Below are 72,089 nucleotides of genomic sequence, written 5' to 3'. Positions count from 1 at the left end.
GGAGGGATGCCTTTCGTGAAGGACTTTCTAAGGGAAACTGGCTCGTATACACGTTACACATGGAGAAAACCACGAAAACGCCCATGCAGCCAGCCCGTTCGCGGCATTCGAACCTCGGACCGAACTACCAGTGTTCAGCGACTTTACCGCTCGGCCGCTGGTGGGTGCCTTAAATTAATAATGAAAAAGAAAAGCTTAGAAAATAGTAGATTAAGTGCAATCCGACGAAAATTATGCCCCATTAACTTTTATTTTGAAATTACGTTATTGAAAAATCTGTGGCTTCTTTACACCGTTTTAAAAATGTTTAAGATATTCCAGGATGTTTGAGGATTCTTTATCTGAACCTTCCTAAATTTCTAAATGGTTAAGTTATTAAAATTTTGGCAAAGAGAAAATTCAGAGAAATAAACTTAAAATGATGCCAAATGAAAGAGTAAAAAAGCTATCTTTTGCTGACTAAAATTTGGCATGTTAGTAAAGGCTTCTGCTATACCGTAGTACTAAAATAGCATTCGTTTATAAATGAGATAAAAAAAATAGTTGAATTTCTTTTTCCTTCCCTGAACGAATTAAATAACAGGGTTAAATTAATTTGATAACAGACAGATTTTCATTTAAAGCCTGTTTATTTCCGATAAAGAGAGCAAAAGAATTATCAGCTTAGCGAATCCAGAATGAAAAAGGCAATTTTTATACAATTTACATTCGAAACAGTGTGAAAATGGCAGTGAAAATGTCAATGAAAATAAATGGCTTAAATGGTAAATTCAAGTGGGATTTAAATGTTTTTCTAAGAAGCATCAAAATTGTATTGGGAGAAAAGAAAAGAATTCTTAAATAACTGACTTATTTAGCATTCTGAAGCCTTTTATGTGTATTCTAATTTTCATCAAAATTATTAAATATCTCTTTCCGGTTCTTATAATTTTTTGTTTGTAAGGCAAAACTTGTTTTTCTTATAGCAGTAGTTGGATTTTATTTCAGCGCTTCACCGCGCAAACTAATTACTGTTTACTAATTACTAAACTAATTACTGAGGTACTCTACACACTAATTTAGTAATTAGTGTGTTGAGTACCTCACTTTGGAATTCTAAGTTAATGTTGGAAGTGAAGAATCTAAGAACTGATAAGCGAATAATCGCTAGAGTTCGAAGACAGGAAACAACAAGAGAGAAGGGTAAATAACCCTTTATTATTTCTATAAGATTTAACAAAACTCCGCCTGGGAGTGAACAAATAAAGTCCGCACTTTGGACTTGAACTTAAAAGACTAAGAATTAAACTAAAACTAAGATTAACCAACTAAGTATAGCCAAAGCTATCAAGGTACAATGAGAGTTGGCCCCTTAACCTATTTTACTACGAAGCTTAGCAAGGGCCTGAGTACGGCCGAGCGTAATAACAGCTTTGAGAGAGAGAGCGGCCGAAAAGGCAGACGCGCGTAGTTCAGAAACTCTGTTTCTCTCTCTGTCTCGGTAAGTAACTTCGTGGTTTAAATACCGTTCCTTCTCATTAAATATTCAGCAAATTCCAAAACTACGTTCTGGCCGGAAGTAGTAAGTTGAAGTTAAGAATTTGACAGGAAAGGAACTTTAACTTGAAATTTAACTGTTCATAAAATTAACATAAACCTTACACAGTCACCAAATACTAAAATTCATGTTTGGGATAGGATTTTTTGAAGATCAAACTGAATATTTCTTCAATATTCAGTGAAAAACATGACTTTAAATTTAAATTTATTAATTGAATGAAAAAGAGATAGCAATCAAATTATTACATAATAACTTGGAATGAAAATATGAAATTTCGTATCGAGCAATGATAACGTTGAGCTACTCGTACAACGATATGAAATGAAAAATATCTGCTAATAAAAACAGCTCTGCTAAGTAATTAAACTATTGATAGAAAGAAAATACCAAAACACTTAAGATGAGAGTGTAAAACAGACATAATTATTTAGAAGAATGACAGGATTTGACCTGAGAAGAAGCGAACTGAGAAGACTGCAAACTGAGAAGAAGCAAACTGAGACTCATACACTTTTAAAATTAGATTTAATAGAAACAACTCAAATGTCGTGAAAATAAAAGAAACCATATCATTCAGGTTGAGAAATGAATTAAACAAATAGGATAGATTAAATTCATGACGGATGGAAATTTAGTTAAATCCTTTTCTTCAAAGACAGCAAAAGAATCATCAAAGCAGCTACCCCAAATGGAAAAGTTACGCTTTTGAAAAGTTTTGATTCAATCAAGTAAATATCAAAGCATAACTGTTAGTTATAAATATAAAGTATTAACTGTAAAATCAGGCAACGTTTTAGTTTTCTTATTGTGAAATACAAAATTTGTGTTTAGAGCGGATGTATTCGCAAATCATCCATTATTGAGCATTGCTGGGATCTTGACTCTCCATTCAAATTTTCTTTTAACAAAACTGTTTAAAGGATTTTGTCCGTTGGCAAATAGCTTTCCTTGAAATTTCTTCTGAAGATCCACTGATTTTTGTTAATGATTTTAATTCTAGCGCTTTTATCTCTTCGGTCTTCATTTAAGTTTGTAAGGCTTGCCTCTATTCCTTAACTTTTCCATCATCCTTTCGCTCCACTTTTTAAACATACTTCGGTGGACACAAAAAGAATGATACAAAATAACTTAATTTATTAATAGATCTATTTGAATTACGAATTAAAACAAACAGAAATGTTTGCATTTTATTTAACGCCTCATTTGACTTAATTATAATAACAAATTAACAAACAGTAAAATCTATCCTCCGTTTCAGGAACATTATCTAGAGAGACAGGAGCTAAACAGCTTATTTCTTAAATTCTTCATTTCAAATATATCTCGTAGAAGTTGCCTTATTTTGTGATGACCGCTATCTTCTGAATAATTTAAGTAGCTTGTAACGTTGCGCGCCTCCAACTTGCACGCAACCAAGATGTGACTGTGAAAACTGGATAAAACACAGAGTCTTGTGAAGGGTTTAAGTCCCTTTTTATTCAACGTAATAAATTACAATTGCGTGCTCTTGACGCTCACAGACTGCGCCAACTCGGCGGTCAAATAAAAATAATAACCTGAAAAGAAACTAAAGACAAGACTCTAACTACGGGGCTCTCTAAAATAACTAACTCACCGCGTTCCACAATACCGCTGCTAATTCAGCAGACTTGAAGCTCACTTGAACGATTAACACTACTTCCCGCCAAGCACATAGGCCGAAACGCGGGGTTCTTCAATTTCTCGCTAACTACCTCCGCGCTCGTGAAGTAAGAATATCACACACCGAACTTGTTTCCTTTCTATTTAAATCATAATACTTCCGCTGATAATTTGAATCCTTGCGCGTTCTACTAAAATTTACATATTCTGGCATTGGCAGTTCCAGGGGAAAGTAAGGCTTGACAGGAAAGGTAGTTTAAACTTAAAATAAATGTTAGTTAAAATAAATATAAACCCTACATTTGCCGCTGCCAGAATTTGGAAAACTTGGAAGCAGGTCCTACAAACGACCTGTTGTAAGTTTCTCTAATTCTGAACTAACTGGCGAGAACCTCGTTTACACAAAAAAATCTTATGTAACAATTTGTATACTAAAATTCTGTTGATCGTTATAAAGCTCTCTTCTTACAGCAACTTTTCCTGGACTTCATCAATCAATCTTGGTCTTTCCTTCCAGCATCTGGAAGGAATAAGTATCAGTATCTTTCTACATACATTATAATTTACACTTTCTTGACACAATAAATTTTTGTTTTTAAACGATTCGTTTTTCTTAGTTATTGCTTACTTCACATTCATTCAATTTTTCAAGCATTAATTTAACTTTACCCTGGCTCTCCACCGTGTGTGGTGTCAAACGGGAATATTCGTGTTTTAGTCTTACAACACTTCCCCTAACCACCATGATTTGTTAGAATTCAACGACCAAATAGACACACCTTACTCGACATTCTACAACTCAATGAGCTACTTTAATATTCTTAAAAATTCAAATGTAGGTGGAGAACCCTACAAAACACATTCATTCTAACTTCCCCCTCATTCATCTTTAAACATGCAGGCTTTCGCTCTATAGCATGACTTTACAGTTTAATACTTAAATTTTGACTTCATTGCTTTTAAGCATTCACTTTTAGCATCTACAATTTTATGCTTCTAGACTAAATTCTACTTTTACATAACATTCAAGTATTTACGTACATTTACAAAATTTTAATACGTATGATTTTTACAATTTACCATAAAATGAATAAGAGAAAATAAATTTTTACTTTACTCAATCTTCGCCAAGCTGGCGGCACTGAAACTAAAATTCTTATTAATACAAGAATACGAAGTTATTTTTATCTTCGGCCAAATTTTGGCTTTAACATAACAGAATTAGTCTTTCGACCAACAGAAAATGCTTGTTTTTAGCTTTTACACTTAAAGAAAATAATACTTTTGCCTTAGCTAAATAAAGTAAAACAAAACTAAGTCTCAACCGAGACATATTGACTTTCGTCAAAACATAGAACTTCGTACTTATGCATAACATTTCGGAACAAAAGAGAAAAAAAAAATATAGAAGGTTTTAACTTATCTTTGAGTTTTCGATGCTTGAAACTCCATCATTCGTTTTTGGCAAAAGTGGTCCCAAGTTAGAGGTTTCATGGATGTTAATCTTCTCCTTACTGCCCTCCGAGTGTCGTCCATATTACTTTTTCTTTTGCGTCCTCTACATGCTGGCCTCTTGGCGGAGTAATCGTCTGGTGGTTGGCATTTCCGTTTTTCCCTGGGACGGCTGGTCTTGACGTCCTCCGGTCTGGAGTCCTTCTTGAATTTCTTCTGTTCGTCGTATTTTTGTGCCTCCTGTTGCCGTTTCAGTTTCCGGAACGGCGGCCTTGCTGGCACCTGACTCTGTGGCCGTGTGCGCGTTACCCTTGATGTATAATTTCTCCTGCAATCCTTTGTAGGTGGTGTTTTTCCCTTTACGACGGTTTCTTTACTCGGTGCATCTGTATTTTTGTTTTTCTTAAACGCTGGAGTCTGAAAGTTATTTTTTCTTTTTGATACCGACGTCCGGGTTTTAGAAGGGCTAGGTCTCTCTTCAGTTCTCTGTTTCTTGGGTGGTGGAATAGTTGTTATCTCTGGACCTTCTATTTCGTTTAGACTTGAGTCCTTGCAAGAAACTTTCAAGGATTTCAAAATCATTTGGATTATAGTATTTTTTCACCTGGTCGGGACTTGCTTTACAGATTTCCCCTCTCTCGTTCTTAAGATATAATACTACTCCTTTGATTTCCTGAATTACATAGGGGCCTTCAAACTTTGGAGCTAGCTTTGCCGTAAAATTGTCTGGGGCACTTGATAAAGAAAATTTCCGCTTCAATACTTTATCCCCAACTTTAAAATCTACTTCACGGCGTTTTCTATCATAATATATTTTCTGCCTATTTCTTGCCGCATCCGAGGTTTTAAGCGCCTGATCAATCAGCTTTTGCACATCTTTTTGTTTAAACTCCTGCTCTCTTTGTTGCACAAAGAATAATTTATCTAAAGGCGTAATTAATTTTCGGCCTGAGAATAATTCTGCTGGAGTTTTTCCCGTAGTATCATGATTTGCCGTTCTTAAAGCATAAGCTAATTCATTTATGTAGCCATCCCAGCGCTTGTGATGTATGCTCACGTAACTGCGAATTATTTTTACTATGTTTTTATTAACTCTTTCTGCTATGTTAGCCTGTGGTCTATACGGAACCATTTTGATATGGCGTATGCCAAGTCCATTGCATATGTTTTCAAATATTTGACTAATGAATTGTTTTCCGTTATCGCTAATGACTTTTATCGGTGCACCGTATTTTAAAATGTATCTGTGTAAGAATGCATCTGCGACTGTTTTGGCTGACGCGCGTTTAAGTGGAACAATTTCTATCCATTTTAAAAAATGATCTACTATTACTAAAAGAAAACGATTTTTATTTAACTCGCTCTGGGGGAAGGGACCAAGAAGATCTATGCCTAAAATTTCATTCGGAAATGTAGCGCGAATGCTATTTAAGTACCCGGCCAGGCTGTAATTAATATCATTTATTAACTGACATTGATTGCAGGACCTGACATACGCCGTTACTATTTTGTATAATTGCGGGAAATATACCGCCTCGCGTACCCTTTTTAAAGTCTTTCTGACCCCTAAATGGCCCGCTGTTTTTGCTTCGTGTAATTCCTTCAAAATGCTTAATCGAAGCGAGGCTGGGATGACTGGTTTATACTCAAGATTTTCGTTTGTTGTTTTCGTATAGAATAATAAATTATCTATTATTTCATAGTTTTTTGCTCTATTTCTTATCGCATCGATATCTGCGTGCTCGAAGCTTTCGGGGTCTTTCAAATAAGCATAGATATTTCCAAATTCAGGATCAGCTTTCAATTCAGTAATAACCGTATCTCTAGAATCTAAAATTTTTGAAGTCAACATAGCGCATTTAAGTTCATTGCCTTCATCGTCCAGTTTTATACGAGAAAGTGCGTCAGCTACATTGTTTTCCTTACCCGGTTTATATTTTATTGTGATATTATATTCTTGGAGTTTTAAAGCCCATCTTATTAACCTGGGCGTTAGGTTTTTCCCCGAGTAAAGTCTCCCAACAGCCGCATGATCCGAAAAGACTGATACTGGCGATTTGCCGAAATAAACTCGAAATTTGTGTACAGCCATTAATACGGCTAATGTTTCTCTTTCTGTAGCTGTATAATTCCTTTGTGTCTGATTCAATGTTTTACTAAAAAATGCCAGAGGATGGTTATTTTGCATAAGAACCGCACCCACCGCATAGTCTGACGCATCTGCTGCAATTTCCAGGTTTTCGTCCCCCTCCGGGAATTTTAAAACAGGGGCATTAATTAGCGCTTCTTTTAATCTTTCAAATGCTGTGTTAGCTTCCGCTGTCCACGTAAATTTACCCCTTTTTCTTTTGATTACTAAGAGTGGTTCAACAATATTAGCGAAATCTTTTATGAAAGATCGATAGTAAGAACATAACCCAAGGAAAGAAGAAAGTTTCTTGGCGGTGTTGGGCGGTGGGAAATTCTTAATAGCTTTTATTTTTGAATCTTGCGTTTCTACACCCTTTTGCTAAATTTTATAACTGAGATATTTAAGTTCTTTAGTTGCGAACTTGCATTTTGAGGCGTTAATTGTAAGACCGGCCTCTTTTAATAATTTAAAAACTTGTTCTAGATCATTAATGTGTTGTTCCAACGTACTACTCGTTATAATTATATCATCTAGATAAATTAAAGTTGATTTTCCTAGGACAGGCTTTAGAACAATGTCCATAGCTCTCTGGAATGTTGATGGGGCCCCACACAACCCAAAAGGCATGCGTAAAAATGCATAAGTGCCCGATTTTGTTATAAACGCGGTTTTATGTATATCTTCGGGTCTCATAGCTATTTGATAGTAGCCAGACGTTAAGTCCAAAGTAGACATATATCTTGTCGATTTGATCTATCTAATGATCTCGTCTATAAACGGCAAAGGGTAAACTGGAAATTTGGTAATACTATTTAGTTTTCTGTAATCAATAGCAAACCTCCAAGCCCTTTTATCCGAAGGAGGAAACTCGTTCTTTTTCCTACATAGTACGACTGGACTCGCGTACTCACTATTTATGGGCGTTATTATTTTATTCTTTAACATCTCCTGAATATGTTCTTCGATGATTACGTCTTTTTGTTTGTCATACCGATAAGGTTTAGTCCTACAAGGTTTTTTGGCATTTAATTGAATCTTGTGCGTGACTATTTGGCAGTTTCCTGGTTTTTCTGAAAACAAATGAGAAAAATTACTCACCACTTGCTGTATTGCTTTCCTTTCATGGTCATTCAGATGGCTAAGGTCCACTTGAGGTGTCTCCACAGGTTCCACCACCCTCTGGTCCATCTCCAACACCACGGAACTATCTTGAAAATTTAATTTGGCCCTCGCGGCCCTTAAAAACTCCATACCTAAAATAAGAGAGTTTTGCAGATCTTTCACTACAAAAATTAATACTTTGAGACTTTCCTCTTTTACCTGTAAGTTTAATGATAATTTCCCGATGCAGTGACATGTTTTTCCTTGCGCCGCTATAATTTCCGTATTTTTGGTTTTAAATAATCGTACCCTATAAAAATTCTTTTTGAAGAAATTTTCACTCATAAAATTTCCTTCTGCTCCTGTATCGATGAGGGCTTCTACTGGTACATCGCCAACCAGGACTTGTATAATTGGTAGCTGTGAGTTTTTTACGATGACCGTATTTAAATGTCTATTTGAGGGTTTTTTTAAAACTTCCGGGGTCTGGACCCTCCCTTTCACAGGCCCCTCTACTCGTTTAAAGCTTTCCTTTCAATCTGTGTCTTCTGGGTACGCGGATGTTTATTTTCAAATTTTCTTTTTGGGCCTTGACCTTCGAGTTTCGATGCGTTAGCTTGATAGCTCTTTCCCCCATAAGAGCGATTTCCATTTCTGGTTTCCTCATTTGAAGATTTCCTTCGGGTACTTTGAGAATATGTTTCCCCTCTCGCTTTTCCCGCTATTCTGCGATTTTGAAACTTCACCGCCAATTCGAAGAGTTCCTGCAATGTGCTTGGGTTTCTAATTTCAAAGTAGTCTTGAACAGCGGGTAACAATCTTGGTAATATTATTTCAATATTCTCCGCATCGGGTTTCTTCCCATACAGCATATCCGTTAGCTTAATTTTTCGTAGAATAAAGTCCGTCAATTCTGCTATATCCCGTTGATAGAAACTATATAGTTCGGTTTCCAGCCGTGCGCGATCTTTCACTATGGGGAAGGCCTTTACTAACGATTTTTTGAAATTTTCAAATGTATATGTCTGGCTTCCAAATTCCCCTAATAAAAATTTGCCTATATTTTTCCACCATAGCGCGGCCTGTCCTCTTAGTGCTGATGTGACGATGGCAACTTTTTGTCTTTCAGGAACAGGGTAGAGCTGAAAGTGGTTTTCTAGACCTTCTAGAAATACCGCCACCGAATTTTTTCCGTTGAAATGGACGTTTGGCTTGATTGACGCTCTCAAAGTCTGGACCAGGTATCCAAATCCTTCCAGTTGGCTTGTCATTTCTTGAAGTTGTCCAGCGGTTTTCATCCAATTTTCGGCCATTTCAGTTCGATAAGTGTTCGGGCGCCAATGTAACGTTGCGCGCCTCCAACTTGCACGCAACCAAGAGGTGACTGTGAAAACTGGATAAAACACAGAGTCTTGTGAAGGGTTTAAGTCCCTTTTTATTCAACGTAATAAATTACAATTGCGTGCTCTTGACGCTCACAGACTGCGCCAACTCGGCGGTCAAATAAAAATAATAACCTGAAAAGAAACTAAAGACAAGACTCTAACTATGGGGCTCTCTAAAATAACTAACTCACCGCGTTCCACAATACCGCTGCTAATTCAGCAGACTTGAAGCTCACTTGAACGATTAACACTACTTCCCGCCAAGCACATAGGCCGAAACGCGGGGTTCTTCAATTTCTCGCTAACTACCTCCGCGCTCGTGAAGTAAGAATATCACACACCGAACTTGTTTCCTTTCTATTTAAATCATAATACTTCCGCTGATAATTTGAATCCTTGCGCGTTCTACTAAAATTTACATATTCTGGCATTGGCAGTTCCAGGGGAAAGTAAGGCTTGACAGGAAAGATAGTTTAAACTTAAAATAAATGTTAGTTAAAATAAATATAAACCCTACAAGCTATTGGCAACAGCTGAGCTTTCACTTAAAGTCAGCAGTTCACGGTCAGCAGACAGAAAAAGAGAGAGAGAGAGAGAAGGAAGGCGATCGGTAAGCACTAAGCTTTTGTTGATCAATCAGTTAATACTCTAACTTCTCTAGCTGCTTTTATTTGAGCTCTAATTCATATGCATTTGCAGTTCCTCTAGAGAAGGGGAATGAAGAATAGAAGGCTTATTCTTTTAAGCTCTCTATTCCTCATTTCCATTCTCTACAGAATCCTTTCCAACAAGCAAGTGGTTGTAAAGGATATTTTAGTGGTAAAAAAAACTAAGAATAAACTTCATAAACATTTCATTTACGTAAGAGGAACTATGAGCGTTTTAGCAAAGGTTCAACTGGTTTAAAAAACTTATTATGACGAGTTTTGTGCATAGATAGGTAATTTTACTAGGTAATTTTAGTGCAATTATATATGAAGTTGTTGTATCTTTCTGTGTAATGTATCATGAAAAATCAAGAGAGAGAAGCTATACTGGAAAAGTAAGAATACAGGGTAAAGTCTGCTTAACATTGAGTAAATGGGTATCTCCGTAATTTGGCGATTAATTTTCGTCGCCAAATTTGGTGATCATTTGGCCACATTTTGGTCCGATCCCTGGATCACCGTAATAGGCATTGTAATTGAATAAATGTAATTGATATCTAGTAAAATGGCTGAACTCCAGACAACTGATTAATACGATAGACAAAACGTTTATACACTGACTACCAATAAGTATTTGGACACCTGTGGTAGAAAAGAAAAACTAAATTCAAAATCAATAGTTGGTGGAGCATCCACGAGAGGTAATTACAGCGTGGACCTTCCGAGGCATACTTTCTACAAGTCTTTGTATGACAGCTAGTGGTATTTTCTTCCACTCGGCTTGGAGAAGACATAGAAGTTCCTTCACCGATTTTGCACGGTAGTGCACCCCTGAATTCGGCAATGCAACTCGTCCCAGAGGTTCTCGATAGGGTTCAGGTCTGGACTCTGGGGAGGCCAGTCCATTCGATGAACTCTATTGGCACCATACCAAGCCTTGGTTAACGTCGAAACATGACAACTGGCATTGTCGTCCTGAAAGTAACAGGGGTCCAACCCGTAAAACTGCCACAACGTAGGAAGCACATTGTCATCCAAAATAGTGCAGTAGGCATCGGAGTTGAGCTTACCATGAATGGGGACCCAGGGTCCCAGCCCATACCAGGATAAACACCCCCAGACCATAATTCCACCTCCGCCGAACTTGACTGTTAGCACAATGCATTCTGGCAGGAGACGTTCTCCAGGTAGACACCAGACCCAGACCCTGCCATCCGAACGGTAAAGGGTGAACCTTGATTCGTCACTCCAAAGAATCCGTTTCCACTGATCTACGGTCCAATTTCGATGTGCTTTGCACCACATTAACCGAGCATCGCGGTTGGATTTTGTGATCAAAGGCTTATGGGCAGCAGCACGACCATGAAAACCAAGCAGATGTGCTTCCTTACGGATGGTATTCATTGAAACAATACTCCCGGATGCCTGTTGAAACTCCTCGAGGATGAGGGCCATCGACTGGGTGCGGTTCTTCCGAATTTCTCTGGACAGCACTCGTCGGTCTCTATCTCCCAGTTTCGTTGGTCTGCCGACTCGGGGTACATTCCGACAATATGTCCCTTAAGGAAAGGCCACATTTGTGATACCCGATAATTATACCTTTCTCGAAATCAGAGAGCTCCGAACTGCGAGGCATCTTGCATGCGACTAAAGCCGATGCTGTTTCCTACATGATATATACCAGCGGAGTCCGTGACGTACCTTAGGACCGCAGATATCGTCATTTGCATAGGTGTCCAACTACTTATTGGTAGTCAGTGTACTATTTACTAAGTTTGAAGAAATTTTCAGTTCCAATAATGATGTGACTATAGAAGTTATTTCTCCCGCTTTCTTAGCGTGCCTTCGTGGTGTTGTGGTCTGCACGCTGGGCGCGTATTCGAGAGGTCCGCGGTTCGATTCCCGACGAAGGCGTTGCTCATTTTTTATCTTTCCCGCTTCGAAAAAATCCTAATATCTCTACAACTATTGTGTAGTAATATGTAAGATTATATTGATGTAATAATTTCATGTAACGCAAATGGGTTATCCCATAAGATACATAATCTTCGGGGTTTTACAAAGAAGTACGCCCCCTGATCTTTTGTTCCTACAAGAACTCAGACTTGGCCCTATACTTCTATTTATGTGTCTACTAGTTGTATACTTGAATACTTGATTGCAATAAAAACACTTGATTACATTAGCTGTAACAGTAATCCGACCCTCATATTGCCTTCCAGTAATTTCAAGAAACAGAAAGTACTAGAAATATCTCGGCAGCCGGGTGAAAACTATATAAGGCCGGAGAGAGCATCTGCTCTTAATAGCTGTTGTTAGCTGTTAGCTCAGCGTGAGTTCAGAGTACTGAGATCTCGGGTAGCGTAATGGCAAACCGCACATTGAGCTGATTAATGTTAATTTCGCTTACTACGCAGCGCAGAATAGAATTTGGCTCAATTTTAAAAGAAGATAAATGCGGTATACGGTTGATATTGTATTATCTAGGCGTAAACGGTTCGGGGTTTTAAAACTTGTTAGGTTGTAAGTTGCTTCATTACTTAAAGCGTAAATATCGATTGCAAACTACGCAACATTTCGTTTAAAAAGGATTACAAAACAGGAAATGTTACAAGATATGTTAGATGAATGCTTATTGATTATACTTCTGAGGAATGAAAGCAATTAAGTATTTACCATACATTCCGTTCGTATATACTTTCACAAATTAAGGAATAAATCCAATTTAAATTACTCAATTAAAGGCAAATAACTGATATTAAATGTAATGTTTATGAACAAAATAACCCGAAATTAAATGAAACTCAAACACATGCAATAAGCCCACAACAAAAGTCTAAAAAGTTAAAGTCTGCGATCTTAGAACTGGGACCCCCGGGATGGTAGCAGGACTGGCACACTTATGGGGACTTCTCAGCTGGGCTCATTCCGTGTAGTGCTTGAAAACAGGATAGCGGAACACTACAGTACTTACTTACTAACTACATTCTACGCACCGCCCCCCCCACAAAAAAAAAGAGATGTCAGATCTTTACCAGTAAATAATAAATAAAGAACGCCCCTGTTTACATGGAAGGGCAAATCTTAGAAATATTCCTTTTTTTTTTTTTTTTTACTTCCTTGTACGAAGTAAAAAGGAAGTATTGTAATCGCGAAAATTTTCAGTCAGCATATTTCAACGAAAATATCCATTTTGACCGCTATCGAATGCAATTTAACGATGTTTTTGCGTGGTATCTGTACGTAAGAACAGAATAAAAGATACTTTTCCTCCAAAAAAATTATAAAACTGCTTTCAAATGAATTCTGAAGAGAATTTTTCGTGGCGTCTGTACGAACGTATGTACATATCTCGCATAGCTCAAAAACGAGTAGCCTCAGAGCGTTGAAATTTTGTATATAAGACTGCTATAACATATAGATGTGCACCTCGTATTTTGGTTGCAATCGACCGCACCAAACGTATATAAATATATTTATATATATATCCACTCTGTTACCCGGCTCAGTGATCTCAGTTTCTTTACTCTTATATGTTTGTAAATTGTTCATTTTTTGCTTTAAAAATGATTGAATTATGTTGTTCTTATCTTCCGGTTAAGGTTTTTTTGCCTTTAGTAAATCTGTATGCAATATTTTTAGAATTATCAACAATTTTAAAGTTGTTTAAGTGCCGCTAAGCCTAATACTTTTTTTGATGGCGGACATTGCTTGTTTACATTTGGAAGAGCAGAATAGTGGATTTGTTGCCAATCTAGAGAAACTTAGCTTCGCAACAACAAAGATAAACGCCTTCATTTATTATTGCGAATTAAATCACGCTTATTCCTTCCTGGCATTTTTTCGAGGAAATAAGTGTTTAAGATTTACTTCGTAATTTTTAATACAGATATTTTGAGTTTTTATGTATTTTTGCCTTGTCGCGAAGTGAGAACTGAATTAATTGAATGAGAAATACTCAATCGTCTGTGAAAAACTGTGTCTTTTTTGTTTTGTTTGCTTAATTTTTTTTATACATCGTTCTAGCTTTATTATATTATTTGAATAGAACATAGGGGAACGATTAGATAATTCTTTAAATGATATACATTTTGTGCATTCCGAGTTATAATATAAACGAAATATAATACTGTTAAGTGAACCTAGCGCCAGAGTGTCGCTATGGTAAACAAATAGAGTGAATTTTAAAGAATGCATTTAATCTTTTGTGGTTTATGCGCTGTCGGCGAAGTAGATTTAATTCAATCCAATAAGTTTAAATGAAATGCAAGAAAAAAGTGCGTATAATTTGACAAGAGCTCTACTGTTTGTGGGTGGACTATGTAACTTTAAGATATGCGAGACTAAAAAATGTAACACTTGTTGTTATTAACATTCGATTTTTGAAATTAACATTAAAAGAGTGTAAACACTATTTTGTAGTGCCGTGTTCAATACAGATATAATAATCAAATAAAAAGAGTTAACTTTTCATCTTGCAAAAATGCTCCTTCAGTGCTTTTTATATTAAAAATTTCCTCTGCAGAGAAGTCATAAGTTAAAAGTAGCTTCCCCTTTGCTGACAATCTTATTCCATGCTATTTAAAAACTGAGGCATAAATAATGTTTTTATTTCAGGCAAGCTCATCCAGACTTCTGAAACGACCGATGTAAATTCCATTGTTTTAAGCTGATTATAGCTCGGCTCTTGATAGAGTTGAAAACCAGTGACGTGCGTCATTCTTTTGAGTTTTTGGCTATCCTAATAAATTATATTTGATTGTCTTTCTAAGAAAAACTTGATGAACATAATAAATAAATGAGTTACTTTCTCGAAAGATCTGCACCACTTTTTTAGATGAAAAGAAGAAATATTGCCCGGTTAAGAATGAAAAGAAAAGGCAAAAAAAGTTTAAAAAGCTAAAATCTGCTTTTTCGACTTGAAATGGCTAAAAAAAAAAGAATATGAAAACAGCTTGCAAGGGAATCTAATAGTTAGCTGAAGTGGCAAAGACAAAGTGTCAGCAAAGAAAAGATCAATATAAGTTTTTTAAATTTTTATTTTTAGAGGAAGTTTGTAATTTTCGCTTATCTTTTTATGATACACCAAGATGAGGGGGAAAAATATGAAAGCAAAACTGGTCGAACTATTTTCGAACCATCAATAAATGGCAATTTCGTTACGGGAAAGAAACTAAGGTTTGCTTTTTTCGTTTAAAGAGAATGAAAAAGTCTACTTTGCTTCCCCCCCCCCGGTTAGCATATTTCACAAGTGCACATCAGCGTAGCCACTGAGGGAGGAGTTTCGAAATTGGACCAATGAGCTTATCGAGAAAATGACTCAAGCTATAATTAGCCTCGAATATTATGCATTTACTTAACACCCGTGGATTAAGAAAATTCAAGTGTATAGTTTTTTTTTTTTTTTTTTTTTTAAATATTTTTTCATATAGACTGAAATAAAAAGTGCTGATTTCTATATACATATATAATTGGTGTAAATATTTTTCTCATATGCATAGTTTTATGTAAAGATAGCATTTGGGCTCAAATGTTGTCACATATTTCTTTCTTCATCTTATTTACCACTTATTAAGTAATATTTCACATGGATATTTTTTGCGGAGTATCCGAATTGTGTTTGTATTCATTTAAATTCTTTCAATCAGGTAGTGAGATCTTCACATTTGCAAACTTTCAGAAGAAATCGACAATGCTTTAATTATTTTCTACAGAAAATTGCGTGGCAAAATATTTTCAACCATTTTGCTTAAATCTTAAAGCACGCGACGAAAGTTCATGTGACATGACAGAAATATTGTTGGATTGGTCCATCCTAGAAGCCACACCCTCGGTGGCTACACAGATGTGCACTTGTGAAATATGCCCACGGTTACGCAGTTTTTTTTTATTATTATTTTAATCATTTGTTTATTTTACAAAGAGTTTGGCATGTTCTTTCCAATGAAAATTTCCTGCAAAAAGACTTTTCTGGAAAACGTGTGGGTAGATAAAGCTAAACAAGCTTAGGTTCGCAAATTTCATGAGATGACAAGAATATTTTGTACTTCAAATTACTATCCAGTTGACAGTTTCCATACAACGTTTTCTATATTTACGTGAACAATCTTGTTTTTTCTTTGCTATACATCAATGTCTAACAAAGAGTAAAGAAATAAATGATTTTTTGTATTCTTTTACTAATATATCGCAGGTATTTTTAATAATATTGCGAATTTTTTTAAACTCAAGCAGATGTTTAGACTAATTTTTAAGGTACTTCTGAAGAGCTTGTGTAAATATTTGTTTCTGATTTACTGATTATTTCCTAGGGGTTATTCCTTTTTTTTTTGTGGGGGGGGGCGGTGCGTGGAATGTAGTTAGTAAGTAAGTACTGCAGTGTTTATATAGAATATAGAAAGTTTCTAACAGTTATTTTAATTTTAAAATATATTTTACTGTTTATTTTCGTTTCTCACGCATTATTCCCTATTAGAATAAGTTTTTAATATTACGTTACATGTAAATGAGGTATTTAATGGAAAGTTTCGCTTACTTCAGCAGAAAAGGCTTAGGAAGCCTTATTGGCGCATGTTTCCAGTCAGGCTACTTCGTTGCTTAAAGCTAACTACGCTCCGTCGTATTGTACGTGTCTATTGATATTCGCCAGTTAATTTAATTAAGGGCCAACTGCATTAGATAACTGTGCATAGCTTCGGCTGAGTTCAGTTTAGTTTAGCATTAGATTAGTTTCTTATTTTCTTATATTCAGTTCAAGCCCAAGTGGAGGCTTTTCTGTAAGCCCGAGACAGGGGCCATCTGTGATTTTAGTTTAAGATAATAAGGGGTGAGTCTGGATTTTTTACACACTTGGACTCAGCGAGAAGTTGCTACATAGTTCAGCAAGGTTTCTATTAATCTTAGAAAAAGTAATTTGAAACATTACAAACTCTTTCATGCGAGAATCACACTGAAATTTTTGAGATATATCTAAATAGTACAAGTTAAACTTACCAAATTTTAGAAGTGTTCAAAGTACTACCTTCCATAATCAATGTACTTTTGCAGGCGCATTTTGCAAAGATTAAATGCTTCAAGTCATTCATTTCTTCGTCGATGAAAATTATGTTTTTATAGCCATCTCATCCAATTTCGTCTTCCGAAATAAAACGACAGCCCGATCAACTGTGTTTTAGATTAAAAAATAGCTAAAAGTCATACATAGCAAGATCAGGAGAATAGGTTGGATGTTCTGTCACTTAGTTGTGTTTTCGATCAAGAAATTTGTCTGTCAAACTTGCTGAATGACGATGTATTATGATGATGAAATGTGAGTCACTCTTTGAAGAATTTCTGGAAGACCATTGCGGTGCACAAGTTAGTTTCAAAAGCCTTCTTTAACTTAGATCACATTTCCGCGTTCTGTATTCCTGAAAAAACGAGATTCATTTCTTCTTTTACTGCTCATTGTCTTTTTATCATTGTTGAGCTGAGGTAATCTTCAAAGACATAGTTTTCGTTGTTAATGTGCCATAAAACGGTATATACTTTTCATTATTAATTATGATTTTAGAAATAATGCGGTATTTACCACCATTAAGTAAGCTTGTTGTTTCTTCATTGATTCTGACACGTTCCGCTTATTGGCGTTTTGTTAAAATTTTGGGCATGCAACGACGAACTAATTCTTTGTATGCAGTTCTTTTTGACGCTGCGGATTCAGTGTTAAGTTCCTTCTGTATCATTTGGTAGATATAGCAATTATCTCTGAAAATTTTCGTATGGCCGACAAATTTTCGGGGATTGCAGCTGAAAAAGTTTTCCCATGTCAGGAATAAAAATTTTAGATGATCCAGGAGAGAATTTAGCTCTCTACGAAACTCTGTAAATTATCTGAATGCAGTTGCGTGAGTTGAACATTCATTTCTAAATATTAACCGTACATACGTTGAAGACATTCCTCTTGATTTAGCCTCACTTTAAAATCATAGAAAATCAAAGCTCGATAATGCTCTTGCGTCAGCTTCATTTTCCTTTTTTTACGGATTTATTCTACGAATCGCTAAATTGCAGTTGTTGCCACAAATTGTTGTCCGTGGTCATAAAAGAATTCAAGCATAATTCTTTTATCGTAAATCGTCTGCTCATGTGTCAAAAATTTTAGAATTATCTACGTATTGTTCTGCATTTTATTTACCTATTAAGTTATTATTATTATTGTTTATTTTATATTTTGTGTTAATCAGAATTTTGAATTTACTTTCCTTGTGTGTATTTTTAATTTGTTAGTAATAACTTAACACTTAAATTATGAATGAGATTATTTCATTGTCTTTGTTGTAGAATGCTACATTCTATGAAACTAACTGTTGGAAATTCATAAACGGCACAAGCATAATCAGCGTTGTTGCTTGTTAAACTCTACATCATATTAATGACAACATTTCATCGCCAAGTTCAAATTTCTTTTTTAAAATTAGCGGCATCTTGAAAAGATTCAGAACCTTGTTTTCAAGAACTTAGAAGCATTTTGAAGAATTTTCTCAAAAAATTTAATTTATGCTATTGGTTTTCGCGAAACCCTACTATCAAAGTAATGTGTAAATAAAAATCTTATCTTACGTTTTATTATTACTCTTATACGTAAGTGCCATTAGAAGCGAGGAATACACTTCAGCTCCGAAAATCAATAGGTTTTGTAAGGTCTCATTAAGCAATTAATTCCTTTGTTTTATTTGCAATTTGCTTTGCGCACTTTGAACATCAAACTAAAGGATTTTCAACAGGTGATCTATCTCCTGGACTAATATTTTGCTCTTTTCTTCAATTCTAATTATAATTATTGCTTGAAGCTGCAATAAAGAGTTAAGTTTTTTTTTTGTTTTGTTTAACCTGCCTGCTAATTGGGGAAGCTATCAAATATACAGCAATATGACTGGCCAGTCAAAAGAACAATTATTTCATTTTTGAAGTTATTTTTATTATTTTTGAATTATTATTATTACTGAACAATTTTTTCATAGCTTTGGTAGTTATGGAAATGAGAGCTGTTAGCTGCTTTTGACGCCAAAGTCTTAAATTTGACTTTGTTGAGTTAGTTCGCTTGTTATAGTAAAGGATTGAGCTACTCGATAACTAACTGTAATGTACTATGTTTATGGATTATGCTTGTTACATGTTAATGTATGTACTATGTTTGTTCACGTGTTACAGTAAAGAACTAAGCTACTCTGCAAGTAATTCATGCTGCAAGTATTTCAATAATTAAAAATTATTGAAAAATGCACCAAAATGCAGAAATTTATAATTCAAGTTATTAACATAGTAAAAGAGTAAATTTATTTTCACGAAAAAGGTATTTTCTTCCTACTTTCTGCATGCCATCATGGTGTAAACGATAGCACACTCGGCGTGTATTCGAGAGGTCCAGGTTCGAGTTCAGGCGAGGGCACTGCTTATTTTTCATGTTTCCTGCTTTAAAAATAATCTAATGTCTCCACACCTTTAAGATCGCATTGACAAAATTTTAAAAATAACAAAATTTAAGACAATCAAAGCAAACTGAGGATTTTCAGTTCAAGTTAAGTTATTAGATTCTGACAACAAAAAAGCCTTTACTCATAATTTTTACAACGGATATACATTGGATCACAGACTTTGACCAATGGATACACAGAGTCCCTACAAGAGTGTATCATCTGTCAAAATGCATACTAGGATTCCTTACCTGGGATACTTCCACTTCTACATTATATAAACGTGAGACTACTTGTTTCTGAGTGATGAAGTTTGCTGACTAGTAGTTCGATTCGGTTTCGAATCCAGTCGAACAGGTTTGTTAGTTTTCGTATTTGGGTAACTTAAATACGAATTAATTTAAATCACTAAAATATTTCGAAGAACAAAGGTATTTCTCCCCATAGACAGATAGCTATACATGCGCTTTGCCATACTAAACTAATCTTCATAATCGCTATTACCAGAAACAACTTAATTTCAACATCAGCCTCAAATATTTCGAAAAACTAACATATTAAGAAATATATTTCCAGCAGAAACAAATACATTTGTTTATAGAAAACGGTTTTTTTATCCATTTTTGAGACATAAATTTTATCCTTATTTCAGCACAAGTAATTTATCTTAAAAAAGTAACGTTAGCCCAAATGCTCTTTATAACTTGTCTGTAAATAAATTAAAAAAAAAAAAATCTGATGTGTACGTGACACGACTGCCTTGTATGGAATATTAAATTATACGCACTTTATTTCTGCATTTCATTTAAACTTATTTCCTCGAATTTGAAATTTGAAAGATATGCTCTTTTAAAATATTTTGTAATATTGCTGTTGAATTGAATTTTATGGCTGAAGTGCGAAGAACATGACACTTTATAAATAAAGGTAACACACAAAACGGTAAAAAAAAAACACGCCTCTTTGGGCGTAATATAAAATCTGAGAGCTTTCAGACTTTTTTTCTTATTTTGAAATATTCATGCATATGTTTTTGAAAGCAAGCGGTAATTATGAAGAAAATGAGCTAAATATCCTGGCACCTTCCTCTCACTCGAAAAGAATTCTACTTGAAAACTGCAGTATAGCAATGGTTAATGGAGAGGAATCTAGGAGAAACAAGAAGACGGACATTTACTTTCATGCCTAAAGTCAGCACAAAGAGACATAACTGTCTCACATTTAACTAATTTTATTACGGGGCATGGTCTTTTCCAACCTGTTTCTATCGTTTTTCCATCTAAAATACATGTATCTGCGAACCTGACTCTTTCATTGTGCGCTTACAGCTGCAGCTCATTTACCTCAACTGATCTGCAGTATGAATTTCTTTAAGAAATTTATTATCGAAAACCGCGCATCAATTAAGAACGTCTGCAATACAATTGACAATATTTCAGCTATGGGCAAAGTATTTGTCAAACAGAATGAAGAGGCTAATAAAGTTCAGAAGTGATGATTACGATAGAACAAGTACTATGGGCAAAGTATTTGTCAAACAGAATGAAGAGGCAATAAAGTTCAGAAGTGATGATTACAATAGAACAACTACTAAAGAACTATCGAAAAAACTTGTAGAGTTTTTTTCGAAGCAAGAGAGATTGAAAAATTAGCAAAACCTTCGCCGAAAATCGAAAAACGCACCTCTGGAATACGCGCCTAGTATGCAGACCACCACACTACGAAGGCACGCCAAGAATGCGAGAGAAATACCTTATATACTCCCCATTTTAAAGGGCGACTGAGGTTTTTTAGGGGACCCAGTCACCAAATCCCGGGGGTGGAGAATCATCATTTACCACCTTTTTTTTAGTTCGGGCGCCACGGTAGAGACATTAGGATTTTTTTTTTTGAAACCTGGAAAGATGAAAAATATGCAACGCCTTCGCCGGGAACCGAACTACGGACTTCTGGAATACGGGCCTAGCATGCAGACCACCACACCACGAAAGCAATGGAGGCGAAAGAAATATTGTTACGAAATGTACTGGCGCGGTAAGATGGCTTCCTCGCAAAGCAGTTTTAGGGTTGCCACATTTGGGCGAGAAATCGTCCATTTGGAGCCATTTGGCGGCGAAATAGGCGATATGCCATGGACGGTTGGAGAACCTTCTGGAACGAATTCTTACCAGTTTAGCACAGAATGTTCTCGAACACAAGCCGAAAGCTATATAAACCCTGCTGGCCCGCAGTCAGTTAGTATCGAGAGTGTGTGCTTCATCGAGAGGGCGAGTCAGAGTTAGTTAATATCGAGTTGGTGTCTCGTCTAGCGAGTCAATTCCTGCTGAGTCGATCGAGTTGACAGCTAGACAACGAGTGCCGAATGGGTCGTCGAATGCACCGAAGTGTGTATCGCGTACCTCTTAGTGTATCACAGTTAGTGCATCGTCGAGAGAGCGTGTTGAGCTCCGGGAACGACTGAACCGAAGAGTAAGGAGCCGTGCTCTGTGTGTCGTCGAGTGCATCGCGAGTTGTAGCATGGAGAGTCTCGAGAGTACGTGGAGTTCCGAGAACGACCGAGCAGAGTCGGGAGCTGTACTCTGGTGCTTTGCAGTGAAGCTGTCTCCACCGTGATAGCCTGATAACCTGAAGGCTGTGTCGCTGATGGTGTCAGCGTGTTTATAGTAGTTCATCGACGACTGTAAACCGTGTTTTGGAGCTGTCCTGACAATACTGGCAAATAAAGTGTGTTTCGATATTTCATCAAGTGTCGTCGTTATTCACTCCCAATCCACACGAACCCCGAACGAACGTGAAGGAAAAGAAAAACGCAACAATACCTTATAAACTTTAAATCAGATTCTAAGAACTCACATAGACAGTTAACTACTAAACATACCAATTAAAATTTTACCTTATGTTATAATAATTATAATATATGCACTTTAAAACAATTTTAAATATTTAGATATAATTTTCGTTATAAATGAAAATCATCGATTATTTTACAAGAAATGTATTTTATAAAAAAATATTATGGCAACAAAGAAAAAGTAGTTATTAATTATTTTAATGTTGTTTGTTTATTCATGGGTTTAACCGAATAAAGCAAAATACTCGAGGGTTGTCTATTTAGCTCCACGTAATTTATTACATAAGCTTGCTTCAGATTATGAAGTAGTTTTCTTCTGTTTCATTTCTCTTATACACTAACTTTTTTATTTGTTGTTGCTTTAGCAGTTGGTATATTAAATCAGGGTTGAAATAGTGCCAAAAGCGACTCATTTTATTTTTTATGTTACAGCAATCTGTCGCACTGATTTCGAAGCAGGCTGATCAGTACCACTTTTATGACAATTCCTGTCTATCCCAACGTTTTAATAAAAATGTCACTTTTCCTCATGCTTTTAATAAAAGGTATAAATACCTTTGTTTATTAGTCAGTTATAAATTACTGTTGATATCAGTAACAGTTTAAAGTAAGCTTGATAAACTTTATTCTTATTCCCTCTTTCTACCAAGAAAAAAGTCCTTTTGTGATGCCAGAAATGTTTGGAAATCCCAGCTTTAAACTATAGTTGTCATCTGCAAGAGATCAAGAGGTCTACATTTCAAATACATATTTCCTTAGTTTTAAAATAATTAAATAAATAATAATAAATTTCTGTTACGGAAATAAGTCTTCTAAATAGTTTAGGATCCAGAAAAAGGCGAAATGTTTGTTTATTCACGTATAGAAGAACGTAAAATTGTTAGTAGATTCAGGGAAAATGGGTAACTTAAATTTTAAAATGTGGAAAAAAAAAAAAAAAAAAAAAAAAAAAAAAAAGTAGAGAACTTATTTTGGCGTAGATTTTGGAATAAAACTCTATCGCAAGAGTCGAAAATCGTTTTTGTCTTATCGCAAGGGTCAAAACCAACCAAAATGTGTATTAAGAAGACGTTTCGGGCCAGTGGTATTTTCATTTTCTTTCATGAGGAACAGTCTTTCATGATGAATAATAAGATAAATTTTATTAGGAAAATAATTACTATACGCTTTAAACTTAACAAAAAAGTTTAAAAAAATTATAATTCTAATTATTACAAAAGAAAATAATAAGATGAACTTTATTTTTCTCTTCGTTAATCAATGGCTTCTCTCATGGTGAACTTTTGATGTTAATTTAGTCAAGTTTGTCAAACTTCTGAATTTCCGGTAGTTAAGCTGCCCCTGTTCTTACTTTAAATATGTTTCATGTGTGAAAATATTTGCTCGCAATTATATGTTGAAGAGAATGTGGAGAAAATACCAAAGCCAGTTTTCTGGAATTGTGGATCATGGATCGTCGTTGCAAAACTTCTCGCTTTCTCCTTGAAATTATGTTACAATTTTTATTTTAAAAAAATAAAAATGCTTGTTACTGCAGCTTTGTAATCAAACAAAAATGTTGTTGTTATTATTTATTTTCGGTATATTTTTTAATGTATATTTCAAGTGCTCGTTTCATATTTATGTTTTGTAATTTATTTATATATATGTATATTACTTGCTTTTTTAACTCAAGTTATAAGGTACTTCTCCCGCCTTCCTAGCGCGCCTTCGTGGTATAGTGGTCAGCACACTGAGCCGGTATTTCAGAGGTCCGTCGTTCGATTCCCGGCGAAGGCGATGCTAATTTTTCATCTCTCCGGCTTTCCCAATTAACCTAATGGCTCTACAAAATTATAGTATCTAACTCTCTTTGGCCACATAAAATCCACTAGATCCTACTAATGAATCTAGCGATTTCTCGCACAGGCGTGAAATAATACCAGGACAGAAGAAGGGTCAACAGAAAGGCACGTACTTTGTGCTTTACAATAACCCCCACAACTTGCGGTGGAAACTAAGAATTTATAACACAATAAACCCAAGTCTAAAAGAGTGGTGCTGGACTAGCACTTTAAGTTACGGCTAACTAGGTTGACTCTACAACCTAACAGGCATAATAATTATTCAAATGGCCAAAAAACGTATCAGCAACTCCGCGTAACAGCAAGGTCAGAAACGAAACGTGCGATGGCTAGTGAAAACACGTTCTGAATACACTCCAAGATTCACCCGTTTAAATACTCACTTCACTTAACTTTAAATTAGTATCCTGGCGATGAAATGCTAAGGTAAGTTGAGGAGTTCAAGAAAGATAACAAAAATTTGAATAACTGGTTAATTGAATTAATGAAAACCCTACAAAGTGGGTGATTTGAAATTATGAAATGGATCACTTGGTGACTCGCGTGTTGACGAAGTCTGCTGTATTGATTTCAAGGGCAATCAGTTCTGTCTTCTTTAGGAGGGGTTAAAAAACCGCTATGTCAAATTGTCAGGAGTTAACCAATGGTTGAGGACCGACAATAAAATGATTGTTGCTCCTCCCCCCCCATCGTAGCAAAACGGTTTGCTGCAGAAGATAAGAGACCTGTATTTAATAGCCCTCTAAACAGATAGAGTTTGATTCAGAATCTGCGCCAAACTAAGTTTGTTTGCTTTATTTTAAATTTTATATTAGCGTGTATCTTTTTCGTTAAGTTTTTTGCAATAGGTGAGAATTTCTGCGAAACCAGCTTAAAGATATTTCTGCAGATGGGATTAAAGTTTACGAAGACTGAAAAGCTCAAGTGAGTGAGACCAAAGAATTTGTAAGGGATTCTTTGGTGAGACTAAGGAAATCACCCGAATAAAAGGAAGTATAGGACAGCTGGACTGTTGTATTCCTCACAGCCGAAATTCGAGTATTCTCGCAGCATGTGACATAACGGTTTGTATCTATAATAACAGGTGATGACCTACCCTGTATTTGCCTTTGGATTTTGAGTAAGAATTACTTGACACAATACATGGTAAATCATCGGACGAATTATGTTGATCCTAATTTCAACCTGCTCAACTTAGACGATAGCTTATGTATGGGGCCATCCAGGGGCGTAGCTAGAGGGGGGCATCTGTCCCCGGGCGCAGAATCCAAGGGGCTCCAAACTGATGTTACGACATTTTAGAATTAAATGTTTTCCATTCTTGGCAACCAGTAGCGGGCGCCATCTTCAGTTGTCCCTGGGCGCTGAAAACCCTAGCTACGACTCTGGGCCATCTTAAATAAAAAAGTGTATGAAATCTGTGAGGAATAATACTCGCGATGTTGCCCTGTCACCTTGCTGAATTGTGATAGTGATCTCCCAACAATGGGGACAAATTTTTGCCCATGTTAAGAGACATCAGGACGATGTTTTTATGAATGAAAAGTAAGGATGGTTATCAATATTGTTTTACATCTGATTTTAAGTAGAGAAATAAGTACCGATCTTAAACCGTCGACTGCCCACCTGCAAATTAAAACTGACCGCACTTTTTTACAGAAATGCATATAATATGTTTAATAATCATTTCGGCGCCCTTACATTTGGCCACCCACGTGAGGAGCATCACCTTGCTGCCCCACTAGGATCGATCCTGAGTGAAATGATAACTATTAGCAAATGAGACGCATACTAAAAGCATCGTTTGAACTGCTTTTTCTTAACGTAATTGAAGTACATGATGGACATCGAGTGACATGATAGGTCCTCTTCAGGTCCCCCATCAGTGCATTTTTCTGGTAATGTTGAATAATTTAATATAATAATATGGTAAGTAGTGTAATAAATCTTTTGGTAACGTAATAAAAACGTACTTATAATTTTAAAGTATTTATTTATTTATTTATGCACTGGTGCTTTCGTGGGATTTAATGTCATTAATTTCTTTTATTTTGATCATAGTTCGCGGACTATAAGTCGCGGGAGGTAGGTCACTTAGTTACGAGCATACAGAAATTTGTACGTTTAGTAAACTCAAAAAGTCTTAACAGCTTAAATCCATACTACAAATGACTAATTCCATCACTAAATCGTTGGCCTCTACGACTGTCATCTCGACAGAAGACCAAAATTGTCTGGAGCCGTGGGTTCCAGTGGCTCGCTATAAGTGAAAACATTTCTATCCGCATTTTTCAGATATGGGATACTAATTATGTATGCTTTACTCAAAAACACTGAAGTGTAGATTATTTATTTGCATCTATAAGCTGCATTTTAAAAATGAACAAATGAAATTTATTTCAGATAAGTGTTAATAAAGAACTAATGTTTTAAAATTACAGAGGCTGTTCACACATTTTTTAGACGATGTATATTGTATTCACAAAACTAAATTACATAAAATTCTTGTGTTTTAAATGTTCTGTTTGACATCCCTTATTCTGAACTATCTTTCGACACCGCAATTTCCAGGATAATAATGCCTTTTGAAGTGGCAGAAGACGTATTCTATCCCATTCCTCCCGAACAACTTTTCAGAGTCCTGTTAGGGGTTAGGGACAACGTTTGGATAATGCAGTTTTTTAAAGTTCGAAAGCACAAAAATCCATAGGTGACACATCGGGAGATTTAGTAGGGATATCAATGAAGGGTATGGCCTTGATACCAGTTTTTTTGTTCCATTTCTTTTAGGAAACTTACAGTGGATTTTGATGTGTGACTGCTAGCTTTGTCCTGATGGAGTCTCACAGATAGATGGCACTGTGGGTAAAGCGATGGTATTTCATTCAGAAAAATTGGCGATAAAATATATTCCTGATAGTAATTGGAGTTAATCTGGACATTTTTTTGGACTCTCTTTATTTTTAATTTGCCATTATAAGAAAAACCAGCAACAATCATGAATCCCTTAGAAAAACTTTCTTTCGATTCTTTGAACCATGTACTTAAATTTTTTTCTCCCCTTTTATGATAATAAATGGCTCTTTTTTTGTTACAATCGTTTAAATACACCCATGCTTCATCTATTGTGACAATTGTTTTCCATTTTTCTTTGGATAAGTGTTTCTCATATAGAATTCTACAGCGTGTCCTGCGTCGAGCGATATGCTTTGGAAGAAGACGATGCACATTGCGTTTTTTCGCTTTCTTAAGATTTAAATCAACGTTTATCATTTTGTTTACAGTGGACACCGAGCATTTTAATGATTTTGCAACTGTCCTTTGACTAGGGGGATTTTCTTTTAACATTAAACAACGTACCTTTGCAATAGTCGAAGATGTCCGTTTTTTACTTGGATACTTGTTTGGAATTTTTGTCCCACTTGAGGCTCCAATTTGACGTTTTTTTCCTTTCTTGTTGATGATATTACCTATCGACGCTTTAGATATCACAAAACCATGACTCTCACATCGTTTTTGGATAACGGAGTATGCATATTTCTCTTCGGAAAGAGCGTAAATGTAGTGTTGATTTTTACACTAAATCTTATGTGATATATCTGACTTCGAATCTAAAATTTTCTGAAGAACACAAAAACCTTGTCTAAAACTTAAAGGTTTATTTAACTGGAACTTCAACACTGATGAAAACTTAACATCATAAACGAAAACTTAACATCTTGGGCGGAAAACACTCAAAATGCTTTAAAGTAACAGCTATGCCGGCACGGTGAAGAACACTTTCCTTTAAAAGACAGAATCCATCTAGCCCTTTCGGCATATACTCGTATCTCCATTCGCTGGATTCAGACTTCCGCTCCTACGTGTTTTGGACTTAAACGGCCAGACTGGAACTGGAATAGGACTGGATCAGGACCGGAACAGGACTGGATCCGCAACAAGACGGGAACCGGAACAGGGCGGGAACCGGAATCTCTCATCCCCTGGCAGGTCTATTCTGGCTCGAACTAAAAGGAACTGCGGTGCCACTAAGGAAAGCACCTCCTTTTATTGCCGGCGGTTGCCGTTACTACAGGCGATTATGCAAATATTTAACATCCTTCCACCTAAAGGAAAAAAAAGTGAACTTTCACATCAAAGTAAAACAATGCCAAAGAGCCTTAATATGCCAGTCTGTCCGGCGGAGTTACAGTTCTACCAGATCGTGTTACAGGCCTGACAGATTTATCATCTACGTTGAGTTTAAGTTCAGACAACGAATCTTGTTTTTCATTCTGCAGCTTCACGGGTACATCATTTTGCGACACGAACCTATGAAAAGCCTGAAGAAACACTTCTGTAAATAGAGAAGTCAGCAACTCCAAATGGACCGCTCTATAAACGGCGCATGTAAAAACACAAATCCATGCCTTTTCTTTGTTTCTCAGCAATAAAGGACCACAAAGGTCTATACCCGTGACTTAAAATACTGCTGAATCATTTACTCGCTCTATTGGCGGTGGGGCTGATATGTGGTCAACAGGTACAGCAGAATATCTCTTGCAAGTAATGCATTTACTCAAAACAAAACGCACAGTTCTTCTGCCAGATAACAACCAAAACCTTTCCCTTAAGGTATTCAGTATATATTGTACACCTGCATGTCCTTTCTTTCTATGTTCTTCCATAATTAAATTCCTAACTAATGGATGTTCTCCTGGTAATATTATAGGTGTTCTAAACTCTAACGTATCATCTCTTCGAAACGCACCAGTTTTAATTCTTAGAATTCCCTCATCATAAAATGGACTAAGAGTTCGTAAGCGTGCGTCTTCTATATCCTGAAACGATTCCGATTGAATCAAGCGAATAACAACCTTTTCTGCAAAATCAATTTCATCAACAGTGAGTTCACCTTTCCTTTTTTTCTTATTTCTGCAATTAAAGAAAAATCGTTGAATCCAACCAACAACTCTGTTTTTCGATAGCTAGAAAATCGCTCACTCAAACTAAACCTTTCAGTAGACACTAGAGATGAAACCACTGCCTTTTTTTTTCTCGCTGGCTATTGCCGCTTCATCAGTTATAAATTCGGCACTCGGCCAATTTTCTTGCGATTTTAAAAGCCAGCTCGGACGCTCCCACCATTTTGACCGGGAGAGTTGGTGAACTGAACACCCTCTACTTGGAAGATCTGCAGGGTTAAGGTGACCAGGTATATGCCTCCAATCCTCCACACGTGTCAAAAGCCTTATTTCCTGTACTCTATTTTCTACAAATGTCCCCCATGGTTCTTCCCTTTTTATCCATGCAAGGACAGTCGTTGAATCTGTCCAGAAAAATGTACTTCTGACCTCAAAGTCTTTTAGAACGTCTGCAACAAGACGAGATGCAATAGTTGCTGCTAACAATTCTAATCTTACAATAGTCGTTTCCTTTTTACCACAAGGTGAAACTCTAGACCTAGCCTGAAGCAACTGGACTTTAACTGATTCAGGTTCTTCTACACGAATGAAAACTACTGCCGCATACGCTGTTTGACTGGCGTCACAAAAAACATGGATTGAACACTGTTTTGGCTGATATCGTATCCACCTTGGAATTTTAATGTTTTTCAAAAGAAAAATGTCCTTTACCCATTTCAAAAATTTACTTTTAATTTCGGTGTTAACTTCTTCGTCCCATTTTACTTTTGTTTCCCATGTACGCTGTAATAACATCTTGGGTAATATAAGGACTGGACATGTTATACCGATGGGATCAAATACTTTATGGGCTATTGCCAAAATACTTCTTTTCGTAACTTTCTCGAAACAAAGATTTTGTAAATTAGCAGCATTTATTTGAAGAGTATCGCCTTGTCTTTCCCATAACAAACCTAATACATTCGCAATAGTTTCTGTTTCTAAACTACAGTCGGTATATTCCCAACCCCGCAATTCAAATTTTCGTTCTGCCATAACATCTGAAGATACTTTCATGAAGCGCTGTAATTCATCTTCACTTCCGACACTTGTTACACAGTTATCAACATAGAAACTATACATTAATTTAACAATAATGTTGGAAGGATATTTTACATCTGCATCATTTTTCTCCAAAATTGAATTTAGGTGATATTGAATAACAGCTCCAAGTAAAAATGGACTACTGGTTACACCAAATACGACTCGACAATGACGAAAGTGCTTCAAACCATCTTCACCCTTTATCCAAAGAAATCGGAGGAAGTTTCTGTCACTAGAATTCAGGCCAATTTGTAGAAAGGCCTTACGAATATCAGAAATCACCCCTATTTTTTCTTGGCGAAATCTATTTAAGATTGTAGGAATAAATGCAACAAGGTTTAATCCCTTTTCAAGACAATCGTTAAGACTCGGAGAACCCTTTGCTTTAGACGAAGCGTCAAATACTGGCCGTAACTTCGTAGTACTATGTTCCTTAACAACATGTCTATGTGGCAAATAATGATGGGGTAAATCCAATTCATTTACGGGTACTTCCTCTATTATGCCCTCTTTGAGCCATTCTTGGAATATATTTTCATACTCTTGGCGAAGATTATCCACTTCAAGTTGCCTAATCGTACCGTGCAACCTTTTAAGCGATAACTCAAGATTATCCGACAGGGAAGGGTGCCCTTCCAACCAAGGCAAAGACACTACAAAGCGGTTATCTTCTATTTTTACAGTATCAAGGAAATGTTGCCTGGTAGCCTCATACAATTCCAATTTAGTCTTTTGTTCGAATGGGTCCGTAATACCAAGCGAGTCAAGCCTCTTTAGTCAACATTGAAGTAACTAAGAATGTTGAACCTTCACTATTCAACTCCCCGGTTTTTCCCATAACCGTCCATCCTAACTTTGTCTCAATAGCTACAAGACCGTTTGAAATTTGTTTACGATTCCCCGTTAATAATCGTCCTGCAACATCGGCTCCTATTAAAATTTCTATAGGTCCTTCTAAACGATCTGTTAAACTTATTCCACAGTCAGCAAGCTCTTTAAGCCATATTCCTTGTCCAATAGAAGGTATATTATTACAAATAACAGACTGACTTAACGTATCAAAATTACAACTGTAAGAGCCAGACATATTAGATAAATGAATTTTGTAAACTTTATGTTCACACAAACTGGTCGTCGTACCGCCAAATAATACGTGGCTAAGGTATTCCTTTACTGTATACCTATAACCCATATCTTGAGCTGCGCTTTGCAGAATATATGACCTTTGAGAACCAGTATCAATTATAGCTCGAGCCGAACGAGATTTTTTATCTCTTTTAATTATTACTCTTATTGTTTGCAGCAAAACTTTAGGAGACCTTGAAGAAATGTTGGCGAGTGTTTCAGCCTGATTTGGAGGCTGTTCCGTTGCTCTTATCTCACTCATTTGTGAATGGCCCTTACATAGAAAAATATGATGCCTTTTGCCGCATGTAAAACAAACTGTTTTTAATCTACACCTCTTGACAGAATGTCCAGATTTCAGACACAGATAACAAGAGCGTGTCCTTTGGACCAAAACTTCTCTTTCCGACAACGATAAGTTACGCGCCTGAAAACATTCCGCAGAACCATGATTTATACTGGAACAAAATATGCAGCCTTTTCTAGCTTCATTAGAAGAAGTAAACAGTTCAGCTCCCGTATTACTTCTTTTGCAGCAAACAAATTTTTATTACCGCTTACCAAAATCGTCTAAAAAATGTGCGAACAGCCTCTGTACTTTTAAATCTTGTCTGCGTACTTGTTCGTCATAAGCCTTTTGCATTTTCGGTTGTCAGTATTAGCGCTGCGAGTCATGTGTCAAATAGTTAGTACTCGCATCTTGTTATCTCGAACAGCAAATATTTGCTCACTTCTTTTCAGTTCCCTACTGCACTTGTCATGACTACACTGCTCTTTTATATACATACATACTTTACAGGTTCTTCGTAAAAAGTCGTTTTCACAAGTGCTTGTTTCAAAATTTTTTATTCCCCCCCCCCAAAAAAAAACACTCACACACACAGAGCAACAGAAATTTTAATCTTATCAAGTGATCTTCATCTTATTTTAAATAATGTTTAAAATATTTAAATTGAAATCAAAAAGTACAACGTCGCTTCTATTTATTCTAACCATGTACCCGTCTCGAGATTACTCTTTTTCGCTATATTTTTTTAGCGTTTTTTCTGCAGAATTTCTAAGGCAATGTTTGCTCGAAAATTTATTTCAGACATTCATTTCTTTCTATTTCAGTGATTTAAGCGAGGTTCTCTTATCTTTAAACCAGAATTTCCTTTCTTATTACCGTTAGCCAATCGATCGAAAACATTGAAAGATTTAGCTGCTAAAGAAATTCTTTCCTCACTTTCAACTTCACCGCGCAAGAAACATAAAAGACGCTCAAGGTCAGATTCCCTTTCTCTTAACTCGGCGTTTTCGCCGGTTAAACTTTCTGATCCTTTACGCGAAAACCTAAGTCTCTCCCACGTTTTTAAGACTTCATTCGGCAATGCTGATTCTACCAATGGATATAATATCGCGCAATATTTGCCTCTATTTATTCTCAATATCTTCAAGGCTCTTAGATTAGATTCGAGTTCATCGTATAGTTTCCGCAAAGAGTGTGTACCTTGTTTTTGAATAACAAGGGTTAGCAAATCACGAATATAAATCTCCGTTAGTAATTCTTTGTTACCAAAACGCGTTTGCAATGCTTCGATTGCGCTCTTGTAACTATCGCCAGTTGGCGGAAAGCTTTTAACTATTTTCTCTGCGGGAGAATTCTTCTCCATAGCCTGTGCCAAATAAGCAAATTTATCATTATTATCTAATGTAGGATCTTTATCAATCTTTTGGAATTGCCCCCAAAATCCTAGCCATTTCTTCACGTTGCCGTCAAAGATAGGCAATTTAATCTTCGGATAATGTAACATTTTATTCTGAATAAAGGACGGATAAATTAAAGTTACATTCGGGGTTCCAGAAGTAAGATCTTTTACTTTACTTTCCAGAAGTCTCCACCTATCAAAATATAATTCAGATTCATCTATTTCCTTAATAAGTAAAGTCTCATCTGTAATTTCTTTAAACATTAATTTTCGTATTTTCATTTCAGTATCAAACAAAACTTTAGCTTTCTCGGCAATAACTTTTATTTTACTTAACTTTTCTTCTTGATTAAATTTAGTTTCTTCATTGTCAAATTCATTACACGCTTTACTAAATAGTCTTCTTTATTGAGTTCGTGCTAACTTTAAAGCTTCCATGATTCAAAAATAAAAAAGTCACTTACCTTGCAGACAATGTCCTGTCGCTTGATGCCAAATGTTGATTTTTCCACTAAATCTTATGTGATATATCTGACTTCGAATCTAAAATTTTCTGAAGAACACAAAAACCTTGTCTAAAACTTAAAGGTTTATTTAACTGGAACTTCAACACTGATGAAAACTTAACATCATAAACGAAAACTTAACATCTTAGGCGGAAAACATTCAAAATGCTTTAAAGTAACAGCTATGCCGGCACGGTGAAGAACACTTTCCTTTAAAAGACAGAATCCATCTAGCCCTTTCGGCATATACTCGTATCTCCATTCGCTGGATTCAGACTTCCGCTCCTACGTGTTTTGGACTTAAACGGCCAGACTGGAACTGGAATAGGACTGGATCAGGACCGGAACAGGACTGGATCCGCAACAAGACGGGAACCGGAACAGGGCGGGAACCGGAATCTCTCATCCCCTGGCAGGTCTATTCTGGCTCGAACTAAAAGGAACTGCGGTGCCACTAAGGAAAGCACCTCCTTTTATTGCCGGCGGTTGCCGTTACTACAGGCGATTAAGGAAATATTTAACAGTAGCCTTCGAACCACTGCTTTGTTAAAATTCGCCATTTTGAATAAAAACAAAACTTTCAACCCACAGACGATAATTTTGACTTTTAAAAACATAGTACAATTGCAATTACTTCTTTTGCAGCAAACAATTTTTTATTACCGCTTACCAAAATCGTCTAAAAAATGTGCGAACAGCCTCTGTACTTTTAAATCTTGTCTGCGTACTTGTTCGTCATAAGCCTTTTGCATTTTCGGTTGTCAGTATTAGCGCTGCGAGTCATGTGTCAAATAGTTAGTACTCGCATCTTGTTATCTCGAACAGCAAATATTTGCTCACTTCTTTTCAGTTCCCTACTGCACTTGTCATGACTACACTGCTCTTTTATATACATACATACTTTACAGGTTCTCCGTAAAAAGTCGTTTTCACAAGTGCTTGTTTCAAAATTTTTTATTCCCCCCCCCAAAAAAAAACACTCACACACACAGAGCAACAGAAATTTTAATCTTATCAAGTGATCTTCATCTTATTTTAAATAATGTTTAAAATATTTAAATTGAAATCAAAAAGTACAACGTCGCTTCTATTTATTCTAACCATGTACCCGTCTCGAGATTACTCTTTTTCGCTATATTTTTTTAGCGTTTTTTCTGCAGAATTTCTAAGGCAATGTTTGCTCGAAAATTTATTTCAGACATTCATTTCTTTCTATTTCAGTGATTCAATTCTATCTTCCTACGCAATTTCTAGAAACATACTTCTTTCCTTTCTTCGTGATTTATGTAAGAGATGCACGTTAGTTAGAATTTAAAGTAGATTTAATTCAGTGTTAGCACAGTTTTAGTTTTTAGAAATTTGTATTTTGATTTTAATCTTCTAAAACATACTTAACTTTTATGAAAACTGCAGTAAATATACTTATCTTTTAACTGAAGGAAATGAATGAAAATTTAGTTTTTAAACTAAATATATAATTAAAACCACACAGAGACTAGTGGTGTTATCTTATTTTTTAAACAATATTCAAAATATCAGAAGTTTTTACTATCCAACTTGTAAAGTATTTCTCCCGCCTTCTTAACATGCCTTCGTAGTGTAGTAATCAGAACGCTCGGCGCGTATTCGAGAGGTCCGTGGTTCGAGTCCCGGCCAGGGCATTGCTCATTTTTCACATCTTCTGCTTCGAAATTACTTATTAAATTACTACGATTAAAGGATATATCGGCTTCTTATCCGGAATTAAGTTCTAGACATTCGAAATGCCGGGTTTAAGTGCCTGTAGACTATTTGCCTGTTAGGCTGGAATGAATAATTCCTTATAATTCTGTAATTTTTAATTTATCAAATAAATAGGTAAACAGACCTATATTTAAGTTGTTAGTCAAACTCATAAGAAATCTGTAATAATAGTGCTCACATTTCAGAATTTTTTATTTTTCTTTGCTTTTATTATCCATAATGCCATTGCTAATGTCTCTACAATGGCACTCGAACTAAATGATGGTGATTCTTCACCACCAGAATTTGGCGATTGTGTCCCCTAATCCCCAGCCGCCCTTTCAAAGGGGGCCATACAAGGTATTTCTTCTTAGCATGCCTTCGTAGTGTAATGGTCAGCACGCTCGGCGCTTACTCGAGAGGTCCGTGGTTTGAGTCCCGGCGATGGCATTGCTCATTTTTCACATCTCCTGCTTCGAAATTACCTAATGTCTCTACAAACTGAGTTTCGAATCATACAGGTAAAAAACTTTCTAACATTTTAACAGTCAGTTAATGTCTGTGATTTTTAACTTTAGTCATTTAACGTTTACGTTTTTAATTTAGCTAGTTTCCACTTCTTGCTTCTCATATACTTCTCACATGAAGTTACGTTAAAAACGTAAGCAAGAAGTAGAAATTAATAAATACTTCAATCGTGTACTTACTGAAGTGAGCAAAAATTATTAAAAAAAAAAACTGATAATATTACCCCCGAAGGAGCTTTTAACGTTTTGTGTGTGTGTTATCTTTACTTATTTAATATCAAGTTCTTCGCATTTAAACCATAAAATTCAATCCAACAGCAATATCGCAAAATAATTTTAAAAAAGCATATCCACACGATTTTGTATTATGGGACTGCTATAACATGTAGTTGTGCACCTACCTTTTTCTTTTCAATCAGGCGCATGAAACATATATATATATATTTATTCCCCCCTGTTACCCCACTCGGTAAGCTCAGTATTTTTATTCTTGTATGCTGATAAATTATGCATTTTTTGTCCTAAAAGTTGTAAGATCTACTTGTTAATGTGACAACTAAGTACGTGTAGGAACTACACAGAAGAAAATTAAAAAAAAACCTTTATTAACTCTTTAAAATTCACAGTACGTCGACTTAACGCTAACACACTACGCCTCACTCGGGCGGTAACACAAACAACAAGAAGTAAACAAAAAAGTTGAGTAGAGTTACTCTACAGGGCTCAGATAAACCTGTTACCTAAAACCCGCGTCGAAAATCTAGTGGCAACAAAGTAACTATTACGCCACGTTAACCAGCAATAACTGCAGAAACAGAAGATCACGTTACAGAGATACAGCGCTTGCTCAAACTCGCCAACTTTTCCTTCTAGAAATCAATATTTAAACCTTTTCTCCTCAAGGTAGAATTTGCATTATTTCACACGCGCTACCAAATTTAAATATTCTGGCATTGACAGTTAGGGGAATGAAGGCTTATAGGAAAGAAAATAAAACTTAAACGAAATTGGTTATTTAAAATAAATATAAATCCCTATAAAGAGATCGAATAATGTTGTTCTTATGTTCCAGTTAAAGTTTTTATTCGTGTATTTATTTCTATCGGCAAGCGATAGATGTAGAATTAATTATCAACAGTTTAAAAGTTTAAATAGCACTAGGGCTGACGAGGATGCCATTTGTTTGCATTTGGAACTCTTAGTGAAATACTGAATTAAGTCAGTTGGTGCACCAACTTCAGTGCCTTTTTGCTCAGTGGGAGCAAAAAGTTTTAACTGTTTTTTACTGTATTTGGTGTTTTAGGTTTTCCCCGTATTTTAAAATTTTGAATGAAGATGTTTTGAGTGCTTATGTATTTTGTGCCTTGATGCGAAAGGAAATGTGAATTGATTAAATGAGAAATATATTTCTAATGAAATTCGAGGAAATAAGTTTAATGAAGTGCAGTAAAAAATGTGTATAATTTAATAGGGCGTACAAGAAGTCATGTGGTATACACATCAGATATTTTTTATTACAATCAGTGAAAGAAATATTCATATCAGTTATTTTTCGGGGGCAATACCTTTGAAAAATTACGATTAAAGGTTTAGGCTTATTACCCGGAATTAAATTCTGGACATTCGAAATGCCGGGTTTAAGTGCCTGTAGACTATTTGCCTGTTAGGTTGGAATGAATAATTCCTTATAATTCTGTAATTTTTAATTTATCAGATAAATAGGTAAACAGACCTATATTTAAGTTATTAGTCAAACTCATAAGAAATCTGTAATAATAATGCTCACATATCAGCATTTTTTACTTTTTTTTGCTTTTATCTTAGCCCTCAGTGTGTTAAGTAAGCTTTGTGATTCTTCCGATAAAGATGCAAACTTAATTCCAGTATGTGATTCTTCTGAGACTTTCTCAGACTTAGCAGCTGGTCGTTTAAATGCAAATGATACAAGCATTTGTTTTAATTTTTTATCTTTTCTCTTGGTTGTCTGATTATTCAACGTATTAAGAAATATTTCAGTTTTTTTGAATTTTTCTGCTTCAGAAATGGTATGCCGCTTATTATACTTTTGGCTGCTTTTATAAGCTGTAATAATGGAATCTGTTTCAGCTTTGAATTTTTGCAAAAGTTTATTCTTTTTAATCTCTAAATCAGATAACGTTTTCAAGTCTCTGCGATGCATTCTTATATCTTTCAAAATGTTCGCTTCTTTCACGGCAGCGTCGGGTGTAAGAGACACGCAAGTCATCAATTTTGTTTTCCTTTGCGCTTGAGACTTGTCCAGAAATTGCACTTTCTCCGACTGATGTTTTACCATTCGTAAATTCTGTTGCAGATCTTTTACCGCAGTTTTTCTTGTATTTGCACGAAGTTCTTGCAAAAAAGCTTCCATTTCCTCTAATGTAGTTTCCTCGTTTTTTGAACTGTTTGAAATGGAATAAAGTTTGGCCGGCGAACTTCTTTCTTTGCTTGCAGTTTTAACGTGAATTTTCTTTGATTCGCTGCATTTTATTTTCGAATTCAATTTTTCCTTGCATTTTTGTTTTTCTATTCTCCTCTTTTTTGCAATAAGATAAATTCTATTCCCCTTGACGCTCAAACGCAATTTTCTACCGACGATATCTAACTTTTTATTAACTTCGATCAGCATATTTTTGTGATTTAACCTCTGTTGTAAAGGTTTTTCTACTTCGATAATAATTTCTTTATTTTTCGATTTATGCTTGCTTCTTGAATATTTTAGCTGCGATCTTTTTTGTTTTTTGCGTTTTCTGTCGTTGAAAAATAAAGAATTCTCAGAGCGTTTAATGTCTTTGATCAAGACCGTGTTTAATCTTGAAAATTTTTTTCTCGTCTTTTCGTTTCTACACTTTTTACAGTCTAAATGCCCATTTGCTGGTTTCTTTTTGCAATTTAGAGATGTTAATCGAATATTCTTGTAAATGTCCAATTCCGAATCGGTTTGAGATTCTAAATTGATAAGTTCTAATTTATCATTTGATGATTTAACATTTTTAGTGGCAGTTGGTACGTATTGCTCGTACTTATGAGCCAAATACTTTTTATCTTTAGACAAATATGTTTTAGTTAATTTTTGTATTCCGTTCCCTTGTTTCCTGTTGCAGTCATCCCTAACTTGACTTTCTAAACTCGAATTCGGATTATTGGAAGTGTCAAATCTAGTTCTGAAGTCAGTTTCTAAGTTAGAATAAGCGTAATTAATTATGTACGAAACATGATCCTTGGGGTTAAACTCACATAAAAAGTTGCGTATCGAATTTTGTATCGAAATCGTCTTTGCAGACATTTTATTGTGACTATTTTTAGTTTGTGTGTCGAAATTGTGATGAGAATTATTCGAATTTTTAAAAATTTCCTGTAAGTTATCTTCATCTGTTTCAAAATTGTGATGGTCCGTAATGGTATGATTCTTTAACTCTTTTTCATTTAAATTCTGGCTAAAATATTCTATGTCTTTCCCAAATTCGGTTTTATCTTGGACAAATGTATGTGGAAATGCAACAAAATTCTCCAGCATTTTCTTTGCTCCATCATGTACTGAAATATTATGCAGCGGTAAATCAGTGGAATACCCATCGGTGACCGTGCAGTGTTGATTTTTACTGTTTTCGTTCCTCTCTTTTACGTGTTCGGTAATCATACTCATTTGATGTTTGAAAAGATACTGCAAACTTTCACACACTTTATTAGCTTTGAAAAATTTTGCCTGGATTCTGATTTTTTCCTCGCACTCTTTTTTAAACGGGTGCTTCGTGCAATCATTTAATGATTGTGAATTATCAGAATATTGCATTTCGTCCGAACAACTTCTAAGTACAGATAGTTCTTGCCCCTTTCTTTCAGCATTACGTACAGAATCTATTTCTTTGTGTGTTGCAATGCCTGTCGATCTTTTGAAAATAGTAGAATTCATTCTTTTGTAAATTTTCTTGGGTATATATTCTTTTTCAGGAAAATTATGTCTTCTTTTGAAAGCTCTATCACGAAAAGAAATTTCAGGCATATATAAATTTCTTTCTTTATCTTCTGTAATGCTACTGAGTGTTTGACATATTGAAGGATCTCTTTCTTTGTATTCTGAGTAAAGAGCTGATATTTTTGAAATACAAGGATTCCTATCTTCGCAATTTACATCGTATCTGAGGTCTTTAAAAAAGGGCGAAGGCTTTTTGGATCCTATACTACATATATATGTTTCAGTGGCAGAGAGTATCTCGTTTGGATCAGGAGTTACATTCGCATAGACAAAAGGTAAGGTTTCACCACCACTCGATCTTTGACAACCATTATTTTCTTTAGAATAATTAATCAAAGATTCAGTATTTTGCGAATAAATATCACTTATTTGGGCGGAATAAAACTGTGCGTTTATGAGCATGCGAATTAACTCAAAAGACTTAAGTGGTAATGGCCGGACATCGCATTTATCTCTTTCTAAACAGCACATGTAATCTTCACCTTCCTTTAAAGTTTTCGAATCAAGTTTTTCAACTGTTTCATAAGAATGATCATCATTGATTGTGCTGTTTATTCTTTGGGTGCTGGAAGAAGAAGAAGAATCAGGACAATATTCCTCGTCTCTACCAAAATACAGTTCGAAATTTCTTACGCCGATCATAGCTTTAAAACAATTCTTCTTATTGTTTGCTGTAATTTATGACTACTTTTTAACCTAACTTCTTTTGGAAATAAAAGAACCCATTGAGAGATACTTTAACATAAATGGAACATAAATTACGTACTTTATTTACCTCAAGATCTACTTTATTCTAATGAAAAAAATTACAAAAATTTCCACCTAAAATACTCTTCATAATTTCAACATGTATATTTGCAATCCATGTTCTTTTTCATGTTAAAAACGTTATGATAAAATTGTTACACACAACAAATCAATTTGTTCGTGTTTCTAATGTCATATCACTAAGTCAAATCATATTGCCAATCAGCAGATTACCAAAAACCATTAATAAACCCTCTTAAGATATTCAAGAAAAACTTATAAATTAAATATTTCTTTAGTTTGCAGATACTCTGAATGCATTTATACAGATTGAAAGGAAATGCAGATTTCATTTGAGTTCGATAATTATTTAGACGTCTTTCTTCTTCATCTGACATTTAGAAATTTCTTTCGTCACCTTGAGCCAGAAATATATCTCATTTTAGGAACAGCAAACAAGATTTTCTGAACATTATTTTTGTCAGGTAAGACTTGGATATCTGAAGAAGCAGAAAGGTCAAGTAAAGTACATCAGAGTGTGACTTCTATTGCAGCTTGTACAATGTTGGATTACTTTGTTGATGAAGATTTTTCTGTTCCAAAATCCAAAATATTTACCTTCCTATTAAAACAAGAAAAAGATTTAGTGGTAATTAATTAAAAAAGAAATTTGTGAAATTAATTAAATGCAGAGAAGAATAGAAGGAAATCTAGAATAAAAAATTTGCAACTAATTTCAATGTACAGAGTTATGTGCAGAGTGCAATGATCAATTTATCGACATGATCTCTAAGCAGGTAATAAGTTTAGGAGCTTAAGGCAAACGCTATTAAGAAAACATTTTACTAAAGCGCGTATACTAGTGTTAGGCAATGAAAGTGAAACAACTGGCGAATACAGCACACCAATTTCGAAACAGCATATGTACCTCTGGGGATTGGGAACTCTGAATGATACTTATTTTTTTGAACAACAGCAGAATGTGAAGTTATAGCCGTCAACGGTATTAGAGGTACAGACTTGAAACATTGAGAATTATAGAACATAAAAAGGGGATATATTGGAGCTCAAAATAGAGCATTTTGTTCATGCTTGTCTAGTTGGGTACCTTTTATCAAGCTGACAGGCTTTATTCCATGTGTCGACAGTCACATTATCCTAGGATCATATCTGCGCAAGCGCAGTATTTGCCGAGGTAAGAAGAAATTCTCTGAAAGAATGTTAAAAAAGTTTGTATCCAAAAAATATATAATTCTTCCTCAAATTATGGTAGAATTATGAAATTATGGCAGACTTCTCAAATTATGACAGAATTCAACATTTTCGTGAACTCAACCATTTCTACAAAAATTATCTATTGAGAGCATCACCGGTTAATACTCCTAGCACTGCGACTACAGCAAAGAATTTCATAACCAACGCCAATAATAAATGTAGAACTTCGCGGTTCATGAATGCAAAACTTGCAGTGGACACAATGAAAAATATGCATTGTTCTGCCATCGTTATACCTTCCCATTTCTGGGAGAACTTATGTACGGAGACTTCTTCAATGGCATGATCTGGACTGTTCATGCACAGAAAGAAGCATGGAGCATGTCTGCGACTTGGGTTGCTGCAGTATCGTGGAAAATCTCTGGGAACACTGATAGTTCTTAACGGTCAAGGACTATCGATGCATTCTAGAGTAATTAATGCTGTTCAAATAGCAAATTCCGGAAGAGATACAATGTTATTGAGAAATATTTGTTGATGCTATTTAAAGATGGCGTTACAATTCCATCAGTTTGATTACTAAGCGCTTTCTTTTCTAGACACGTGACTATGCAAAACTGATGAATAATTCGGTCTTCTTTGCTTTAGAATTCCAACTGCAGTGCGCAACTGCAGTGTGAGTTTAAGCTCTGTAACTGGATTTAGGCTTTTAGCCTACTTTATGTATATGTTTATTTAAATTTCATTTAAAAGATGAAAAAACTCATCCCATACCATGGACCTAATTATTTGATTCTTGTTTTGTTTTGATCGATTTCGTAACAATGTGTCAGGATAATAATGCAACAACTGTATTGGAAACTAGAAGATATCCGTGGTTCGATTCCCGGTGAAACCCTTGCTAATTTTTCATCTTGCCTGCTTCCAAAAAATACCTAATGTCTGTACAGTGGCGTCCGGGTGGTGGATGATGATTCTCCACACCCAGGATTTGGCGATTGGGTCCCCTAAAAATCCATTCTTAAATCATTTCTACGAAACGGCCGCAGTATTGGTCTGCAAAACAGGATGCACATTATATTAATAAATTATTGTACCAAATGGAAGAGAAACATACCAATGTAAAATTTAAAATAAGGCAGAAAATATTTGGGTTTTAACTCGAGCTTTATTTAAAATAACGGCAAAAAAGGCTATACGAAAATCAAGCGCTCTTAAGATTTCATTTACCATTAACTTTAATGGGAAAATGCTAAGCATTCGGATAATGAGCATTTCTATGCCTCCAAGAATAATTTGCCAAATAACGCAAAAATTAAAGCAATGTTAATTGATTCTAACAAAAAGCAGATATTATGTGATAAATATATAGCATATCTCAAATATAGCATATCTGTTGCTTCGTATACCAGAATAATTAAAATTAGAATTAACAGAGATGAGTCATTGGCGGTAGAGAGTGTAAGATTCATAATATTTTTTTAGTAATAGGAACTTAAAAAGTTAACAGAAACCTGGGAATTTACCCAAGCTTAGATTCCTTTTCAAACAGTATTACATCTTTCTACAATTACTGCACGTGATAAATAGGGTGGGTAAACGCATTTCAGCTTTTCTGTTTTTCGCTTTTAGTAAAGCGAAGATTTATTCAGTTTATTTAATCGAAAATGGGAAAGTATATGAGGCCTGTCGATTCCCTTCGGATTTCTTTCGGTCAGGAAAAATAGACAAGGAATAGGCATTTCATAAAAGTGAGCTATTGCAGGAAGGGGGATACCTGAAGTTCCCAGCTAACTGACTTTAAACGATTGGTTCCTTCCTCAGATGGAATTGCAGGATTTTTCACAAAGTTAATCGCATCGCATTTCATCAGAAACTCTGACCATTGTTCCATCTTCAGATCGGAACTTGTCATCAGCAAGCACTTGATTATGCTCTCTGTTCGACTAATGACATTATATGGATTCTGACAGACAGTAGAAACTCCATTCAGTACCTCAAAAACTGGCCTAAGACCAGTCTGAAAAGACTGGTCAGAATATCATATCTAAACGTTTTGAGTTTGGACAGCGTAAATCAATATATCTCCAGTGGATACCGTCCCATGTTGGAGTGTATGGTAATGAAATAGCTGATGATCTTGCAAGAAAAGGCTGTGATCTCCCTACCTCCTCCATACCACTTTCTTTCTTTCCACCGACAGCGAGGCAGCCGGTCCACTGGGTAGTTAGCATATCGGCCAGGTAGCCCCGCTGACGGAAATAACTTGAACAAAAGAAACACTTATAAATACATATTGTGCTCAAGACGACTGCTGGGGGCAGTGCAAACAAATGCTGGACCAAGACGATAGTGCAAGATGGAAGAAGGGTGCATTACGGGCGTGAAGAACAATTCCAGTTACATATTTACAGAGTAAGAAAGTAAAACAATACATAAAATAAAAAAAGGCAAAACAGTGGAAACAATACATAAAATAAGGCAAAATACATAGTTCAAGGTTCATAATTCAAGGTTTACAGTTCAAGGAGATAAATATATACAGGGAATAAGAAAAGCCGAATAAGCTAACTTAAGATAAAATTAGTTCACTACAGGTACAGAACATACAGGGGCTGTGCTGGTGACGAGGATGGTGGCTGAGAATTACTCCAGCCTGTCTGAGATTTTGCGTGCAATGTTTATGCAATCGCATATGCGTTTCAATGCATTGCGATTTTTTGAAGTAGCTTCGGCCCATGCATGGATGTGGTTTGCTACTGGTTGCCTAAGATGATATTTGGCGGTCTCTCTGCAAGCGAACAGATAATGGTCCGGATCTCCTACCATCCCGCATGAGCAATGCTCATTTTCGCGACGTCTGAAGCGATGCAGGTAAGTCATGAAGGGTCCATGTCCTGTTAGATACTGAGTGAAGTGAGACGAGCCAGATTTTAGAAGCCGGCAGACTTTTGGAAAAAATCTGTAAACTCTTCTGCCTGTGGTTTCTGTCTCCCACAGATGTTGCCAACGTTTGAGTAATTCTCTCTCGAGCTCAGCTTTTAAGAACGAACCCGGGAGAGGCACGTCAAGTGTGCGAACGTAGGGGTCAGTTGCTGTTCTTTTGGCTATTGCATCTGCAATTTCATTACCCAGTATTCCAGTGTGGGCAGGTACCCACTGGAGTTCAGGCCTATAGTATTTAGGTGTTCTTAGAGTTTTTGTATGGCCCGGACGAGTGGATTTTTACTACATGTGCCTTGGATTGCCTGGAGGCTAGAGGCTGAGTCTGAATATATACTGGAATAGTTATTTTCCAGTGCGTAAACAAGTGCAGCTTTTAATGCAATCAGTTCAGCCTGAAAAACTGAGTTGTGGTGCTTAAGCTTTCTTTCCCAGGTCTTTAAGATCTGGTTCCCAAGTAGAACACAGTATCCGCTACCGATGCCACATTCTCCTTTGGAACCATCGGTGTAGATTGCAGTGGCGTTGAACCACGTTGGTGACCTGCAGTTAATCAAGATATTGAATTCGGCCGGGTGGCAAGGTGGCTCGGGAATGCTTTGCTCATAATCAGTATAAACATAAGTCCTGTCCCGTAAACTTATTGTCTCTTTGAGTCGGAGCACTCGCACTATTGCACTCTCGCGCTGAGCTAAGAGATGCAGAGGCGGTAGTCCTGAAATCACGTTTAGAGCATTAGTGGGCGAGGTTTTATATCCTCGGGTAATGCTCAGGAGGAATGGTCTTTGTGTTGAGCGTAGCAGATTCTCCATTTTAGTAGTGATCGTTATGCCCCACATGGAGGCCTCAAATAGCGCAATACGTTCAGTAACTACAGAGTACCACGTCTTAAGCATCCTCGAAGAAACTCCCCATGTTGGTGCTGCTGTTCTGAGCATGAAATGAAATATCCTGTGAAGTCGTGCCTTGACCTCCTTTAAATGTGGCATCCAAGTCAATGTGTCGTCAATTATAACTCCAAGGTACCTGAAGTTTCTAACTATTTTAATATTTTTCCCATGAAGGTTGATGCACGGATTTCTTCGATGGCGCTTACCTGGACAGATAAGCATAGGTAAGCGCCATCGAAGAACCCCGTGCATCAACCTTCATGGGAAAAATATTAAAATACCACTGGTATATCGCCTCCATACCACTGGTATATCGCTGAGCAACTAGGCCCGTGACTTCAGAATAAAAGAACTATATCTCTCCAAACGGCCATGGCCAGATTCAGAAGCGGCCAACTTCGATGCATGAAATTCAACGGAGGGAGGAAGGGCCTTCCTCTCGCGTGCCTGTTCTCTTCCTGCCTCTCCCACTTACCTGCTGGATTCATGGAGGTTACTCCCTACCTCCACGACTGGATGGTATAGGCGTCGCCCTGAGACAGCTGTCAACTGAGCAGGTTGATATCAGCGATTTACTTGTGCAGCAAGGTGTGTACTTGTGCGGTTCCTGTCCCAAGAGGATTAGTAATAACAACAACAACAAACTAATTAACTAAGTAGAAAGAGGTAAGTCACTGGCGTGACCTATAAGCATATTTTACAAGTGTAATAATTTAACGAAAACAAATAGTATACATTGGATAACTGATTTTCACAAATAATTTTGCTTCACTTGAAATTAACATGTTTTAGAGAGGAAAAAATCCCATCCTATTCACAAGAGAATGTTTTTAGCTTATGTAATTCAATGGATGCCTTTTTAAACAAGCCTAATTAAATTTAATTTTAAAACCATATTCTTATTCAAAGGAGGAAAACTCTAAAATTTACATTCACGATGGAAAGGCCGCTTTTATGATAACTTTTCTGAAGGCGTTTTAACTTGGAAAATGTATCACAGATACATACATGTGGTTGTCTTTCTGCTTTACTTTAAGAATGACACCAATGTTAAGATTTAGTATTTTAATGAAAAAAAAAAAAAAAAAAAAAAAAAAAAAAAAAAAGAAAAAAAGAAACATAGAAAGATGAAAAGAAGTAAGATAAAAATTTAGTTCCATAGCATAGGGTGGCATCACAATAGTGGTAATCCTCACACCAAATGGGTTTGAAAGTCTCTTAACTACCCCGTAATAGCTTTTGGGATCCGTTCGCCACGTTGCCGTCGCAGCATCTCTCACGCGCAGAAGTGGAGAAGTCAACTTATCACACAGCTTCGAGACTCATCTAGCTTGCTGTAGCTGTTGCCAGATTTAGGAAGGAGGAAGGTTGAGTTGTAGGAGCGAATTACCACATACATTATGTACTAAAATTCTTCCAAATGCTACAAACGTAACATTAGCAATCCTATATAAAGCAACTAATCAGTGCAGTATGAACTGATTAGTTTTTTTTAATCTGTTTGTAACCAAAGTGATTTCATCTGTTTTTACTTAATATGGCCAATATTAGAAAGTGAAAATTAAACCTAATTAATAACTTCCCCTCTTATAAGGCTTTTTTTTAATCATTTCGATCTTTTTGTATCAGTGAAGTATTATTTTCTTCCTAGAGAATAAGACTTTATGTATACATGCATAATTATTTCCAAGTTTGTAAAATAAAAGTACGCATACGGAATAAAATTGTATAAAGATTTTGTGGGATTCATTTAATTTATCAAATAATTAATTTTTACTTTGTAGCAACTTTTCTTTTGATTCTCGTTTTCAACCTATGCTTTCTTGCCAGAATGTTATAGTTATCGCGATGTTATAGCTAGCCGAGTTTAGCGCTAGAGCTAGCTGTTCTAGCGCGATGTTATAGCTAATAGTTTTTTATTTTTTTGGAGGGGGGCGACGGGACAAAAGATTTGGAGCTTCTTGTTTTGAACCAATCAGTCAGTGCCAGTTTTTCCAGCTATTATTGCTACTTTCTTTACTTTGGGCAACATTCTAATTATTTTTTCGATGTTCAACATTTTTCGTTATAGTAATGTTGAAATTTTAGAGTTCTTCGGTTATTTTGAAGAATGAAGACTGAAAAATATGCAATATACTTTCGGGACTCGAAACCTGGACCTCTCAAATACGCGTCAAATATGCTTCCAATTACACCATGAAGGTATACGGAAAGAAGGGAGAAAACATCTTATATATTGCTCCCTTTTAAAGGGCGACTGGGGATTAAGGGACCTAGCCGCTAAATCCTAATGACGAATTATCGTCTACTGTCTTTGGTGCATTTCAAGAAAGACAAACGTTTACAACATTTGGCGATATTTCTCATCAGTAATAGTGCAGGTAATAGGAACCGTAGAGGAGATATTCTAGGAAAAGGTCTTATTCTGAAATTGGCAGCGAATCCACGCAACACAGTTTTAGAATCATTACGTTATTTTGAAGCAGGAGTACATGAAAAATGAGCAATGCCCTCGCGGGGACTCAGACCTGGACCTCTTGAATACGCGCCGAGTGTGCTACCGTTACACCACGAAGGTATGCTGGAAGGAGGGAGAAAATACATTTTTGTAGAATGCAGTGGCATTCGGTGAATCACTGTGGACCGTTCAGATGCCGTGATTATTGACAGAACCATTCAGATAAAAACGCGCTTCATTTCATCATAAAATTTCTAAGTCCAATAATTGTCAATTTCAATTTGGGCAAGACACGTTAGAGCCAAAGTCAGGCGCTTATCATAATCTGTCACTCTTAGTTCTTGCGCTCGACTGATCTTACATGAACAGAAATACAGTAATTTCCGTAAGATTTTCCTATCAGTAGAATAAGGTATATAAGTTTGGAGAGCTATTTCACGAGCTCTTGGACTACTTAGTCCCCAAGTCGTCGAACACTGCAATGGTAGCGCTTTTTAAATGCATCGTCTGGTAGTGCTTATTGTCCTCTAACTTCCAGTTTCCTCGAGCTTTTTAATCTCAGTGCTACAATAAACACTGGAGCTTTACGCACTATGAAGCCTTCTAAATTCCCTAAGAGCCACCGCAGCATTGGAGACTAGTGCAAAACAGATTTATGTATAAATAATCAATCAAAGAACTGCCGACTTCAAGTTTGTTGTCTCCTTTTTTTAAAATGAAGGTGTGACGTTGTCACTTACGCACTAGGAAATTTGCATAATCTGCCTAAAATGCGCAAATTTTCCTATTGAGTATGTGACAGCAGCGCCAAAATATCTTCTAACGACGACTTTTGATACCACTTTTTTTTTTTTATCGAAATGTGTCTCCCCATGCCTTTCACAGTCTGTATATGGAAACTGGTTTCATTACGTTCATTAATTAGTTTTAGCTGCAAGATGCCTTCAAATAGGAAATTTTTTTTATAACCACCCTATGTTTTGCCTCTCCCAAGTTGTAGATATGAAAATTAAAAAAGTTTCGTAAACTACATCTGAAAATTCGAGAACAGCCTAAATTAAAAAAAAAATGCCATAATCAAAAATAATTTCTCTGGTGCTATTACAAACATATTACAATCATTTGTACAAGAAGAGATCACCAAGGGTACATATTGTTGCGAGCTATTGGTTCATGGAGATGTCTTTAATAATTATTCCGGATGAGCGGGAAGAAGTCGGCATTTTATTGAAGTTAATAGCTGTACACAGCAAAGTAAACAACTGTGAATAATTCACCGAACTTTCAGAAACTTCTGAAGCAAATGACCCCTAAGCTCAATGCAGTCGTTTATATAGGTTTACCCAGGTTTTTGCAAGCTTCAGGAAAAATCGCCACGCCGGAAGTAAGTTTTCCGGAAATTTCTTGAAAATCACAAAGTTAGCAGGAAATTGTCAAATTTTGCCAGTTTGGTGATAAGAATAATTGTTAACTCACGTTAAGATAGTTTCTACCTATAATCCCAGCTTCTAATTGAGTTCTTTTCAGCTCATTTCATTAGAATATCTCATTCATTTCGAATTAAACATTGATCACCTCAGAATTGCAAGATCTGCAATTTTAATTAAGAAATAAAAACTTACAAACGAAGCATGCGAGCATAAATTTGACTAAGCAAAATTATGTGCTAAAATTAGTACATTAAATGCACCAAATAAAAAACCAGAAATAAAAAATAGTACACAACATTATAACAAACACAAAAAACTAGACTACAACCAGATATTTATAAAAATTTACAACCCTATTAAGGAATCTGTTTTTGGTTGACGTTGGACGAATGCTAAATTTTCTCAAGCGCTAAAGGCTCCTCGAATTTCGAATGCCTCATGTAAAGAGAAGGAGGAATAAAAAAGGAAAAGATTTTTGTACTTAATATTAAGTTTTTAGTTAAAGTAGAATTTAAAATCTGCGTTTAATGTAAAACAAATTTAAGCATACAGTTTTTAAAAATACATCTATATTTATTGAAAAGGTTGTGATTGAAATTTAGCAAATAAAATACACAGTTTCCAGTTAACCATGCTCGAGTGGAGGACTATGTTATTCAAAATTTGATTACTTTAGAAACCGTTGTTTTTTCACAATCCGAGAAACATACATACATTTATGTAGATTCTTTATTATTTAGTTTCTTTAAATATAATACAGGACGATAATATTTGGTGGTAACAACTGAAATGTGATACATTCATAGTAATTCGACGCAAAATGTCGTTTCCAATCTAATAGTCCTTCTGGGCTAACGCTAATTATGACTAAAAAATATTGTTCGAGTAGCCGTTCAGATTTTTTCGATTTTTCCAAAATCATATTTAAATCAAAACAAGTATAGACGGAAGATTAGTTCAACATTTAAATGATGTAACATATCTATGAAACATTGAATTTTTCCAGAAAGTTAAGAAAACCCAAAAAAGTTGTGCATTTTAAGAATTTATCAAGGCGTCAAAAACTGAATTTTCATCACACGAGATGATATTGGTGATCAAAATACGACTGAAATTGCAACAATCCCATTTTTATTTTAACGCATGAACCTGAATTAAAATAATACCTTTTGTTTATTAATATTTTGAATTAAAGCGTTTTAATGTTTTAGGCTAGAATTCGAATAATTTTATTGATGTAAAAACCACGAATATTTTACGTTTTCGATTCTCGAATCTTTTTCGAGATTCGTTGAATACGAGCATTTGAGGATTGGAATGTTCCATCTTCTAGCTTGTTAAATACAGGAATATTTTATGACAATTAAAAGAAATCTAAATTAACATCAAGAGCTTAAAAACATAGAATAAGTTCTAGTTATTCAAAATGTAACTAGTAACTATTTATTTATAAATACACTTATTTTGACGACTTAAATTAAAATGGCATACATTGAATATTAACTCTGAACTTGCAAAAATTCTACATGCAATTAAAATTTTAAATTTTAATAAATAAAAATCAATCAATATAATTGTATCAACAATAACACTTTTTAACCTCTTGAGAAAAATTATATATTTATTTAATTTTGAACATTAGTTTACTTGATTCGCAAGCCACATAAAATACACTGTGGAATAAATGAAGTAAATTAATTAAAAATGATAATAATAATAATGTCAAAAGTTAAATATTGATACTTATAACTTTAAAAATAATTTTAAAAAAACCTCATCAAAATAGTAATGTATGTAAAGTAAAATTAAGTAAAATTACTGTTAGAAAATTAATTCTTCAAAGATATTGAATAAATTGCGTATAGTTTACCATTTGAAACAAGATTTATTGCTTGAGCCAACATTCATTGGAGTCCTAGCTCTTAAAAATGTCATTGAAAAAAAGTTTTTTGCTTACACTATGGCCTCGAACTTGCAGACGGTTCAAATTTCCAAATTCATCATATTTATGGCTTTTGTAATTATGGTGGAACAAACAAAGGAAAAAAATGTCTAGACTAAATAGACAAATGCTAAAAATATGTAGATATTTTGCAAGAAGTGAACCGATAAATAAATCACGAAACCAAGATTTATGATGAAAATGAAGATATTTATCCCTATAAATCAAATTGATGGAATAAACTTTCTAACTTCCATATTACTGCGTAAGATTATTCTAGGAATAATGACTCATTCTACTTATTATAACGAGCAAGAAGCAGACGATCATCCGCTCTGCGACGTATAATTTGCATCGCCAGTGCATAAAGAGGAATATAGGTAAGATTTTTTTTTCAATTCTTTCATTCCTTAGCTAAAATGTGTTGTAACTTAACACCGTTGATTTAAAATTTACATTTCCTATGGCATTGTTACGTAATTTATTATCATTAATAATTTTAATTCGAAAGCAAAAAATTGTAAGTACTTGTGTAAAATTTTTTGTATTAGCAGTTTTCAAAATAATGCAATCTTCTATTACCAAATAGAATACAATTGTATTAAAATCTATAATGTAACACTTAATACAACGAAAACGAAGCTAAGTATTACTAATAATAAGCTACAGTGTGTCCCAAAGACAGTTCGCACACTTAAGAATTTGCAGAAAAAGCGCTGTGTGTGAACTGAATTCGAATCGAAAGCTCAATATTTTTTTCATCATACTATTTTCTTGTAATTCTGAATGAAACCGAACTTTTTAATTTTCTTTTTCTAAAATTGAGAATGTAACGAGGCAAAGATAAAACACGTCACAAAACTGATCGCACATCGAAATATTTTTGTAAAATTTCATAAATAAAATTATCGTATACCACTTTTTTTATTTGTCCATTTTGGTTACGTTTAAAAAATTGTTTGACTTTACGTTTTGCTTGCTTAATTCTTTGTACTTTATTTAATATTTAAAATGGCTCGTAGTGGTAAGGAAACTACGAACACCATTCGAAAATTGATCATTTTTTATCATAAGGATGGAAATTCGATTCGGGATATCGCTAAATTAGTAAATTTATCCCATTCTACGGTGCAGTATGTGATAAAATGCTTTAAAGAAGAGAAAAGGGGATCCAAAATACAGTAAGAAGGGATTGTTCGGGGAAGAGGACTCAACATAAGAAATCTGGGTTCTAGTGTATAATTGGGCGCCCCTTCGATTAGCGACAATTTTTTTTTCAAATTTTGGCGATGAAACCTCATTTCTGGTTACCATGATAGTTTTAACTTTGTTTTAGCTTCCTGATTTTTTTAAAATGAAAATAGATTGATGTGTACATGGACAAATTTAAAGCAGTGCGCAATGCCGAGTTTGTGCAATTGTCTGTTTTTTTTGAAGTGAAAATAGATCGATGTGTACATGGACACCGAGTTTGTGCTGACTTCTTATTTTGGTTTTGTGTAGCGGCTATCTTGAAATTGTGCTTTCCTGGCGCCGATCTTGGCGTAAAAAAAGAATCGCCCCCCCAAGAAAGGGGGGCACCCAATTGAAAACTTTTACGTACAGAAATACTGTTTCAGGAAAATTTTCAGCCTATTTTTATTAATATTCGTGCATGACGGGGGGTTCCTCACAACTGCGGTTGGATTATTGTAATTTGGCACAAAACCTGTCAAGGTTATCTGCGCCAGACAAATGGTAACAATGCAATTAGTGATTTGTAAAAACTTCCAGCTTAGGTAAAAAGAGACAGATTACAATCTATGATAAAAGCTGATATCTTTTAAAAAACAGGTTAAAGTCTATTATAAAAGCCAATATCTTTTAAAAACAGAAACAAATTACGATGATGTGTTTTTCCAATTAAATTTCTTAAGTCCAGTTCTGAACAATTAAAATGTTTTTGTCGAAAATAATTAAAACTCTGGCATTCCATCAAGATATGATGGACTGTCAGATCTCCATTGCAGTTTGGGCAGCTGGGATTCTCTTCTCCCTTCAGAAGATACTCATAGGTCAGGCGACAATGGCCAATTCTCAGTCGAGTCAAGAGGACATCCTCCCTTCTATTAGCCATACATGGCCAGTATCCAATGGTGGGTTTTACAATTCTCAGCTTGTTATATACTTTGTCATCCCATTGCTTCTGCCATTTGCTGAGAATTTTGCTTTTGACAAACCCTTTGATGTCTGCTAGTGGAATCTGAAGATTGTACATTGTGGTAGCAGTTTTAGCTGCAATATCCGCCAATTCATTCCCCTTAATGGCAACGTGTCCAGGGATCCACGAATAAAGAATCTGGTATCCCCAAATTTTTAAAGAATGATTCAACTTCAGGATTCTGGTTGCAACTGGGTGAGTACATTGAGCGTGATTTTCCAATGACATTAAGGCACTCATGGAATCTGTGTAGATAATAAACTTTATGTACTTTTGTTTTGAAAGGTAAGTCAAAGCCAGATGAATTGCAGTAAGCTCAGAAGTAAGCACAGAGCAAACTGTATGTAATCGAACCCCTACTATTGTTTTCTCTGTGACGAAAGCGGCACCAACATGATCCTGGGATTTTGATCCGTCTGTATATAGAGGGATATATTTCCTATATTTGATTCTATGTTCAAAAAAAATCTGCTTGTAGATGATTTCGTTAGTTTGTGATTTATTCCAGTGTCGAAAAGTATCCAGAGAATGGATTCTCCAATACTCCCAGGGAGGAATTCCAAAAAAATCCTCCACCTGTATATCTATATTAGACAAATTATACTCCTCCACCAAAGCACTCATCCGCAAGCCGAAAGATGGGACACATGATGGTCGTGCCTGATATAAACGGGAGTGTTGGTCATTAAGCAATTTTGACCGCGTAGAATTTTCGGTTTGTGATAAGACTTTGAAATAAGAAGAAGAGAAGTTCTAAAGGCGCCAGTGCATATCCGAAGTGCTTGGTGATGTATCGGATCAAGTTTGGCTAATACTGAAGGCCTTGCCGACCCATAAATGATTGATTCATAATCTAATTTCGAACGAATGAGAGCTCTATATATAAGAAGCATTGAGCCTCGATAAGCACCCCAAGAAGTATTTGACAGTACTTTCAGAATATTCATAGTTTTTAAACATTTCTCTTTAGATAGGTAATATGGGGAAGAAACGTAATCTTATGGTCAAATATCATTCCTAGGAATTTTATTTCCTTTTCTACAGGAATCAGCACATCTTGCAGATAAAGTTCGGGGTCAGGGTGAGGAATTTTCTTTCGAGAGAAATGTACACACACAGTCTTTTGAGTAGAGAATCTAAAACCATTTTCCTGCGACCATTTAGCAATTCTATTGAGAGATGTCTGCAGTTTACACTCAATATCTTTCAGGTCTTCTCCCTGGCAACTGACTTGCAGGTCATCGACGTAGAGCATACTCTGGACTGCTGGAGGCAGTTGTTTTAAGATAGGGTTAATTTTTATACTGAATAATGTAACACTTAATACACTTCCTTGTGGAACGCCCTCTTCTTGATGGAACATGTCAGAAAGTGTATCTAGTTGTGCACCTCCCTTTTTCGCTCCAATCGGCCGCACTAAAAGTATATAAATAGTTATAATATGTATATATATATATATATATATATATATATACAGTGGTGGCCAAAATTGTGGACACTTTTGGAAATTTTTATGTTTTTGAGCTTTGTATGCTTATAGAAAATGTTACGTTTCGCAAAATGCACACTTGTATATATATCATTTTAAAGAGAATTTATTACTGAATTCCATACAAAACACAAAATTTAATTATTTGCAATACAAAAAAAGTTATATGTACTTTAATATAAATAAAAAACACAGTTATGAAGTGGTTTGTAATGTCTAGCTTTCCTGGCTAATCACTGTTCTTGTTCTGAGAACCAATCAAATGTTAGTAACTGCCAGTAGAGGCTGACATCATGTTTACACTTGAAACAATTCATTATTTTGCTTTGTTCTGTAGAAGGAGGACCTGTTTCTTATACACTGCAATTACAAGTAGGAATTTTTGTAAAAATTTTTAATATTTAGTCAAGAAGCAATGACATCAAATAAAAGAGTAGATTGGACACCTAGAAAGAGATGTAATATTATTGTGTTACGAGAAAGGGGTCTTTCCTATGCTGAAATTGCAAGACAGGTGGGTGGTTCAGTGACTACATCTGGAGTCCGAAAGTTTTGTTTACGATATCAGGAAACAAATTCAATAAAAAACAAAGAAGGAAAAGGCCGAAAAAGGTGCACCACATCTATTGATGACAGAAGAATAAAAAAAGACTATGTCTCCAAGATAGAAAAATGTCATCAGCGGCCATCAGAAGTGATCTGAATGATGCTGGTATTTCTGTCAGTTCAAGAACAATCAAGAGAAGATTAACAGATGTTGGACTGAGAGGTAGAATTAAACGAAAAAAGCCTTATCTTAATTTTCAGCAACGAAACAAAAGACTACAGTGGGCAAAGGAACACATTAATTGGTTAGATGATCAGTGGTCACAAGTTATATGGAGTGATGAAACTAAGATATCGTTATTTGGTAGTGATGGGCGAAAATATGTAAGACGTAGAATAGGAGAAGTGCTACATCCTGACTGCATTCAAGCAACTGTGAAGAACCCAGTTAGTGTTATGATTTGGTCATGCATGTCAGCAGATGGTATTGGTTGCTTTCATGTCATCGATGGGACACTGAATGCCAGAAAATACATTGACACTATTCTAGAACCAAAACTTCTACCTTCCATCAGAGATATCTATTCCAACAATGCTTCGTTTATTTTTCAGAAGGATTCTGCTCCTTGCCACACGGCCAAAATATCGAAAGAGTGGTTTCGTACAAAGAGCATTCATTAAATTGTTGTCATGGCCAGGAAACAGTCCTGACCTCAATCCTATCGAAAATTTGTGGCACTGTTTGAAAACTCTTGTCCGAATGAGTTGCCCATCAAATAAAAGGGAACTAATCGAGGCTATAATTGTTTCCTGGCATCATATAATAACGAAAGAAGACCTTAAAACTCTTGTCAGGTCAATGAAACGTCGATGTGAAGCTGTAATTAAAAATAAAGGGTACCCTACTAAGTACTGATAACTCACTGCAATCATCACTATCTAATGTACTATATCGATAACTATTATCTTTTAACTTTTTTTGTATTGCAAATAATTGAATTTTGTGTTTTGTATTGAATTCAGTAATAAATTCTCTTTAAAATGATATATACAAGTTTGCATTTTGTGAAACGTAACGTTTTCTATAAGCATACAAAGTTCAAAAACATAAAATTTCCAAAAGTGTCCACAATTTTGGCCACCACTGTATATATATAAAAGAATTTTTAGTTTAAAATTTCACTGTATTGTAATTTACATATGCTCTTAAGCATATGCGCTTAAGCATATGAATATAAGGGAGTTCGAATTTTTTTTGTTAATTATGAAAATTCCGCTGATGCTCATAATTATGAATATTTTAATTAAATGTGTATTAGAAATTAAATGTATGCCGAAGTACATCAGGTAGTGTAATTGGAAAACGGAATAAATATTTAAACGTTTCTATTATTAAAATACGGAATTTGTAAGAAAGTTAAATAACCTTAAAATAACTTGATAATAATAATGATTAAAAACGGCTTAATACGGCATATATTGCAATAATATTAGTGTGAATTTAGAACCAATTAAGAAATCCAATTTTTAGATTTAATAGAGAGAATTTTTAAAATTAAATTAGAACTGTTTGCGTAAAATAGTAAATTTGAAAGTTTAAAACCATCCTGCTGTCTAAGAAGATTTGTTAATATTTATCTAGACAAGAAAACTTATTTAAGTTGCCCTACAAATCCGATACTTGATAGACTGATTATGTATCAGTTTTATGTCTGTCATTAATGTATTAATTTTATTTTTCAAAACAGATATCTATATATCAGCAGCTAAAATCTACAACTTGGAAAGTTTTTAATTCGTATAGAGAATAAAAGAGATCTGGCTCATTATTCTTTTAAACATCTCAAAACTTTAAAATGAGTGTAAAAGAAATTCATTTTTACTTTAGTAGACGCCAGATTTTAAATTAATATTTGTTTTGAATGCACAATTTTTACAATATTGATAAACGAAAATAGAAGCTTGCAGTCTCAATAAAATTTCCCATTAATGGCGATAAATGACTTTTTGTAGCGCCCATCTTTTTGGAAATTCCAGTTCTTAGAAAGAGGGGACAGGAAAACGTCGCCGCAGTTCGTGTGTTAGATAAGAGGGGAAGTTATCTTCAATTAAATTTCGCGCAGTTCGTATCCCTCCAAAAAGAAATAACCTAAAGAATTCTGTTTTATGGTATAATAATCTTTTTTATCTGGAGCAACAGCATAATATTCCACAATCTAGAAGTAACACTACTCTTTTAACTAGAATAACACGCAATAAAACAAATATCAAAAATATTATAAGCAAGAAAAATGAGCTTAAATTGCATAAATTTGCAGGATTATCTTCGAAAGTTAAAAAGAACCAACCTCCTTAAGCTGTAGGAGTGAAAGAAAAATTATGCAATTTATGCTGATTCCTGTTGCTATAATATCTTTAACATTAGTTTGCACATATTTATTTATACATAAAAATCTAATATTTCAAATATAATAAAATATGTTATTCTATAAAATATTTATAAAAAGAAGCTTATATCTAAAGATTATTTCCTTTGTTTAATTCGAAATAGTATTTTCAGTGATGAAAATGACTTCTTTTAAGGGAAAGGGATATTTTCTAACTAAAAATCGTAAATTTATTTATTTTTATATTTATTTCTCACAACATTTTCAATAGAAATTTGCCGTAAAAGTGCATCCAATGCTTATTTATTGTAAATTTAATGTCCACCGTTTAATTTTTTAGACTTTTAAATCGAAGACACCATTCTCTTAAGTTAATCATCTTATCATCCCAGGTTATAAACACTCTGTGACACCGATGAAAACAAAATTCTAATTGTAGTGGCAACTTAAATGAAATATTTTACATAAATATACTCAAAAGTTCTCAAAATTATAAAAGAAAGCAATTTAAAATTGAAAGGTCTTATACTTACAACATCAGGATGCAGCATGCACTGTAATGTTATTTAGAATGAAGTTCTGTTTATTCCACATCTCTCATTAACTTTCAATTTATGATTACAATGCAGCTAGCAGAAGGTAGGTGATTTTTAAGCACTGGGAAATAAGTAGATTTTGAAAAAATGCCTGCCATACGTAAGAATATGTGCACTCGTTTCTTAGATCTAATGTTGCTTGCTATGATGTGTCAACGAATCGCTGTTCAAACACCTGTTGATAATCAAACATATACGCGTAATTTTACCTTATATTCTAGCCTCTACTCGTCTTATTCAAAATATATTGATGAAGATTGCAAAAAATTTTAAAGCATAGTGTTAAAGGAATTTTGGAAAAAATGGTTGCCAGGTTTCTATTCGTAAAAGAGAATGTAAATGAGGAGGAATATTATTAAAGCTTGTCTCTTTCATTTGAAATTTAGTAAGTTCATTCTTCTTTATTATTTGTAATTAATAAAACTTATAATATTTCTGGCTTTCGCTTTTAATTTATTGATGGCGTTACAATTGGTCAAAAAAGACTAATTCATGACTCAAATAGATGAAAAAAATACGAAATAACCTTTTTTTTTTTAATTATTATTGAAGACTTTTTTCATCTATTTGAGCCATGAAATCTTGACAAAGCGGCTCAAGATAATATCTTATTTGCGTTATTAACCGCTACCTGCCTATAAATTTCAACAGTTTCACCTATGAATCTGATTTTCTGTCTGTTTTGTAATCTTCGAAGCTGTTTTGGATCCTTCTGAGAGACGCATTTTTTTAACAAAAGAGTTCTTTTTTTCTTTGTACGATGTAAAAGAAGTATTGTAATCGCCAAACATTTCGGGTATCATATTTCCACGGAAATATCCATTACAACTGCTCTCGGAACCATCTGAGCAATGTTTTTGCGTGACATCTGTACGTATGGACAGAATAAAGGACTTTGTTTGCCAAATGGTATTGTAAAATAGATTTAAAATAGATGAAAAAGAAATCTTTTCTTGACGTCTGTACGTATGTATATCGCGTAACTCAAGAACGAGTAACTGCAGAACTTTGAAATTTTGTATATGGCACTTCTATAACATGCATCTGAACTATTCATGCATCAGTGCGCAATAGCAATGGTGTGAGGACCAGCGCATTGATAGATGCGCTGAGCGTGCAGACCACTACACCACGAAGGCTCGCTAAGAAGGCGGGAGAAATACCTTGTAAAGTAATTAAATTAAAAGAAATGTAAAGAGATAAATAGAAATTCAATAAACTATTAAATTAATTATAAATAGTTAAATAAAATATAATTTTTTTTTCCGTCGTATTTTGGGCTTCCACTGAAAATCCCCCTCAAGAGCTAAGAAGTACCTCAGCCGACCTCCGTTTGAATTTAAGCTCTGATTATGCAAATAATGTACTATTTTAACAGATGATAGATACAAAAACAATTCTTTTTCAGCTCACCAATGAAAAATGATAAAGCGATTGATGTGTCAGAAAGGAGAATAGTGAGAATTCTAGAAACATATTATTTGTTTCTAGAATTCTCACTATTCTCCTTTCTGACACATCAATCAGGCTATGGAAGAAAATTTTAACGGAAAAGTGTAGCTTTGAAAGTCCAATACGTTCTTATCACGCCCTGTCGATATAATTCTAGCTGTCAAGCAGAAATTTTCCCTGAATACGATCCTATAATAAGGTGAAAATAAATGTAAGACTTCCCTATGCAGATCACAGTAGTGGTTCCCGCGACTGGTTATATCGTTCAAAAAGTGTACAGGAGCTCTGCAGTAGGAAGTTACAAACGTGGCACGTGCACGACCAGGGTGGTACCTTTTATCTCTTTCAGAAACGAAAAACTAACCCCCTCTCATAAATTCATTGCATTTCCTGAAAAATAAACCTTTGGTATGTGGGTGGGAGCTTATCTTTCCTTCTTTTCTTCTGTTCTCCTCAACCTCTATCCAAGGTTTGTGTCCGAGGGAAAGACAGGCCTGCGTTCAGTATATTATGTACTTCAATAATAAAATTATTGTCCATTCGTTTAACAATGGCGTGAGGAGCAGTGTAAGGTGGAGTTAGAGGAAGTTTAACAGGATCGATCCGAAGAAATACATGAGAACAGGTTTGAAGTGCCGGGTGTATGTAAATTGATGGTTGAACATGTTTAGAGGTTGTCATCATCCTCATTCTGAGGGAGGCCGTGATGAGTGAAGGACGTGTTTTCTTCGCTCTCTGAACCGGTAATCGGTAGAGATCCTTAGCCAATCAGCTTAACGAAACATTTTATTGTAAATACCTCTGCAATCCAACCAAAGAATCTCTAAGGAGATTCTTTGATCCAACTACGCACGATCTTTTGTCATTTGCTGTGTCTTGAATAACCCACGTCTCTTCGCTTATTCGCATTTTTCTATTGTTCTGAATTATGTATACATAACTGAGTATACAAAATTGTGGGATGCCTTTTTCATCCATAATTATGTGTGAAACAAGCATTGTGTCCCCGAAGATGCTTTAACCAATAATAAAATTATGTTGAATTCTGCCACGTCTGTCTGAAATTTCAACATTTCCATCTACACGGCTCTGTTAGCCCATGTGCGTAGTGATGAGTCGGTACTACCGAACCGGGTATTTTGTAACGGGTACTGAAAATCGGTACATCCAAGTACCCGTTACTTCAGTACCGAAATCGGTACTGAAGTTCAGTACCGAAATCGGTAGTTTTCGGTATTCGTTACTCTGTACCGAAACAGGTACTTTTCGGTATTCGTTACTTCTGTACCGAAACGGGCACTTTTCGGTATTCGTTACTTTTGTACCGAAACGGGTACTTTTCGGTATTCGTTACTTCTGTACCGAAACGGGTGCTTTTCGGTTACAACGTAACGAAAATATGCGTCTCTTCTCGGTATTTCGGTATTCGTTACTGGAGGATCGATGAGGGTTCAGCTCACTTCGGTTTTGGTACGAGGACAGTAGTATCTGGTTGTATTTGCGAAATGGTGATATGCGCTCCTTGTGTCCATGAATGGTCTGCTCCTCAGACACTTCCGTAGTTGACATGTTTTCTGATATTCAAAATCTTACTCCGTACAGATAAAATCAAACACGTGGTGACGTGGCAGAGTTCCTTCAGTGCGCAAAATCGTTAGCTGCGTATTTCGGTACTCCAAATCGTTACTACGGCACTTCGGTACTCCAGATCGTTATTAGGGTACTTTGGTACTCCAAATCGTTACTAGGGTACTTCGGTACTTCAAATCGTTAGTAGGGTACTCCGGTACAGCAAACCGTTATTAGGGTACTACGGTACAGTAAACCGTTACTCCGGTATTTCGTTACTTCGGTACTCCAAATCGTTACTTGGGTACTCGGTACTTGAAATCGGTTTTCGGTACTTTTCAAAGTAACGGTTACTTGAGTAACGGGTATTTTGTACCGGGTACTTGTCTGTACCCGTTACTCTTGTACCGGGTACAAGAATGTACCGAAGTTGCCCATCACTACATGTGCGCAATCTGAGAATCAACAAGTCATGTATAGCATCCAATCATTAAAGTTATAATTTTTTAAAAAAACAGCCACGAATAGTGTAGCAAGTTGTTTGTGGCCACACTTTTTTAAAAAAATAAAGACGAATGTTTAATCTGCCCCGGTTGCCAAATTGTTCTTCATTGTGCATCAAAATTCTACGCCATCAATATTTTTACAGTACCGGTACAGAAAATCGCACGAATCCTACAAATGTGGTAAAGACAAGTCCCCCATTCCAAAATGTGCCAACTGCTTTGAGTTGGGTCACACTGCGAACTACAGGGGTTGTACTCGGTTCCCTAAGCCTAAGACTCCTCAACCAGCTAAAACGTATGCTAATCGTGCTGTTCAAAACAGATTCTATGCTCAGGACCTTAATTCCAGTCTTGCCCGGAATTTATCTCTGAAGCTAAACAAGTTGCTGCTGAGCTTAAAATGCTCGTTTCTGCTCTAAGAGAAGCAGGACTTAATCTTTTAGTAAGACCACCTACATCTCAAAATCCTGTTCCCAATAGCACTGTTCATGGATAATTACGTCAGAAAAAGCACTCCCATAAGATTTTTGATATGGAACGCCTTCAGGCTGTCCCCCAAACTAACGGAACTTCATCACTTCTTAAATGAGCATGACATAGACATTGCACTGATTTCGGAGACTCATGCCCAGCCCTGCCTTGGCCTAAAAATTTCAAACTATTATTCCTACCGCTGTGATAGGCTTTCTCACAGAGGTGGTGGTGCTGCAATCTATGTAAAACGTACCTTTCCCTCATGCCTCAGACGAGATTCTAGAATCTTTTAATAGTGTGCAAGTTACATTGTGTGTCACCATCCCTACGTATAATCATCGTGCAGTTTATAATCCTCCTGTAAACAGACTTTGTTAAAAAATTTTTTCATACTATTTTACCTTCAGATTTACCTACTATCGCAGCTGGCGATTTTAATGCTAAACATATCGACTGGAGTTGCCGGGAAAAAAATAGCAATGGTAAAGTACTTCATGAATATATTTCTCAGCACACAGTGGCAATTCGCGCCCCTCCTGAATATAGTAGACGACCCAGCCGGATAGAACTCTCGGACATACTGGATATTGCGGTCACTACTACACTGTTCCTATCTCCATGGAAGTTCTCCATGAACTTTCATCCGATCACCTCCCGTGATTGCTACGCTATGTGTGACTAAGTCTATGAAATACATCACGAAACGTTTTACAAATTGAAGACTTTTTGAAAATTTGATGAAAAATTCACCACCTCGGCTTCAAAATCTTCATACCGAGCAGGGAATTAACTGTGACTGCATTATCTGACAGTATCAAAGGTGCAATCTCGGAAGCTAGTGAGACTTTTCCTAACAGTGATAAAATTTTCCGACTTCCTCTCAAGATTCGTCAGCTCATGAGAGAGAGAAACCGGCTGAAAAGTGTTTTCACTTAACATGGGACCCGGCTCTTAATGTTAAGTGAAATCGGCTTAATAAAGTTAGTAAAGCTTAATAAGTTAATACAAAAGGAAATAAAAAACTTTAAATCTGAACTTTGGGATGAAAAAATGTTGAATCTTGATGGCAAAGATGGCTCCTTCTGAACACTTATTAAAAACTTAAAAGACTACCTTCTCGAGCAATCGGCCCCTTCACTACAATGATAATGTGGCAATATCCAATAAGGACAAAGCTTCCATCTTTGCCTCCCACATCCAAGAGCAATTCACACTAAATGATTGGCCAAATGACTCTGCTTTTGAATTAAACACCCTCCTACGAGTCAGAGATTGGTTTGGACGCTCCAACTGTCCGTCATCCTATTACTTTTGCCACTCCTTCTGAAACTGCAAATATTATTAAGCAGCTAAGACTGAAAAAAATCTCCTGCTATCGATGGGATTTCAAATTCAACAATTAAAAATCTCCCTGCGAATATTATCTGCAACCTGACAAGTATTTTTAATGCTTGCCTCGTAATGTCGTACTTTCCCACCCCATGGAAGATTGCAAAAGTAATTCTGATGCCTAAACCCGGAAAAGATCACTCAAAACCCGACGGATATAGACCGATAAGCCTTCTGCCGGGTTCAGGTAAGATCTATGAGAAAATTATTCTGAGCTGGCTAAAACTTTACTTTTACTATCTACCGGTGGAACAATTTAGTTTCCGCGCTCATCTCTCGACGACTAAGCAACTCGTTAGAATCACCGAATTCGCTGGAGAAGCTCTCCATTGCAAACTCAATGTTGCTATTCTCATGTTAGACGTGGCGAAAGCCTTCAACCGCGTTTGGCATGAGGGTTTAATAGCCAAGCTTATCGATCTCAACCTGGACACAGAACTGATTTTACTAATCCAATCTTTCATCAGTGACTGGACTTTTAAGATTAGATCGGAATTATCTAATACAAAAATCATGGCAAGCGGCGTCCCCCAAGGTACGGTGACCGAACCTCTACTCTTCTATGTGTACCTCTTCTATGTATCTGATTTCCCTCGGATACATTTAAATCATAATACGTTGTTAGCCTGCTATGCTGCCGACATAGCACTTGCGGTAAAGTCTATGAACATAAATCACGCGATTAAGAAACTACAGGATGTTATTCCCTCTATCGAACAATGGTGCAGTTTCTGGAAAATCCGAATAAATGCCCCCAAATCGCAGCTACTACTTATAAAGAAAAAGAAACGTAGTGTAGCTATAAAGAAAAGTGTTTTCTTTTTATTGTAGCGGTTCCCATTGTGAAACAGGCAAGATATCTTGGGATTATCATAAATGATAAACTTACGTGGAAACATCACATTCAGCATGTAAAGGATAAAGCGGTTAAAGTTATAAAGAGCTTCATCGGGAAGTACCTCAAGCTCACCCTAGAAAAGAAAAGACTCATTTATCTGGCTACAATTCGACCTATTATGTCATATGCTTCCCCGGCAGGGACGTCTGCCACCAAAAGTGACAAAAAAAAAAAACTGCAAATAGTGCAAAACCTCTTTCTCAGGATAATCACAAATGCTCATCCTTATGTAAAAAAAATCTGATGTGTACACCACATGACTTCCTTGTACGGAATATTACATTATACGCATTTTTTCCCAGCAGAACTAGAGGCAGAATTTCAGTCCATTTTAGATTGTTATGGCTATTATTAAACTTTTAAGTTGCCTATGAAATCTCTCAGTCAGCCCATTGGACTGAGGATGATAAGCAGTGTGTACCCAAAAATCTTCATTAAATCCTTAAATAAGTGAGGTTCAAAATTTCGGCCTTGATCATTTGTTGTTGATACAGGGCAACCAAATCTAGCAATCCAGTTATGCACTTTACAAGTAGTCTGAGCTGACATGTCGGTAGTAGGTTAAAGTGGTCAATAATTATCATGCAATAACAGTTACCGTCAGACTGTGGAAGAGGACCTATGAAATCGATATGAATGTGTGCAAATCTTGCATCAGACAAGGTGATTTTGAATGTTTATGAATTTTAGAACGTTGGAATTGTAGGCAAGATTGAACTGCAGTTTTAATAAATTTCCTCATATGAGGCTAAAAGTATCGCTTAGCGATTGGTTTTGTTGAGGCTGAAATACCGGCATGAGAAAGACGGTGAATCTGCTGAAAAATATTACAGCGAAAAGATTCAGGAATGAACGGACTAGGTATACTTGTGTCCATATTGAAGTAAAGAGTAACATCTTCTAAAGCAAAATAATGTTTCTCTAGTTTAAAAACTGATGACGATTGAGATAAAGAAATTTGAATTGCGAAGTCCTAATTTTGTGCTTCGGATAACTTTTTATAATCAATGTCTTGATTAGATACTGCACCTATTTCTACATAATTCCACACTTTTATAAATATTTTATAAAGTAATTAAAAACTGCAGTCTGTAACAGATAACTTAAAGGCAGTCCCGGATCTAGCGGGGGACAAGCCAGGGTTCCTGCCCCGGGCGGCAACTCTTGTGGACGGCAAATTCAAATATAACGCTGGATAGTATTTGGTAAGTTGTTCGCTAAAACAGCTCTCTAATTTTAGTACAAAATTAATAGTTTTAAGGCCAAGTTTAAAAACATCTTTTAAGAAGAAATTATAATTAAATACTAGAAACCCTTTTAAGGGAACATGAGTTAAAATTAAGTCAAATACAGCCGAAAACATCTATAAATACAGGATCAGAAAGATGTCAATAGAGGGACTCCAGGCATCATGATAGAGTCAGACTGACCCTATCAGTAACGTCTGAAGTCCCTCTATCGTTTCCTGCCCGGGCGGTGTGTATTCAAATGAGAAATAGAACGATAGCTTGTTGAAGAAGTCGCCTGGTTTCCATAGCAACGTCTGCTGGGAAGAGCTTACCCCAAAAAATTAACCTTTGACCATCCTGGACAAATGAAATAATTCAAATTCATATTCGTCGAGTATATACAGGACACCGTAAGATAAAAGTAAGGCATTTAGATTTTTTTTTCAGCCAGTTGGCAACTTAGGCTCACCTTTGGTTTGACTCGGAACAGTGAAGCGCATTTTGGATTTTAAAGCTAAATTTATTATTTTTAAGGTTTTTTTTTAAAAAAAAGTTTTTAGGTCTTTTTTGTACTCTTCGGTCTTTTATTTAGATATGCTTGCTTTTAATAGCCCGCACTATATTTAGCGAGACTCGACCATTTATTTAGGACTGTTCAGTGTAATTACGTCAATTCTTAGTTATATCTTATTAAGGCAATTCATAGTGAATTTCATTTAGATTAACAGAAAACATCTGCGCGCCGAGGGGCAGAAAAGCCGAATATAGAAAACGAGCCAAAGATAAGGCCAAACAGAGAAAACAAATTTCAGCTAAGATGAAAAAATAACTCCACGGAAGAAGTAAACCGTAAGACCCTGCCGCAATTCCGATTATGCTGAGATTCTAGAGAGTATTAATATTTCTTGCAATTTGCACGATCAAACATGACTCCATATATCATCCTCAAACAATCTACAAGTCAGCATTTGAAAGAACAACCTTCTTCATCGACATCAAAAGAATAGCTAGAGGACATGAAACCATGATATAAAGATCTCTTCATTTAGATCGGAACGGGCAGCAGGAAGACGAGAAACTAAAAATTTTTGATTTGTTGGACGCGTATACAATTGGCTGGTCATAGGAAAAAATGAACGATCAACGACAATCTTTCTTAAGCAGTAAAAAAGTATTATTAGCTGGTAAACATCCCGTAAACGTAAACCTCAGTCCCATTGAACGTGACGGCAGACATTTGACATGTGATGCAGAACATTAGTAAATAATGAAGATCTTAGTTTACATGTTCTAAAGACAAGAATGCAATTTTTTGTACACCCTGCAAGATTTATTAGAAACATGGTGCTGCCGCTACACCATACTACAGGATTCATTAATTGGGAAAAAGTTTTAGCAAGATTAACTGAGCATAAAGCGTCTGAATCCGCAGAGGTGCATGATTAAGTGGAGAATTCGAGTACAACAAATGAAATCCTGCCAAGGTATCGATCACGACACTGAGCGACTCATTCGCACAGAGAAAGAAAAATGGAGAGAAATTCTATATAGTCATAGATGCGGAGGCGGGAATGTATCTTTCAGAAAACTGTCGTTCTTTTCTTGGGTCTGATGAAATTCCAAGTAGCCTGTTCACAAAGTATCCTCGACATAGCCAAGGAAATTTACTGAATTTAATCTCTCCGCTTGCCAAACATAATTCAACTCTTAGGTACCAGTCAAGCACCTAACAAAGTGAAAGGAATCGAATTTATCAAAGATAATTCAAATAAGTTATTAAAAGTCAAAACAGTCTGAAGTAGCCTTTTAAACGATATTAAAGAAGCCAAATACTACACAATAATGCTCAATTTCACTCCATATGTGTCTCATACAGACACATATGGAGAAAAAAATGAACCAGGTGATTCAATACGTAAAAATGCATAGTGATGTGTGTGAGATAAAGGAAAATTTAATTGATTTCATAGAAGTTAATGGAAAGATAGAAGAATGTATTTCTGAACGCATTGTAGCAGAGTCGTAGCTAGGGTTTTCAGCGCCCAGGGGCAACTGAAGGTTTCGCGCCCCCTACTTCTTGCCAAGGATTGAAAAACATTTAATTCTAAAATGTCGGAACATCAGTTTGGCGCCCCTTGGATTCTGCGCCCGGGGACAGATGCCCTCCTTGCCCCCCTCTAGCTACGCCCCTGCATTATAGAAAATTAGTGTCTTAATTATACTTGATGGTTTAGATATTGGATTTTCCAGAAACTGCACCATTGTTCGATAGAGGGAATAACATCCTGTAGTTTCTTAATCGCGTGATTTATGTTTATAGACTTTACCGCAAGTGCTATGTCGGTGTCAGTCTTACGACAACGGGTCTTATATGGATAGCATTTCTAAATCAGTACAAGCTAGGATTGAATCCGAAGGTAAGCTCAACAGAAAGACGATTCTCCTAGGAGGGGACGATTTTCTAATTATGTAACTTTGGTACGTATTTTTCCTTTATAAAAAAAGTATTATTAGATTATAAAATCTAGCGTGTACTTATTAGGAAGCTGGAGGAACTTGTGCCATGTTTGGCTCGCTCCTCTTATCTTCCCGGTGTGCATTCTGCTTCTTCGTGCACGGAAGCAGTTAATCTGTTTGGAATTACTCAGAAAATACTTCGCTTTTTTGTCGGATATACTACTTGATGGTATATTATGAAACAATGTAGAAAATACAACTTAAAAGGAAGCAGCCAGACGAGATGGTCGGCAAAATATATGACTGTGAAAGTGTACGACATCTCATACATGCTGTGAAAAATTTTGAATTTAGTATCAACCTGAAAATTCGAGTTAATATTTTTCCAGAATTCAATGGAGTAAATATAGACATTCAAAAGGAATTCGTCTTCCGCATTCTGTAAAGTTAACGAAAGAACTGACCAAAACTGAGGATTTATAAAAAATGAGAGAAAAATCCTATGGGATATTGGATACAAGAGTCAACAGTAGCCGAAAAAATTGCAGTTGAGTCTATTTTGACAAAGAAAAACTTCCAAAGCACAAAAAGCAATCTGATGAACTGTTTGAGGACGAATCACGAACACTCCAACCTGTTCAGTTCGAAGTTTCAGCAAATTAAAACATATTAAAAAATATCTATGATCATCGGTGAACCAGGAGCGTTTATCAAGTCTCTCGATTCTGGCAACCGAAAATCAAACCGCAGATCAAATTATGACGATTTCATGCATTTATTTACAGAACAAAAGGCTTTCAGAGTATTTAATTCCGTGATAGTTTAATAGACTTAAGGTAGGTAAGAACTTAAAATTACTTATGAAATAGGAGTATGAAAATGAAATAGGAAGTATGAAAAACAAGACAGGAAGTACGAATACTCTCAGTAATAAATCATATTCTGTATAATCTTTTCAGAATATTTCCTTTCGGCAATAGGCATTTCTCGGCAATTTTTCCTGGCTGAGCACTAGTTGGCTGAGCAGTTATTATTAGGGTCAGTGCCGTAGCTAGGGTGGGGCAAGACGGGACATCTGTCCCCAGGCGCAGCTTTCAGGGGGCGCCAAATTGATGTTATGAAATTTTAGAATGAAATGTTTACCATTCTTGGCACACAGAAAGAGCGCAAATTCTTCAGTTGTCCCAGGGCGCTGAAAACCCTAGCTACGCCTCTGATTAGGGTAATAAACTGACTGTTATTATTACGGTAATAAATTAGTGGCTGAGCAATAAAAGCTGCTGAGCACTAGTAGTTCGGTCCGAGGGTCAAGTATATGTGAATGTGCTGGCTGTATGAGCATTTCTGTGATTTCCCCTGTGTGTAACATAGATACGAGCTAGTTTTCCTTTCCAGTTCTTTCCACTGGGCATTACTCTTTTCGCGTGCAGTGCCTGCAGTGCCTAATGGCGAAATACATAGTAAATAATCAGACAAATGTTCTTAGCAGTGGCCGAGTGATTAAGACCGATGAATACTGGTAGTTCGACCTTGCATGGGTTCAAACCCAGGCGAACGGGCTGGTTATATGGTTTCTTTTCGTGGATTTCCTCATGTATAACATGAATATGACCCAGTTTCCTTTAAAACGTTCCTCCACGAACGCACCTTCCTCTAGCAGATACGAACCAGTTTCCCTTAAACATTGTTTCCACGGGGCATTCCTCCCTTTCCATGCAATGCCTAAAGGCGAAACACATAGTAAATAATAAAAAAAAATGTTCTCAGTAGGGGCCGAGTGATTAAGGGGACTCATACACCTTAAAACCCATAAGATCTTCGAATATGTGACTGTTACAAGAATTGGGATAACTTATTTATTTTAAAAGCAATTACTTCCAACATTTTACAGCTGACTACAAAATATAGCTGCTTTCTGAAATAGTAATCAGAAAGTTTCTGTTGCCACAAATATTTTTATAATTTAATCCGCTTTGCGACAAACGTTTTCGTCAAGTTTCCACCTTGCGCGCACATTTTAAAACATTCTATTGCATAATTTAATTTCATATTTAATATATAGCTTTTATAACATTTGGAAACTATTGTGAACCTAAAATTCTGTGGATTTCATGTTAAATTTTTATTTTATTTGGAGTTGAGTTTACAAAATGTATTTTATTAATAAAATCTGTAATGTTTTCGCGCATAATTTTTTTTAATACTAAAATATTCATAAAATTTTTGGTTCAGTTAGAAAATAGTGCCCATATAAAGAATTCCATCGAATTTCAACTATGTACCATTAGCCATTTTTAAAATATCGTGCGCGCAAGTTGGAAACATGACGAAAGCTTTTGTCACAAAGCGGATTAAATTACAAAAATATTTGTGGCAACACACACTTTCTGATTACTAGTTTCTAAAGCAGCTATATTATGTAGTCAGCTGTAAAAAGTTGGAAGTAATTGCTTTTAAAATAAATAAAATATCCCAGTTTTTGCAACAGTCACATATTCGAAGATCATAAAGGGTTTAAGGTGTATGAGCCTCCTTAAGACCGATGAATACGGGTAGTTCAACCTTGCCTGAGTTCAAACCCAGGAGAACGGGCTGGCTGCATGGTTTGTTTTCGTGGATTTCCTCATGTGTAACGTGAATACGAGCCAGTTTCCTTAAAAAAGTTTCTCCATTAAAGCACCTCTCCTCTAAGCAGATAGCCCTTCTGTCTTTGCCATATTCATATAATCTAACCTAACCTAATTTAACCAGTATCCAATAATACGGAATAGTGAGAAACTTAGGATATGCCCGTTATCCCTAGAGCGGATGAACGAATGGTGACGAGGATGAGGGGCGTAGCTAGAGGGGGGCAAGGGGGGACATCTGTCCCCGGGCGCAGAATCCAAGGGGCGCCACATTGATGTTACGAGATTTTAGAATTAAATGTTTTCCATCCTTGGCAAGCAGTAGAGGGCGCGAAATCTTCAATTGCCCCTGGGCGCTGAAAACCCTAGCTACGACTCTGACGAGGATTGGAGGATTAGAAGTACTCAGGATTAGAGTAGGATTGAATCCGAAAGTAAGCTCAACAATTCTCCTAGGAGGGGACGATTTTCTAATTATGTAACTTTGGTACGTATTTTTCCTTTATAACCCCCCCCCCCCGCAAAAAAAAAAAAAAAAAAGCACGTTACAAGGCACGTAAGAATTTAGTATAAAATGGAGCTCAGATTTTTACCTCAAACTCTATCTATTTCTATATTTATTAAACAAATTAAAATATGTTAGAGAAATGTAAAGGATGATGGGTGAGGGCGGCAGTTTTAGCTTTTGCCCCCACATCAGAAAAATCAAAGATCCGGCGATTCGTAAAGGTTCTAGGATCTAAAAATTAGGTAGGATGTCTTTAGCCTGGACGACTTTTACCAGAAAAATTATAAAACTTTACGATCCATAAAAACGAAATACTTACATAAAAAATCTGTAGTTGGAGATAACGTTGTTTGATAGCAATTTTTGAAAAGATAGCAATCATTTTGACATAATTTTGGGTCTTCAATGAAGGTCTTGAAGTTAAAACACATACGTAATTTTTTTTTTTTTTTGCAGATTAAATAGTAAAATACGAATAAAAATATTATTTACAAGTCCAAAAATTATTTATTTAAAGTAGTTCGTATGGGTGGTGGTGTGG

At 35.7% G+C, this 72,089-nt stretch overlaps 1 protein-coding gene across 1 annotated transcript; it reads right to left on the bottom strand.

Moving 5' to 3' along the window:
• Window positions 1–36,068: 36,068 nt before the first annotated feature.
• On the bottom strand, window positions 36,069–58,681 carry LOC118203469 (uncharacterized). Its single transcript, XM_085825206.1, has 2 exons — window positions 58,377–58,681; window positions 36,069–40,965 (listed from the first exon to the last, which is right to left on the bottom strand). Exon 2 carries the CDS (start codon window positions 40,236–40,238, stop codon window positions 37,392–37,394), a length of 2,847 nt encoding a protein of 948 aa, XP_085681332.1. The 5' UTR covers window positions 40,239–40,965; window positions 58,377–58,681; the 3' UTR covers window positions 36,069–37,391.
• Window positions 58,682–72,089: the final 13,408 nt, after the last annotated feature.

Source organism: Stegodyphus dumicola, chromosome 10 (assembly GCF_044657685.1).
Source record: "Stegodyphus dumicola isolate Sdum_Otavi_A_Nest chromosome 10, ASM4465768v1".
In the NCBI taxonomy this organism is placed as follows: Eukaryota; Metazoa; Arthropoda; class Arachnida; order Araneae; family Eresidae; genus Stegodyphus; species Stegodyphus dumicola.
Note: the sequence above shows the minus strand (reverse complement) of the source record. Positions and strands in the feature narration are given on the sequence as shown.

Coding starts and splice junctions, on each gene's coding strand:
- LOC118203469 (XM_085825206.1), bottom strand. CDS start 40,238: ATGATCGGCGTAAGAAATTTCGAACTGTATTTTGGTAGAGACGAGGAA.